The sequence below is a fragment of the Meriones unguiculatus genome, chromosome 20 (assembly GCF_030254825.1).
Source record: "Meriones unguiculatus strain TT.TT164.6M chromosome 20, Bangor_MerUng_6.1, whole genome shotgun sequence".
Lineage (NCBI taxonomy): Eukaryota > Metazoa > Chordata > Mammalia > Rodentia > Muridae > Meriones > Meriones unguiculatus.
The window spans coordinates 67,839,734-67,911,822 of record NC_083367.1 but is presented as its reverse complement, the minus strand read 5'-3'; the positions used below and the strand labels follow the sequence as shown (position 1 = coordinate 67,911,822).

Sequence of the window (72,089 nt, the reverse complement as noted above, 5' to 3'; positions counted from 1 at the left end):
AATGTGCTCATGTGGTTCTGCACTGTCTGTAGAAATGGAAAGAAAATGCAAAAGTTGCTGTTGCACCAAAAAAAAAAAAAATATTGGGGGGAGCTGTTTCTCAAGGAAAGAGGCAATGGGAGAAACTAAGGGCAAACACAGAGGTCTATAAAGTGCCTGCTATTTCAGTCTGAAGTTTAAAATTCACCATGAGTTTTGACTGCTACCAGTTCTTAGAATGTGTTCTATATTTGAGGTAACAATCCAATTTGCACTTATGGGGGATGGGAACGATGTAGGCACTAAGATAATTTGTCTTGGTGTCATGATGACTGTTGCTGGATCTCCTAGAATCATTCTGACTCTACCCACCTGAACATGAAATTGTTTCCACAGACCTAAAATTTTAAAGTGGAATTCAAACATCAAAGCAGAAAGTTCTAACATATTCACCGAGGTTTCAAAGCATTATTTCTGCTCAGGGAATTAATTGGCCAAGAAAAGAGAACACTGAAAAGAATGCCCTTAATGTCTGAGATTTTGGTTAAAAGCACATTTTAAAATTGTCAGACTCATGGTGAAAATGAGCTAATCTTATTAAGTGCCGCTTAAGCACTGAACAGAACCACTCATCCTGATGACGGTGAATGTTCTGTTTACTTCCCAAAATTTCGTGCCAGAGATACCCAAAGCATTGCACAATTTTCAGAACTCATTTCTATCCTTAAAGTACTTCCTTAACAAGAGATAAATTATGTTCTAGCAAAACACATCTGTCTGTGTTCAGCACCAAAATCAATAAAACAATTTAATAATCATCATTAAACAGCAATCTACTTGGATGAATGAACTGGGTGCTCCATGGAAACTGTATTAGTTCCACACTCAGATCTCCGAGGACCACTCTGTGGTCGTGGTTCTCTCCTTCCCCTTTGTGTGGGTCCCAAGAATCAGATTCAGGTTGTCAGGCTTGTATTGTCTGATGTTCAGCACTTTATTTATAGACTGGAATTTAGCAATAATTCATGAATCCACGTCTCCATTTACCTTTGTTGCAGTGACCTCACTTACAGGAGTAAACACATAGGTCCAATGTTACTAAGACATACCAGCCAGGTTTGTTTTTAATCATGGCATTATCCAACTGAAAACTACAGGAGCCAACTTGACTACTCAGAAGTAGAAAAGCATAATAAATGTGGTTTTTTTTAATAACCAGTGCAAAACACATCCTAGAGCATACTTGTACAGATGAATTTATATGGAGAGATTTTCCAAAGTCATTTCTAAATAAAAACATCAAAATGAAAAAGTATATACAGATTGCTAATTTTTTAAAGGGAGTGATACATAGGTGTTCTCTGCACAAAAGGAACCTAGTGGGAGAGGAATAAGAAAAGAGATTAGATAGAGAATGAGATTTTTAGTATATATTTTAATATGAAGTTTAGCTTTAAATATATTAAATATGTTCACAGTGGAAAATATAGGCAAATACACCTAGACCAGAGAAAATTAAAAATAGGAAAATGGACCTATGCCTGATGAGATTGTATTCATTCAAGATGATATGACCAGGACAGAAATGAAGCCATGTCTACACCAACCACATAGCATAGCCATAGAGAAAAACATTAAATAAAACATACTTTATATAAAAACAGAATATTCCATGTGTGGATGCTCAGTTTTCTTGTATTTGATGCTCATTTATGTATCTCTATTTGCTGAAAAGACCACTGATTGTCTATGATTTTACAGCATGAAGTTTAACAAAATCAAAGTGTTCATGTTCTGTGAGAACCTAGTTTGAGAATGGGATTTTTGTTATTGTTACAACCTATTTAGTACCTTTGAATCAAAACTATATTGGATTAATATTTCAAGTTTATCAAACTATTGATTTAAAAAAGTGCAGAATTTTCAAGTTTATTCTTTTTCTTCAAAACTATTTTGGATCCCACCAAAACTTCCACATATATGTTGTATTTTGTATTTAAATTCAAACATTTTTCCTAATAATTAAACATTAAGATTCCTGTTCTTTATATTACATAGCTATTTGTTCTATTCTTGCATATTTTAAGGCATCGTACTGATTCTTTTGCAATTATATGTGTACTTATTAATAACTTTTTATTTCATTTTTTTGAGATTATAGTATAGGTACATCATTTCTTCCTTCCCTTCCAAACAATCAAATACTCTTTTTTTTTTCCTCTTTCTATTCCATGGCCTTTTTTTTTTTATTATTAATTGTGTGATCCTCATTAACTTCTCTTTAAAAAGAAAAAAAAAAGCTTCTTTAGGGGCTGCAGATGTTTCAGTAGTTCGGAACTGTTCTTCTAGAAGACCTGGATTCAGTCCTCAGTCCTCAACACTTACAAGGCCTCTGCCTATTATCTGTGACTCCAGCTCTGAGGGATCTGGTCTCAATGCCCCTGCAAGCCCTGCATGCATGTGATACTCAGATATATAAGCCAACAAAACACTTACACATAAAATAAAAATAAATCAATTGCTGTGTTGGTGAAGACAAGATCTTCCTATGTTACTCAGGTCAGCCTTGAATTCCTCAGTTCAAGTAATTCCCCTGCCTCAGACTCTTGATTACCAAATAGGACCTCAACATTGTTCATTGACTAATCATTTTGTTTTAAAGACCCTATTCAAATTTCTCCCACATATCCTGCTTTCTTGACAAAGAGATTTCAAAATTTAGATACAGAGTCCAAAAAAATTATTCAATTTGCTATTCATCTTTTAGACTTTTAGTCTAGATCAGTTTTTTTTATTAATTAGTTCAATTTACATCTCGGTCATAGGCCCCTCCTTCCCGCCTCCCTGTTCCACCCTCCCTCCCACATTTCCTCTCTCCTATTATTCAGAATAGGAGAGCCCCACCATCCCAGACACCCCAGCTCATATTCATATGAGGACGGAGTTCATCTTCCTCCCCTGTGGCCTTATAGGGAAGTCCCATTAGGGGGAAGCGATCAGAAAAAAGGCAACGTAGTTCATGTCAAGGTATCTCCCACTACCCTAATTGGTGGGCCAACATGAAGCCTAACACATGTCAGAATGACTAAGATCAAAAACTCAAGTGACAACACATGCTGGTGAGGATATGGAGGAAGGGGAACCCTCCTCCATTGCTGGTGGGAATACAATCTTGTACAACTACTTTAGAAATCAATCTGGCACTTTCTCAGAAAATGGGGGATAACACTAGCTCAGGATCCAGCTATACCTCTCCTCGGAATATACCTGAAAGGTCATACAACAAGGACCTTTATTCAACCATGTTGAGAGCAGCTTTATTCATAATAGCCAGAATCTGGAAACAACCTAGACGTCCCTCAACCATAGAATGGACAAAGAAGCTGTGGTATTTCTAGATCAGCTTTTCCGCTCACTAATCTTGTTGCATCAATGGTTTTGAGCTACCCAGTCCATGGTTGTGTATAACATCACACATTTTGCATTCCTATGTGATTAAGATATGTTTCCTCCTGAACAGATTCTTTTTAAATCTTTTTGGGCAACAATATTACATAGGCGGAGCTGATGGGATGGTTTGGTGAATAACATGCTTGATACGCCAGTATGAGGACCTGGGCACCTGAGTTTGGATCCTCAGAATCATGGAAGAGCCAGCTGTGACGGCGCATGCTGGCGATGCCCACACTGTGAGCATGCCTGAGGAACGTGTACATACCCAAAAACAAAACCACCTAGTCTGTTGCTGTCAGCTGACCTGGTGATCAGGGCAGAGTCCCAGGTGAGTACTCTTTGGCTGCTTTGCTGCTTTGCACCATCCTGATGCCCATGATTCAATCGTCCTCACTCCTTTCAGCCACAGTAGCCTTGCTTGGGGAGCACTAGGATTACAGATGTCCTCCTGCTAGCTCCACGTGGTCTCTGAAGCTTTGAACTCAGGTCCTCACACTTAGGTAGCAAGCTCTTTACCCATAAGGCACCTCCCCGGCCCTCTATTACCAATATCTTAGCACTCCGGACACCCTACATTCTGAAATAATTTAGCCAGAATCCTCTTGACTCCTCAGGGCTCTTCTTAGTAATTCCCCATCCACTGGTCACTTGCTGTGCTCTTTGAAAATCTACCTGACCGTGTCCTGGGGGTTAAAATGGGTCTGTTGTTTCTCTCTTCTCCAAAGCCTCACTGAGTAGCCTGCTTGAATAGTCTTCTTTGTAGTTTTTGTCACTGGATGTTCTTTTTAAATCTTTAACACCATGCACACAGCAATGTGCTTTATTTTAGGAAAGGTCTCCAGCAAGGATCCAGCTCCATCAAATAATGAGAGTGCTATCTGCATACTCTGATAACAAAGGAATATTACTCAATTAACACAAAGGACTCTTTCAGCAGATTAAAGGGTGAGCTGCATAATGAGACCTTAATTACAGAGAGAGATCCTGCCTGTAGATATTTGTAGAATATTTCTTTTGACAAAATGCAGAATATTTATGTGGCATTTACGTAAAATGACTCTCTACAATGAAATGGTGCTGGAAAAGATTGTTTTCCTGAGCTAACAGGAAGTATTCTCAATGTCCATTATTTCATAATTAAATTTCCGGTTCTTCTGTAGTCAACCAAAATAAATGCTACTTTGCCACCTGTGTGCTTAAGTAGCACCAAGGATAATTGCATATTACTTCCCACCTGGAAGCCATTTGCGCTGTTGCTGGGCTCTTTTCTCTCCTGAACATTGTGATAAACAATTTCTTGCTTGTGAGACAAAAAGGAATATCATAAACTCAGTAGAAGTTTCAGGTTCTTTTATTTCTCCTGTATCTGATGGCTTGGTACCTGATGGCTTGGTACCTTGTATGTTTGCAAATTTCTCAAAAGGTACCAGGAACATCGCTTCCCACTCATCTTAGCTCTACCTTCTCAACCATCTGCTATGGTCTCCAGGGCTATCTGAAGTCAACTCAGAATAGCTTATGAGTACCACTGAGGAACAAGCTGGGGTGCTTTTCTGTTATTGTCTGTAAGGCTAAGTCCAAGTTAAACAGACTTAGAAGCTCATTGGCCTATGTCAGTGTATAACTGATGCTTAATCTCCCAGAATGAGGTGACAGTCAAACACAGTTTGATAATGGCCAGGAGAAGAACAGTCTAGATTATCGTACAGTATCTTCTTTAAACGCTTTGTGAAATAAATCTGTGATATAGTATCTGCAGTAGAAATGTTGATTTCTATGGTACATTTTAATTAGAACAGTGTATTCACCTTCCCCCACTATTCCATAACTATCTTAAAAACAAAGACTTCTCATTGATTCATGTTATAATTCTCAGGCTTCACAAGTTTATGGACAGGATCTCACCAAGAATTCTTCCTCCTTAGATTATTGAGTCTTGGCTCTGCAAAGCTATTAACGTCTACATTTAATAATACCTACTCCCTGTCGTTAATACCTCCACCTTACAATTTCAATGTACCTTTCCTGACCCAAGTTCCAGGCATGCAGACTTTTTTTTTTTTTTCAGTTTATTAACTTTACATCCCAAGGGTGTTCCCTACCTTCTCTCCTCCCAGTCTCCCTTCCTCTGCTTTTCCCTTCCCTTCTCTCTTTACCCCCAGAAAGGGAGAGCTCCCTTTCCCCGTATCAACTCTCCTCAGGACATCAAATCACATCAGGATTAAGTATATGCTCATACCCTGAGGCTAGGTAAAGCAGCCCTGCCAGGAGGAAGTGATCCAAAAGCAAGCAATAGAGTCCATGTTAGGAACAGCTGCCTCCCCCTCCCGCCAGGTGACCCATATGACCACATATGTGCAGGGGGCCTAGGCCCAGACCATGCATGCTCCTTAGTTGATTTCTCAATATCTGTAAGCCTGCATGGGACTGGGTTAGTTGTCTCTGTTGGTCTTCTTGTGAGGTTCCTGTGTCTTCCAGGATCTTCTATCTTTCCCCCAATACATCCACAGGACCCCTTGAGCTCTGCCCCTTGCTTGGCTGCAAGTCCCAGCATCTGTCTCCATCTGCTGCTGGCTAGAGCCTCCCAGATGAAGTCAAGTTAGGCTCCTGTCTGCAAGCATAGCAGGTCAGGCATGGAAACTTAATGACCAATATATGTTATTATAAAGTGGAGGTTTTAATAGAAAACTAACTCTTCTATTTGTAAACAATATATCTATAGATAGAGAGATAGACAGACATATAGATAGATATAGAAATATGGTTTTTTGAGACAGCATTTCTCTGTGTAACCTTAGCTGTCCTAGACTTGCTTTGTAGTCCAGGCTGGCCTTGAACTCATAGAGATCCACCTGCCTCTGCCTCCCTGAGTGCTGGTATTAAAGGCATGAGTCACCATTCCTGGCTTATAAACAATATTAATACTCCTATAGAAGAAGTTTTGGCAGACACTGAGTTCCTTTCCCTCCTGCCACACAAAAGCATGGTTCCTCTCCTCCAAGATATACAGCCACAAGATGTCATCTTAGAACCAAAGTGCATCTTGGCATCAGCAGAAGGTCACATATGCCAGGGCTTGAATCTAGAACTCAGGGAAAGTGACATTCTGACCTCAGGTATTTTGTTGAGCAGTGTAATGGACTAGGAGGCATTGACAATCAGTAATCCAATCTATCTACATTTTTAGTTCTTTGATATCTAATTGATAATTCTTGAAATTGAATAACTTCACATTAACCAGTATGGTTTTTCTGTCTTAATTCTATGCTGAACAAGAAAAGAAAAGGATTGAAATAGCAGGTGATACTATGGTAAGGGGTCTACAGATTGGGAAATGATCTTCACCAGCCCTATATCTGACAGAGGGCTGATATACAGAATATACAAAGAACTAAAGAAGTTAAAAGGCAATAAATCAAGCAATCCAATTAAAAAGTGGGGTAAGGAGCTAAACAGAGAATTCTCTGTAGAAGAATATAGAATGGCAGAGAAACATCTAAAGAGATGCTCAACATCCTTAGCCATCAGAGATGCAAATCAAACAACCCTGAGATTTCACCTAACACCCATCAGAATGGCTAAGATCAAAAACTCAAGGGACAACACATGCTGGAGAGGATGTGGAGAAAGGGGAACCATCTCCCATTGCTGGTGGGATTGTAAACTTGTGCAACCACTCTGGAAATCAATCTGGCACTTTCTCAGACAATTGGGAATAGCACTTCCTCAAGATCCAGCTATTCCACTCCTAGACATGTATCTAAAATATGCTCAAGTACACAACAAGGACATTTGCTCAACCATGTTTGTAGCAGCATTATTTGTAATAGCCAGAAGCTGGAAACAACCCAGATGTCCCTCAATGGAAGAATAGATACAGAAATTCTGGTACATCTACACAATGGAATATTACTCAGCAATAAAAAAACAAGGAAATCATGAAATTTGCAGGTAAATGGTGGGAACTAGAAAAGATCATCCTGAGTGAGGTATTCCAGAAGCAGAAAGACACACTCACTCATAAGTGGATATTAGACATATGGTATAGGATAAACCTACTAAAATCTGTACACCTAAAGAACTAATCAAGAAGGAGGACTCTGGATAAAATGTTCAATCCCCATTCAGAAAGGCTAAGAGGATGGACATCAGAAGAAGGAGAAAACAGGGAACAGGATAGGAGCCTGCCACAGAGGACCTCTGAAAGGTTCTACCCTGCAGGGTATCAAAGCAGATGCTGAAACTTATGACCAACCTTTTGGGCAGAGTGCAGGGAACCTTATGAAAGAAGTGGGAAATAGTAAGACCTGGAAAGGACAGGAGCTCCACAAGGAGAACAACAAAACCAAAAAAATCTGGGCATAGAGGTCTTTTCTGAGACTGAGACTCCAACTAAGGATCATTCATGGAGATAACCTAGAACCCCTGCACAGATATAGCCCATGGCAGTTCAGTGTCCAAGTGGGTTGCATAGTAATGGGAACAGGGACTGTCTCTGACATGAACTGATTGGCCTGCTCTTTGATCACCTCCCCTGATGGGTGAACAGCTTTACCAGGCCACAGAGGAAGACAATGCAGCCACTCCTGATGAGACTTGATAGACTAGGATCAGAAGGAAGGGAAAGAGGACCTCCCTTATCAGTGGACTGGGAGAGGGGCATGGGTGGAGAAGGGGGAGGGAGGGTGGGATTGGGACAGAAGAGGGAGGGAGCTACAGGGGGTATACAAAGTGAATAAATTGTAATTAATAAAAATTAAAATTAAAAAAAGAATAGAAAAGAAATTTAACTTTTCACTCTATATCTAGATCTTTGAATATATTTTTTAAAAGAAATGTGCTTTCCCAGGCTGCATTGACTTCCACATTCAGTTCCCTAGTTGGAAATGTGTCCAGGCTGCCAGTACCAAGCAGGCGTTTACCGATATTGTCTCACTTAAGGAAAATAGGTAGCATAAGTTTTGAGTTTCACACTCGTTGGGTGAATGACACCACAGAGTTTTCTTGTGCATATGGCTGACAAGAGGAAGAGACATGAGTGATTAACCTAAGACATTCTCATTTCCTGTGATACTAGCAATACCCTGATGTTTTTAACAAAATCTCAAACATTTGATTTTACCAATAAAACCTTGGGAACCAGACACTGGGTGAAAGCCTTCTACCTCACAGAGTCAGGAAGAGCACCCAGCTGACCTTCCTTATTAGTCAATATCCCAAAAGGAGAAGAGCAACCTCCTTTCTCAGGGCATCTGAAAACTCCTCAAACTCAATTACCCTCCTTTCTCAATTACCCTACTTCCTGATCTATCTGTCCTCTTGCCCTCCTCTTACTCTCTACAGATTTTCCCTATGTTTGCATCTGTCAACTGTTTGCTTGCTCTGCCTCTGAACCTATGGTTGACTTTATTTAATGCTATCTTAGATTAAAAGTGTATTCTAGGGCTGAGCCACACAACTAAAAACAGGTATTTCCATTAAACGACACAATCTTGGAGTTCACATCAGATATCCTGCAACAACACAAGCCTGGCTACCGCCAGTATCGTTGGCTAAGAGGCGATAGGAAATAACATAGAATCATGCAGTTTATTGGGAATGATAGTGTCAGGTGTCAGTTCGACACACTGTAGAATCACCTGGGAAGAGAGCCTCCTTGGAACTATCTTGACCAGGCTGGCCTATTGTTTATGTCTTTGAGGCATTGTCTTGACTACATAAATCGAGGTAGGAAGACTTAGGCCACAATGGGCACACCACCACTGCTTGCTCTTTGGTCCTAGACTGTGTGAGTTGAAAAAGGTGAGCTAAGTCCTATGCATGTATGCACTCATTTTCTCTCTCTGCTCTTGACTGAACTGTGAGCTCTTGGCTAAGGCCATTACTTAACCACTCTAAGTTTCTTCCTTGATTTCCCTACAGCAGTGGACTGAAACTTGAAATTGTGAGGTAAAACAAACCCTTTCTCCCTAAGTTGCTTTCCATCAGATTTTTTTTTAAATCACAGAAATGGAAATGAAACTAGAACACTGATCATTTTGATAAAGAGAAACCTAATTCTCTTTATGGAGATATAGAAATGCCATGCTCAACATTGATGTGTTTTTGGGAATGTCTCTTTAGCATCCTAAACACTTGTCTCTGAGGCAATTCCATCTCTAGTTTCTTTTGACTCAGAGCCTTGTGACAGCTTTGGAGACTGAGGCATTGCTACAGCACACACTGTTTTCAGAAACTCAGCTATTATTGATGTCTAAGTCATGTCTAGTGAACAATTTGCAAACTGAAACTATGAAGAATCCCTACAAATCCCTAGAAAAACGAAGTGAGATAAAAAAGGATCAGCTTTGACATTTTAATGGTATTTTTGGAATGTTCTTTCTTTTCTCTCCTGTTAACCCATTGTTCTTTGTGGAAAGATTTTCTTCTTTGTTAGATCTTTCATGGAAAAAATTAAACTACTTTCAAATCGCTACTTTTATACTTTTTAAAGAATGGATTTCTGGCAAACTACATGGTTTCATCTGTACTGCATTTCCAAGCCTACTTCTACATTCCAGTAGATAAATATTCTGGTCAAGTACTGTGTTGCGTGTCCATGCTACTACGTCAAGCCCTGGAAATGCAGACACTCCTAAACTAGTGCATGCTTGCACGCAAGATGGATAAGTAACTATACCCTGAAAAGGGATGCGATGATGAGCAAAAGGTCAGAGGTGCGTGTGTCTGCCCACTTCCCCCTCCACACACACCATATTGAGCCTCAAATAGAAGCTTAGCTTAGTGAAACAAGTTCAGCTGTAGATCTGGCAGAAGTTGATCAGAATGGCTGGAGCACGTGTTAAAATTTTAAACTCTTTAGATCAGTTCTGTATGTTTATCCTATATTATATGTCCAATATCCATGTATAAGTGAGCATATACCATGTGTGTCTTTCTGCTTCTGGGATACCTCACTCAGGAAGATCTTTTCTAGTTCCCACTATTAGCCTGAAAATTTCATGATTTCCCTGTTTTTAATTGCTGAATAGTATTCCATTGTGTAAATGTGCCACAATTTCTGTATTTATTCTTCCATTGAGGAACATCTGTGTTGTTTCCAGATTCTGGCTATCATGAATAAAGCTGTTACGCACATGATTGAGCAAATGTCCTTGTTATATACTTGAGCATATTTTGGATATATGCCTAGGAGTGGTATAGCTGGATTCTGAGGTAGCACTATTTCTAATTGTCTGAGAAAGCACCAGATTGATTTCCAAAGTGGTTGTAAAAGTTTACATTTCCACCAGCAATGGGAGAAGGTTCCCCTTTCTCCACATCCTCTCCTCATGTAGCTAAGGAAGAAGGAGGACCCTGGGTAATATGATCAATCCTCATTCAGAAAGGCAAAGGGGATGGACATCAGAAGAGAGAGAAAACAGGAAACAGGACAGGAGCCTACCACAGAGGGCCTCTGAAAGACTCTACCCAGCAGGATAGCAAAGCCAATGCTGAGACTCATAGCCAAGCTTTGGGCAGAGTGCAGAGAATCTTACGAAAGAAGGGGGAGATGAAAGAACTGGAGGGGACAGGAGCTCCACAAGGAGAGCAACAGAACCAAAGGATCATTTCTGAGACTGACACTCCAACCAAGGACCATGCTTGGAGATAACCTAGAACCCCTGCACGGATGTTGCCAATGGCAGCTCAGTGTCCAAGTGGTTCCCTAGTAAGGGGAACAGGGACTGTCTCTGACATGAACTCAGTGGCTGGTTCTTTGATCACTTCCCCCTGAGGGAGGAGCAGCCTTACCAGGCCACATAGAAAGACAATGAAGCCAGTCCTGATGAGACCTGATAGGCTAGGGTCAGATGGAAGGAGAGGAAGCCCTCCCTTATTAGTGGACTTGGGGAGGGGTATGGTAGGAGAAAAGAGAGGGAGGGTGGGACTGGGAGTGAATGAGGGAGGGGCTACAGCTGGGATACAAAGTGAATAAACTGTAATTGATAAAAGAATAAATAAATTTTTAAAGAAGAAGTGGCACAAGGCAGCCTGTGCCCATGCATGCCCAGAGGAAAAAATACATGAGCCCACAACAGGATCTCTTCCAAAATAAACAAGATGTTGGCACTTAAAAAAAAAAAAAAAGATCAGTTTCAGGGTTTTTAATTTATTGATCGGAATGAATGAGTACAAAACTCTGTGTGGCCGGTGATGCCAAAAGTCCTGTCGTCCCTGAATCTGAGACTTTCTGCAAAGGCCCAAAATCCAGTGGCAGAGCAGGAAAGAGTCGGAGGCCAACGGCATCTGGCATGACAAAAGAGCTCGGGAGAGACAAGGACATCGGCCCCAAGAGACTGGAACATGGCGCCTTATCTCTTCTATAGCTCTGTTCCATTACAAGTGAGAGAAAGAAGAGAACATTAAAGAATTCAGGTGTTCTCCAGAGGACTGGGGCAGCGGGGAATGGCCTCCAGAACTGGCTGCTAGGGGTGAGGGTAGGAAAGCAGGACTCTATTCATAAGAGGATATTTTCCATAGGTTTGTTTTAATCTCAGCTCATTTCTATCACTACTTGAGAAGATTTATAATAGTATGAAACACTAAGCCCCACACTATATCTTAAATATCTGAATCACGGAATCAGAGATACAAAATTTTGTGTTAAGAGTTCTTGTAGGAAATAATATGATATAATTCAAGTTTGAGAAGCCTCTATACAAGCCTTACAACAGCTTTATTCTCTCCACAACCCAGTAATGACCATTAGTCACTCAGCAAAGAGAAGCTACACTTGCAGAAATAAAAATATTTCCAGCACTCAAGTCATGAAAGCTCAATGTTCTTACTGCTCTGCTTTGTTCAGTTTTCATGATTTAGAGCAATGAAAAAACAAATGCAAAAAAACCCCAGAAAATCCAGCAGCAGTCTCATTGACCTTTACTTGATCTGTTTTATGTACTAGAACAAAATGCCATAAACTGGGTCGATTATGAATAATATAAAAAAAATATGTTCTCAAGGTGTGGATCTCCAAGATCAAAATGTCTGCAAGTTGGATGTTGTGAGCCAAGGCTCTTTTCTTTGTTCAGAAATGGTGCCTTCTTCCCTCATCCAGACAGTGCCAGAGGAGCAAGAGCTACTTGTGAAAGTGCAACCCTCACAATCTTATCTTCTAAGGACTGCTTTCCCACCTCATGAAGTTAGAATCATGGCATTAATGGAGGAGGAGTTCAGTGTCTTCCCTCAATGACCATCATTTTCAGATGTCACAGAATTTTGTGCCGCATAATTTTATCTTTCAGAGGGGCTGTTGAACAATTTCTGATAAATTAAACAAAACAAAAAAAACACCAATATTCTTTCTAATAAATTAAAACAATATTGACAGTGTGCATATGATTTATATGCTTCTTCTGTAGTTTCACATCTTATTTTACTGTCTTTAATAAAAATTTGCCTTTCATCTTTCTCTTTAACTCCCCTCAACTGGTGGAGGGACACAGGGGGAAAGAAAAAAAATAAAGCTAGAAAAGCTGAGCTGCTAGCTGAAGTCTTCCACTGGAAAGGGAAGAGCAGTAGAAGGAAATCTGAATCAAATCCCAGCAAATTTATGCTAATTGTGTTCAGTTCCGTGAGTTCCATCCCACTGAATTTGAGCCAGGCCACCTGATTGCTTCTTCTTTTGGTAAAGAACATCTCAGATGAACCAGCTGTCATGGACATGGTTCAGAAAACTGGCCTTGAAAAGAACCCTGGGCCATCTGTGTTTGCCAATCTATTCATAGGGTGCTCTCCAAATGCCACGTTTCTGTCAGGAACCTCACAGCAAGGCCCTCTTCCGCTGGAGTTCTGGAGAACATTGCCCATTAGCATCTCTTGCTCTCTCTGGGAATGGAAGTGCTGTGGTTTCTAGCAAAGGGAGATCAAGGGAGGGGTAGATAACAAATAAGCCTGAGACCTTCCAGAGTTGGGAAGCATCCTTCTCCCCTTTCTTTTCCTTTGTCAGATTCTGTGATTGACAAGAAATTGGGTGTGTGCTTGTGTTGAAGCATATTGTGAACACTGAGCACTGCAAGAACATTTGCAGGGTTCCCTTTGTCAAGAGAAAAGTTGTTTGCATTATGAAAGAAACACAGGAAGTACACTGTCTGATCCTTTAACTTGACCACACAGACACAGACAGTGAGCAGTTGATCTAAGTTTAGACTTAGTTTGATTGTGTCGCCGGTAAGGTGTGTGCTGGCTTATACCTTCTCATACTTTAACGAAAAGAAGTATTTATTTGTTTGTTTACTTTACTTATGTGTATATAAATAGCATGTTGTGGAATGTCTGTGAAGTCAAGAAGAAGAAGGCCAGCTGGGTCTCTTGAAAGTGAGTTACAGGCAGCTGTGATGCACCTGACATGGGTACCAGAAATTGAACTCAAGAACAGGAAATAGTCTTAAATCCTGAATCATCTCTCCAGCACCATTTCTAGTATTTTTTGCTCTATACTTTTGTTCTTGGGAAGCTGAGCTTGGATTGTGATTTGTTTTTCTCTAGTTAATCTTTGTCAACGTGTGTGTGTGTGTGTGTGTGTGTGACTCCAGAGAAAGGTGAAGTGATGAATTCAGTGAGGTTTCCAAAAATTGATTTGTGGAACATGGATAAGCTTAAGGCTCATAGAAATAATATCAGAAAATATAAAATACAACAAAAGCATCAAACCAAGCCAAAAACTGCTTGCTTGACAAATGAGAAAATGTTGAGTACACAGAGAGAAACAATGGAAAGACTAACTGTGATAGGTAATCTTAAAAATTTTGCTAAGATATGTTCTTTTTCAGGGCCATGTAAAGTGAGTGGATTGCAGAAACATTGGAAATGTATCTGAATACACTGATGTGAAATAGAGGTGTTTCATCTGTGTATAAATTTTCTTCTACCGTGAATATTACCCATAGATTAGGGCCCTCAGATTTTAGTAATTGTGAAAGCTATGGAAGGTTATAATTAAGAAGTAAAAAGAAGAGGGATCTGGATACAGAAAAGAGATAAAGAATAAAGGAGAGTAGAATAGATGTGGAAGGATTGGGGCTGGAGAGATGCTTCAGAGAACCCATGTTCAGTTCCCAGCACCCACATAGCACCTCACAATTCCTATAGCTCCTTTGATAGGGAACCCAATGCCATCTTTTGCCCTTCGCAGTGCACTATACAATGAACAATATATACACATGCAGGCAAAACACTCATACACATACAATGAATCTAATTTTACTAAAAGAACATAAATTTTTAATTATTATAATAATTATTATAATAAATATTTATAGCAGACTAGAGGAAGAAACATACATAACAATTTTAAAAGCTATTTAGGCAATACAGGAAAAGAAAAGCATCGTGAGACATATGCAAGAGTGGAGATTAAATAGAAGGCATGAAAGAGAGGAATACTCAGGAAGTGAATTGCTGGCACATCTATGCTGAATTAAAAGATGAAGTTGTCAGATCTTTCCAGTTCTAACAGTCTCCATCTAGTCCTGAAGTATGTTTTAAAGATAGAAAAAGTTCAGTAAGAAAAACAAACAAACCAAGGTAGGGGGCAGAAAGCAGCTGGGGTGATGGTGCACACTTTTAATCCCAGCACTTGGGAGGCAGAGGCAGGTGGATCTCTGAGTTTGAGACCAGCCTAGTCTACAAAGAGAACCCGGGATAGCCAAGGGTACACAGAGAAACCCTGTCTTGAAAAAAAACAAATGAAAAATACAATGAGAATTTAAAAGGTAAGGTAAAGGTGATGAGCTGTCCTTGAAGAGAATTTGTTTGCATGCACAGACATCCCAGACTCCCATGTGCTTACTAGAATAACATGTTCCCATGCCTGGGAATCAGGGCCAAGATGAAACATAATGAATGTTTGGTTTCTCAAGAGAGCTGGGAAGGTAGTCATTGAGAAGGTTACAAGGAAACATGCAAATAACAAGAATAAAGGCAAGACTGGCCTTGTGATATATGTTATTGTCACTGTTTGAAGCAGGACAGTAAGTTACTATGTATCTAAAAGTGGGAGAAAAGTTACTACGTATCTAAAAAGGAGAGAGAAAAGCCACCCCATTCATCTTCTGAATGTGACATGATAAGATTCTTTTGGGATGGGCAAGATGGTGCTTTCAGCACATCCTGACAAAATGAGTTAAATCTCTAGAACACGTGTTTGTGCATACACACACGTGATACATGTTTTAAAACTTGCAATGAATAGCTCACAACTTTTTACTACAATCATTAAATATAACCTCTAATTAGCAATGTTGAATGAGATTTTTTTTCTGTCTCAACCACTGCTATTCTTTTGCTCCTTGAAAGAATCATTTGAGAAAATGTGTAAATTCATGTTTGAAGGGCTGAGTCCCTTTGGCAATTCATCATGATGACAGAACATTGCCTCCAGTGACTGTGAGCTGCAGCCTCCCCAAACTTGCACAAATGCAACCTTTAGTGACCTTTGGAATTTGAAAACTGCATGAATCACCATTGTAAGAAAAATTGAACTGAGGCAAGAAGACAGTTCTTTCCCAGAGGATTAACTACATCCTGAGTCATGTATGATCAGTAAAGGAACATGCAGAGCATGTCGTTTATCAGGCTAAGAACTTTTGATTCATTTTATCTATAGTAAGCACTGATGTTATTATAAACTCCACACATCAAAATGATCAAGATCATGGCTAATTTGATGTTGCCAGCATTAACAATAAACTTAATTAATCCATTGTGCCTGTGTAACTCTGAATGAAGGCTCTAGTGGTATGTAAAACTCATACCTGGAAGACCACTTCAAGATCAACTGTCCAAAATTACTATAACTAATTGTAGGTGTGTTTTCTAAATATACCTGTGTGTTTACAAGAAAGGTAAGGGATTGCTTAAGACTGCATGAGAAATAACATTTAATTTAAATTCTACAAGGGTTAGTTAGAGTTTGGCTTTAGGAAAATGATTTCTTTTTCTAAAGAAAATAATTGTATTACTGGGATACATTTTATCTTCACATCAGGATAATATTTATTCATCAAAAATAGAATATTAATAAAGTTTTCCCAAAAGACTGATAAATCTACCAGTGTAAGACACAATGTCTAACAGCCAGTTCAGAGATTTTATAGACTTTCCTAGCATGTGAAGTACAGCCTTCAAAGCCCATCTCCAACATGCCTTGTTGTGCTGGTTTGAACAATGGGCCCCAAAGGCTTATATGTAGCCTTGGGAGCCACTGGTCTGCAGGCTGCTTTGTTATTTTGACCTCAGCAGAAAGACATGTTTTCACCCTGGTCTTCATGAAGTCAGTGGTAAGCTGCCAAATCTGTTTCCTTTTGTTTGAGAGTGCAGGTGGGATGTCTTGGCAAGTTCACACCTGTGGTGTGTGTGAGGATCACACAGACAGATGGTCGAGGTAAAGAAGCTTTGACTTCCCTGTGAGTTCATTCATTGTACCGAGGTGCTTTTGCTCTAACTCAAAAAGCGATTACTGGAATAAACTGGCTGCTTGTTTCTACTGGAGCCCTCTTGGAAAGATCCTGTGTGTAGTGTGTTGGTTTATTAATTTTTCTCTCAATCCTCACTCCCTACTCAAGAACTGTTTGACTCTGCCAGTGAGCTCTGGCAATGTTTGAGTATTTGGTCTCCAGTTAGTGGAATGTTTGGATAGGAGGTGGGCCCTTGTTGCAGGAGTCACTGGGAGAGGACTTTGAGGTTTCAAAAGCCCACACTAGGCCCAGGGTCTCTCTGCCTGCCTGCCTGCCACCATGCTCCTCCTCATAGTGATAATGGACTAATTCTCTCAAGTTCTTAAACAAGCATCCAAGTAAATAATTTCTATAAGTTGCCTTGATCATGGCATCTCTTCAGAGCAATAGAACAGTCTTGAATAGAACAATGGAACTAAGACATTTGGTGAAGGCTCAGCTAATTTCCAAAAATCTTCATCATTCTCATTGGATCTCACTCCCAGGCTTTAGGCATGTGCCTAAACAGGTCCCCACTATATTAAGTTTATAGGACTGTGAAGTTAGGATGTATGCCAATATTCCAAAACACTGAAAAGACAGGCGATCCTAAATCCCTGTGGGTGATAAATGGCTTTCCACCACTTTACAGGTACATCAGGGAACTCAGAACCAGCACGTGCTCAATATTTTAAAGTAACTCAAAATGTATCATGACTAATTTTTTTAGTGAGTTCTGTTATTAATAAAGTTGACTTTAAAAAAACTTTAGGTTTGGAAAAATTATCATATTTAATCATTTATCAAACAGAAAATGAAGACTTTTGTAACAGTATGTTTTGTTTTCAACACTTTATTTATTTACTTATTTATTTATTGTATGCGCACATGCTCACATGTGTGCACTGTTCGTGAGAGATCATGAAAAACTTTTAGGAGCTAGTTCTCTCCTCCCACCTTGTGGGTTTCAAGTATTAAATTCAGCTCATCAGACTTGGCAGCAAGTGCCTTTACCCAGAGAGAGAGAGATCTTACTGGTCCCTGCTTTTGTTTTTAAGTCAGGGTCTCAGGTAGCCAGGTTCATGCTGGCCACAAACTCACTATATATCTGTTTTGATACTCTAGGTCTTGAGTTTCTAATATTTCTGTCCCTATTTCCCTACTTCTAGGACTATATATATGGGCCACTACTCTTTGTTTATAATGTATTTAGGATAAAGAATGAGGCTTTGTTTATCCACAGAGCTATGCAACCATCCCACAACAGCATTTTTCAATCATTACATTTTGTCTCAGTGTGAGTCTAGTGGAAGTCATTGCTCAAAGAAAAAGCCATAGAGGATCTCAGAAGCCTCATGTTCCAGAGTCCTGCATCCCAGCACACTGTCCAGAATCTATAGGAAGGTCATGGACACCCTGCTAGTGTCGTCAGGGTTCATAGAATTTATGTTGCCATTGACTGACACAGGCCTTCCAAACTGCCTTGTTTTAGTTACATAAATAAAACAAACCAAAAATGATTTCATAGATCACTGTGAGCCAAGAACAAAATTCAAAGACTTGTTCCACATGGTCAAGTGTAAAACATGGTATTGTCTTCGTTTGTACTGTTCTTCAGCTGACCCTTGCTTGGGACACATTCTATAGTCACCATGTTGGCATTCATAAGGCTGTCAGCTGATAACTCTCCTATGAGCTGTTTGCCTAAGTACCATACAAACTATTTCTTTTTTTATTTTTTAATTTTTTAATTAATTACACTTTATTCATTTTGTATCCCCCCATAAGGCCCTCCCTCCCTCCCTCTTCTTCACTCATGCCCCTCCCCAAGTCCACTGATAGGGGAGGTCCTCCTCTCCTTCCTTCTGATCTTAGTCTATCAGATCTCATCAGGAGTGGCTGCATTGTCATCTTCTGTGGCCTGGTAAGGCTGCTCTCCACTCAGGGGGAGGTGATCAAAGAGCAGGCCAATCAGTTCAGGTCAGAGGCAGTCCCTCTTCCCATTACTATGGAACCATTTCACTGGCCTTTTGTTTAAAAGCTGATGTCCAAGGTAAGCCACAAAATCATTGTGTTCCTGGCAATCTACATTGTCCATGGATACATGGAATAAATTATATTGTTATCACAAACTTTTTTTTTATAAAAATTTCATCTTGGATACTAAACAAAATTCAGTATTTTCAACTTATTCTTCCATTGTCACAGGCATAGGAAAGCAAGAAAGCAATTTTCTTAGCTTACTTCAGATGATCCCACAAGACCTATTTCTCCAAGAAAATTTCCCACATCACTCCCTAAAACCTGCCATAACAGTAATAAAGACAACATTAGTGAGGAAATAATCACCAGAACTATGGGATGGCAGAATGTTGTCTGTGCTCAGATATTTCCTTATTAAATGGCTTTCCCTGTTTGTGGAACATCAGGAGAGACTGTACATCTGTACTGATACCTCTTCAGTTTACCTCTCACCTCCAGAGAAACTGAACTTCACAGTACCAACAGCCAAGTTAATAATATTCCTTGAGATCATTTAGGGCTACATGCTTAATGTGTTATCTTTATTATGTGCTTCATCTGTTCAAATTCAACCTGCCATTAGGAAAACAGTGCAGCCAACCCTATGTCTTGGATTTCCCACGTACTCATCCCTATAGCGTAAGTTAAATGTATACATTTAATCTTAAGTTATTTATTCTTCCATGTCCCTGATCAGAATAAAATGTGAGTGTGTGTGTGTGTTTATGTCAGCAATAATTTTGAAAATAACCAACTGATTGTAAAAAGCCTTAAACAAACATCATATAGGTATCAGAAGCAACATGCAGATATAGGTTGATAACATCTGTATACAGCTTGGAGTACTCATCTGGGTTAACTTGGAACCACCAACAGGGACAGATACATACAATAGACAGCAGAGAGACCATCCAGGGACCACAAACTACAGACAGATGGAAAATGTGGATAGAAGTGTAGAAATTAAATTTGGGTTCACCCATCAAGCAAAGAGCATGCACAGGCTGGACCCAGACCCCTGCACATATGTAGCAGATACCCAGCATGGTCTTCATGTGGGCCCCCAACAACTGGAGCCGGGCCCCTCTCTGACTCTAGTGCCTCTTTTTGGATCCCACTCCCCTGACTGAGCTTCCTTGTTTGCCTCGGTGGGAGAGGCTAGACCTAGTCCTGCAGCAACTTAATGTGCCAGGGCAGGTTGGTACCCATGGGGGACCTCACCCTTCTCTGAGCAGGAGAGGTGAGAAGAGAGGGGTGTGGGGGGGACTAGGAAGAAAGGAGGGGGCTGCAATCAAGATATAAAGTAAATAAATAAATAAAAGTTTTAAATGCAAAATTGATAAAATTACCATTTTCCATTAAGAATAAAAATAAATCTGGATTCACTTTTGGTCAAATTACTCCAAGAGGAAATTTCTTTTACATTCCTTACTGTGACATTGGTACATTACTCTATTCAAAAAGAAGGTTGAGACTTGACCTCAGCGAGTGGATTAATTATATATATGAGGAACACAAAGTAAGTTATAATCAGGACCTCTCAAACAATAAAAACTTTTTTGTAGGGATTTCCAATTTGGTGCTAAAAGCAAAAGTAGCATAAGTATGAAAAGAAAAGGTATATACCTCATTCTATTATCCTTCTACCAGAAATACATGTTTACCTTTATGTCCATGATATATATCTGTAAAGCAATATTGGTAACCAAAAGAAAAGAAGAGCTAAAAGCAGGCAGAACCCCATCACTTTACTGGGTTATATAGTCTTTGTGTTGGGTTAAAACTGTTAAATATATTGCCTGTTGGGAAACTAGCACCTAGAAGGGATGTACTAGTCAATTTTAGAGTATCCGATGTATTGTTTAGCATATCTCAGGAAAAAAGATTATAAAATACAATTCGATTGCATTGATCATATATTTGCAATTTATGCTGTGGAAGCCATAGCAGCTACATCTCCATTAAAACTATCTGTGTTTCTTCTACTGCCAAACAAAAGACAAGACATGCCAACACATTTATCTCCAGGAGAATATCTCTCAAAGGCATACTGCTAGAGGAGTAGAAGCAGAGACAGCCAGAAGGCGCCTGCTAAAATGCTAGGAGGCAGAGCAGGCAGTAGCGGAGGATGACACAGTAGCTATTTTGGCCCAGTGAGTGTTGACCGAGGAAGAAGAGGATTTACATTGCTGTAATTACACCTGTCTGACAAAGGCTAAAGATTTCTAGGTCACCACGTACTGAGCTTTCTCAAAGTGACTTTCAAATGTCACATAGCTATATAATGTGTCTTTGGCTGAAGTTAATCAAATAGAGTAGGAGGTCTTTGAGGACCAAGCTGGCCCTGACCTGGCTCTATTCATTCTCCATGGCTCGTTCAATGAGGAAACTATTTCAGTCTCCAGCAGTCTTAAAATAACAGAAGGAACACTTTGCCAGAACCTATACATTAAGTGGGGGAGAAATAACCATTCTCAACTGCCTTTTCTCTCCTCCAATTGACTACACTCATTATGACTGACGTTAGACCTTGAAGCTGGACAACACTATAGAGACATGAAAAGAAGGGCTACACTGACTACTCACAAACACCACAGTCTTACTGGGAGCGGGGACTGGAGAAATCAACACAGAATCTGGCAGTCGGGATAGCCACCTCTAACCTGACGGATCATAGGAAAGATAGTCACTGGCGACAAGCTGGAGAGAGAACAGCCCTCCTGGGTATCAGCCTGAGTTATTCTATGTCTCAGGTCAACAAGGAGAACAAAACAAGAGAGGGGAAGGAGGAAGGGCAGATCAAGGAGAAGCTGGATTTTGTCAGGAACTGCGGGAAGGAATATAGCACCCATTAGAGGTGGGAAGGACGCTTTATCAGGCAAAAAGATTTTAATGTCCTTAGTCTCAACAGTGTTCTCTCACACACCTCTATCATGCCAAGTTACTGGGTTCCATTCTTCACCAGTAAGTGCCTTTTAACTGCATACACACTTAAAATGGAAATAAGAATTTTGTAAGTCATCCAATCACATAATAAGGGTTAGTGACTGCTCCTCCCCCATCCCCCCCACTCCAGCTTTAGCCCTTTAGCTACAGGAAAGAAGACTGTCAGGAAGCACATAGGGCCTTTTTAATTGTGCCTTTTTAATGGCATCATACAGTTCATTCTTTTCCTTTGTGACTTCCTCAGGAGATGCCAGGAGATAGCAGCCACCAGCCTTATATTTGTAAGTTTTACCAAAATGATCAAAAGCATAAAGCATAAAGTTACTAAAGCCACTGCTTCTCATAGATGGTGAAACAGGGATCTCAATTGCATTTCCCTTGTACATTTTTTAACTTAGTGTTATGGATTATCAATACTCTATAATACCAGGAGAGCCTTTAGCAACTTCAGGTGTAGTCAAATTAGAGAGCCAACTCTGGGAGACAACAAACCCATCAGCGAAATTCATTCTTACAATTTTTTCTGTAGAACCATTCTCAGTACCAATATCTTCTTTGGTTAGGGTTCCTTAAAGAAACAGCTCAATAGTATGTGCATATATGTATATACATACATATATATGTATGTATGTTCACATATTATAAAAAATGATTTATTGCTTGGTTTACATGATAAGGTTGGTGAGGCCTAAAATTCATCATCTGCACGCTGGAAAATAAAGAGTGCCTGGTGGCTGCCCAGACGTAGAAATGATACCTGAGCAACTGTAATCACATAAATCTGTAATATGTAAACAAATTTAGAAATCCTTTGAAATTTTTCTGGTCACGTGTCTACGTTAAAGGTTGAAGAAAGTGGAGTCTTAAATCGCAGATGGTAGCAGCTCTGACAGATACATTCAGGAGGAAAAGGAGTCATCGCTGGTCTCCTCCTCCAGCCTTTACAGTCTCAAATGTGTCAGTCCTATCTGACGACTTCCCAACAGACACAATCAGAGGTATCCTAGATATGTGTAAATTTAGTCAAGTTGAAAACCAACACCAACTATTAAGTTCAGTCTGTGATGGTTTCCAGATTTTACTTGATATGAGGCCTATGACCTGGGCAACAGGTCAAATCCCTTGATGGAGTCACAATAGGACGGCATCTCATTGGAAGGTGGCAGTGAACAACAGATGGAACCCAGTTTGAACATGTAAGTGACGAGGAGCATGTCCCCAGCTCTGTATCGTGCCCCCTTCCTCCTCTTCTTGTCCATGAAGCGAAGAGATACTCCATCACGTGATCCTGCCCCCTACCCCTAGCATTACGTTCTGCCCAAATATATGGGGACAAGCGACCATGAAGCCGTGAGCTCAAGTAGCTGTTTCCTTTCCATTAAAGTTGTTTCAGTCAAGTAGTTGGTCACGGCAATAAGAAATCTAACTGACACACTGCAGACACACTTTCTGGTTTCTGAGGTCATTTAAATACATTACTATTTGTACACTGCACTTTCATTTGGTAATCATGTGAGGTCTGAGGGGAACTTGGACAATACTTCACCACTGTCATCCATTGCTGTCTTCATCACACATTATGAACTCAGGTGGCTGATACAAGTATATTCTGAAATTCCACCAACCTTTGAAATATAATTAGACTGTAGCTCTCTCTTCTTCCTGACAAGTTTAGACTTTATGATGTTCCTTCTTTGCCATTTAAAGATTCTTTAATGACACTCAGAACAATTGAACTTATCTCCAAATAGGTTATATAATTAAATAGAATATTATTTAATATCATTTGAGAAGACTGTTTTATTCTAAAAGTTATACACAGAGAATTATTACAGAATCTTTCAAACTAATTACACCTGATTTAAGTTTTATATGTTCATTAGAGTCATTAAACTTAAAATTGCATTTTCTATAGGTAAATAAAAAATCCTATTTTATGTGTCTACCTTATCAATTTTTTAAATTCCATTTTCTTAGGCTAACAGCTAGTATTTTCTGCTAGCACTTCACAGTCTCTTCTGAAGCTGGAAGCTCCCACTAATGTTTCATGAAGATTCTTCACTCGACACCTGTGCTCGAAGGAGAGCTGCTGAACATGTATTCACACTATACTCGACTTAGGTTTTCTGGAAAATGTCCTTCCATTTTCCAGAAATGGAAGACAGTCCTGTGGCTGCATTCTGTTGCTAACAGGCGAATGAAAAATGCAGCATTTCCCCCAGAATCCTCAGCATCCCAAGTGTGTTACTTTTCCTGAAGAACATGAGAAAACCAGCTAGTATTTCAAGGGCTGTGCACTGCATATGCTTTGATGGGTACATTGAGGAACTTACTATCAAAAAGTGCTTCTTCAAAAAAAAAATTTTTTTTAAGTCATGAGACCAACATTTTTAAGGAATGAAAAATTTGAGTCTGAAAACTATGAATTAAGAAGAAAATTTTCGTGGTCTGAGGTCATGCCTCAGTGAGTAAAGCCCTTGCCTGTCATGTTTCAGTCCTCATAACCAACGTAAAAAGCCAGGCAGGAGTATCCACTGCCTGTAACCCCAGTCCCAGCACTGAGGAACAGAAAGAGAACATCTTTGGCAAGCCGGTCTAGCTCGAATCTACAAGCTCTGGGACCAGCTACTGACTTTACCTTAACTAATAAAGTGGAGAGTAAGCCACAGACACCCATCATCAACCTCAGGTACACACACACACACACACACACACACACACACACACACACACATGTATACATGCACGTGAGAGCACACACAAACAAATACACACACAAAAGAAGAAACTTTCATATCCACTTATTGTCACTGTGTTCTGTATAAATTCATATAAAGCTCAAAGAATGTGGTGAATCTAAAATAATAGTGAAGAATGAATTTAAAGTAGATGAAGATACAACACTCTTCCCAACCTTCCGGTTTACAATAAATTTCCAGTTTCATAGCAGCCAAAGTGTAGTGCATACAATAAATTGTAATTTTTGAGAGGAGCTTGAAAAATAAGTTTTAAGGAGAAAGCAGTGCTGTGTCCGTATATTATGGAAATAGCCACTGTGTTAGAGCCAACAGTAGTTAAGGCCATTCAAATGCAATTAGTATTCAGACTTTCAGAGTAAGAGATTTCCAACTCCATTACACTCACTCAAGAGTTAATTACTAGCTTAAAATTGATGCCAGCCACTTGTATTACGTTCAGGGAACAGCTGCAGGCCAGTGGCGGGGTGGGGGTGCGTTTAAGAGCTCATCCGTGTGCTGAGACCTACAAAGCTGTAGGGGAAAGGCTGGGCGAAGACTTGAGGGTCTACATCTTGGTCCTAGCATATTGTTGCCCATCCTACAGCTGAGAGCTCCCACCTAGAGACTCAGGTGAGAGTGCTGACTTGCAGTTGTCAACAATTTTGGAACAGTTAAGACTGGACTCTTAAGCTGGGTGGTAGTGTCACATGGCTTAAGTCCCAGCACTTGGGAGGCAGAGGCAGTTGGATCTCTGTGAGTTCGAGGCCAGCCGGATCTATAGAGTGAGTTCCAGGGCAGCAGAGCTACACAAAGAAACCCTGTCTTGAATTCCATCCTCCCCAAAAAACCTGGATTCTTGATAATGTATATAAGATGAATATGTACCTTCAAACTAGAAGTGGAGAGCTGTGGTTTAGATGTCTTTGAGAGTCTCCAAATTGTTCATTTTAATCAGAGGCTTGGTTCCCAGACTGGACCCAATAGAGACTCTTAAGACATCAGCCCTAGTGAGAGATTTCTAGGTCTTTAGGGCATGCCCTCATTCCCTGTTCTGAATCCTCTAAGCCATCAATCAGATAAGAACTGCAGAGGCATCCAACCTTATGGGCTAAGTCCTTCCATTGTTGGACTACTCAGCACATTTAATATAAGCCAATCTATTAAACCCCCTTTGTCAGTGGACATAGAGAGGGGCATAGGAGGAGATGAGGAAGGGAAGGTGGGATTGAGAGGGAACGAGGGAGGGAGCTACAGCTGGGATACAAAAAGAATAAAACATAACTAAAGTAAAAAAATAAAAATTTAATAAAACAATTAAAAAACTCTTTGTAATGTGTATTCATTGTATGGATACTCAGTCAGAATGAAAGTCTCAGTTCTGGAAGAGTCTACATTTCTGCTGTCTAGAACTGTACCTTCAGTTAGCAATCTTACAGGATAGATTTCATGTCATATATTTTCTCCTGCAATTAAGACATATAGCCCAAACAAGAAGACCTCAACATCCAAAGTTATGCATGTGTTATTCTCTAAGAAGTTCTACACAGATGGTGCTAGATGTTAATCAGTTATAGCTTTGTGGCTAACAGATCCCAAGCTTCTGTTGTCCTTTGGAGCTCCATGGCCTAGAAGTTCTCCACTGTGCTGTTGAGAAATATCATCTAGACACATCTTTAGACCTGCCTTAGTTAGGGATTCTATTGCGACCACAACCAAAAGCAACTTGGGGAAGAGAGGGTTAACTTCATTTTACAGCTGTAGTTCATCACTGAGAGAAGCCATTCAGCAATTCAGGCAGGAACCTGGAGGCAGGAGCTAAGACAGAGACCATGGAGGAATGTTGCTTACAGCCTTGCTCTCAGGGCTTGCTCAGCCTGCTTTCTTACACCACTCAGGGCCATCTTCCCAGGCCATCACCACCCAGAGTGAGCTGGGCACTCCATCAGTCAAGAAAGTGCTCTATAGACCCGCCCAAGACTTCCATACAGATCATCTGATGGAAGTATTTTCTCAACTGAGTTTCATCTTCCCAGCTTTTGTTAGGTTGACAAAAGTAAAGCAATAACAAAAAAGACATCTCTCCTCCAGAGAGTTCCCTTGTTCACCACCTCTCTCAGAAGGTATCTTCCAGGTCCACTACCCAGACTCTTGCTATAAGGGTTTTCACAAGTGAGCTTGGCCAAAGTAGCCTGTAGCATGCCACTGCTCTTTGTGATTTTTCTTTTCTTTGGTGTGTTCCAAATACCCAACATATAATATCAGTCTAGAGCTGTCAAATAGCAAGGACCCTAGAGGATTGCCACTAAGTCAGCAGAGAATTTAAGGAGGCAATAGCCATAGAAAGAACAGCCAATGCTGTCTGTATGGTGATTGCTGTGCATTTGCAAGAAGACAGAATAAAGAGTGTGTGCCTCATCGGGAGGCTAAAGAGAAATGGGCATGGAAATGTGGAATGTAGACTGCTTCTGCGAAACTACAACTTTCATGTCGAATCAGGTCACAAGGTCTCTCAGTCCTGGTGGCATCTCCGTACTTCCTGAGGTATAATTTAGCCCTTAGAGGAACAATACATTATTGTCTTAACAGCTGTTGTCAAGATATACACTATTATACTTAATTTAGCCAAGAATCTGAGCAACAACCAGAGACTCTATAGGGAAATGGGGCACATGTTTCTATTCCTAGATGCCGTAATACTAACATTGTTTATGCTTTCACAACAAAACAAGTGTGATGAATTTGGTGTTATAATAATGAAGCACTGTGGGGAAAGTACCTTTATTGAATATCCTTTGTTCAGTGGGAACTTAATAACAGTAAAGGTTTACAGAGTTTCTTTATGTGTTAGCCTCCACCTAACATAAGATCCTGCTTTGCTTTTATTTTCATTTTTTAAATCAAAATCCAGGTCTTGCTATCTCTTCTGTTCTTCCTGCATTTGTTTTTCCTTGTTGAATTAGAGCATTTGCCTCACTCTTATCACCCCCGCGGTGCTGACTGCGTGCGCTGTGGCTAGCTGCTATCTCCACTAGACAAGAATCATCATAGACGCAGGGAACATGATGGATCCATTTGAGATCCCCATCACGCAGGATCATATGCTTTGCCAGGATATGAAGTACCAGCACATACCTACTGTTTTGTTCATCAGCTGCGAGCTGCTACATCCATTGCTTTTCAGCAAGTTGGGAAAACAAGCATAAATACTACAGTGTTCATCTCTTTTGACCCTAAAATAAAATGATGTTTAATCTCTCTCTTCTAGTAAAATACGGTTCCCTATGCTATTTTCATAATAAGAATTTTACAAAAATATTGAGTGTTTTCACTACAGCATTATTCTCTTAAAATATGCATTATGTAAATAAGAATTTTATTAAGAACATTTCATGTTGCCATTAAGATTCATTCTTTAAGCAAAAGAAGCTAGACATCTATTATGCGTACGTCACCACTTGGGAGAACTGGAGGGAAATGGTGGGCTTGGAGAAGCTGAGAGACTAGTGAGGAGCATAAGACCTGTCTTGTCACAATTTTTCTCATTATTCAATTTCCCTACCCATCTTAGAAGAGTGATGACTGAGAGGAATAGCGGTGAATACGGTCTGGTCCTTAGCTTTTGACAAAGACCCCCTTTACCACGAAAACAGACACACTGAAGAAGTCCCACCCCATAACCAGCCTTCGAGTTGGGCAGCAACACAAATACACTATTCCTCTGAGAGAGATTTACCTGACCAGCCTTCGTATGTATTTACTTTTTTCTCCTCTAATGTAAGTTAGGATAGTCAACAGAAGGACTCTTGCATCTCGTGCACACAGTTGCTGTTCAATTTATGTGGCTGTATCTCCAAGAGATGACAGCGTTTGAGCTGCTTTGTCTTTTTAACTTGGGAGATTGTCTTTCTGATATTTATTCAAAAATCCTGTGTTGTTTTGTTTTGTTATTGCTGTTTTTCCTCTGAACTGTTCTCAGAGGAGATTTCACATATTTCATTTTCTTCTAGACCAAATCATCTCAGTGTCTTTCGCCCTCTTTCTCCAATTTTACATATCGATATTCTGATGAGGAAATGTGGTTCTTCTCTGATGCTTGCACAAATGTTTGAGCTTTGTTTAAGTTTAAGGATGTGGGAAAGCAGGCATGATGTGAATAATGTTCTGATCATGGGCTAGTATGTACCAATCACCACAAAACCACAAAGGGTAGGATTTTGGTTAGTAGGGGTTTGCTTCCTTCCCTTTTGCCCAATAAAAATGAAAGATTTACTTTCATTAAAGTTATATTCTTCACAGTCCTAGTTTTGTTACTTTAAAGGAAATAAGGACAGTCAATGTTCTCGGATTTTGAAAATAGAAACAAATAACCTTTTAAAAGGTGGGTGACCATAACAAATATGTTCTCCAAATTCAAACCCAAAATTAATTCCTCTTTGTCCTTTTCTCTTTGTCATAAGTTTCAGTGAAATCATGATCAATTTTTTAGACATTAGTCCTCTAACATCTGAACCACACAAATCAAGCCAGTATTTGTCCTCCTAGAGCTACAGGTAACATGCATGTTCAAAAAAAAAAAAAAGATTCAGCCCCACTTCTTGAATATGGTGAAAATTTTATCTGTTCCTCAAGCAGGAAGACTATCATTGTACAAGAATAAGGTTTCTGATACTAAAGAGATTGGAGAAGATTGAATTTTCTGAGAATGGCTGATCATGCATACTGTTATTCTTTCTTATGTGAAATTTTTTTATCAGACACTGAAGAATTACAGGAACAAATGCAGAAGGCAGGTAGTCTTTTTACAAAGAGGATTTTAAAAAAATAAAAAACTTTTCTGACATTCCAAAAGTGAAAGTCATTATAGGATCTTAATGGTTATATTATCCAATTAACTTTTGCTGATATCATTCCTTGACATTTTTTTTTTCTCATTTTGTTCACAGTGAAGGCTGAGACGTACACAGGGTTTGAATACATTTAGGTAAAAAAGAAAAAAGTTAAACCCTAACTCTACTGATTGGTTCATTTTCCCACGCCAATGTCTACCTCACCCTATCTCTGTGTGACACATAAAACATTACATGGTTTATACGTCCTCACATAGTTTGGCTTTATTCTGATCAACTTAATTTTTCATCAGACTACTACAGTGTCTTGGATTTTAAATGTGTTCTCCAAAATGTATCCTGTGTTGACAGCTCGGTCTGCTGGTGGTAGCACTTTTGAGGAGAGGGGATCTTGAGGTTGCTAAACTCATCCATGTGTGAATCCTTTGATGAGCACAGACTGAGAGCTGGGACCTGTTAGAGAAAACAGGAACTTGTCATTGACCTGCGTGTCTTTCTGTTTCCTGTGCACCGGAAGTAACTGAGCACTTCAGTGTGGAAACATGAGCCAAAAAAACCTCCACCACCACAGAACACTGACAGAACAGCCAAGGTAAAGTCTCTACTGTGCCACACCCCAAGACTCCTCGCTTCATCTCCCTCCTCTGCTGTCACTTCTACCCTTGTCCCCTCTTAGAAAATCACCCCTGTCCTCATTCATCATTGTTTCCATTCATCATGGTCCAGACCATATTACTTCTCTTCCCAGGATGTCCAAAATTCCCATTCTCTTATCTATTCTTCCCATGTTCACCGGCACACCCTGCTCAATTCACCACCACCCCTAAAAAAAAGAGCTTTCCCCATTCTTAGACCTTCAGATTTAAAACATCTCTCATGCCCAGTAGCAATATATAAGGTTAAAAGTATATAAATGTAGCTATTGATCGGTTGGTCACAGTAAAACGACGAGATGAAGGACTAAATAATTGTGTAAATCATTGCAGAAAGGTAGTGTTATTCTAAGGATATAGCAAAATATAAAAGTCCAACCTAATCATTCAGAGAAGCTTAAAGTTTTGAAATTGCAAATATATGCACTCTGATACAAATTATAATACTCAATGGTAGATGCAAATCAGCTCTGAAAAGTAGAGGAATTTTAATCCAGAATCATGGCTGCTGTGGCAAAGGACCTAGGCCTATTTGATGCCACACAGCTTTAATCCATCTGGCTGCAATACAGACATTCACTTAGTACACACCTTTAGTCCTAAACAATGAAGGTAAAGTCAGTTTGTAGAAGGAAGCACCAATATTTGAAAGTAAAGTCTAATTGAGGAGCAGACTAAGTGACAAATCAGAGAAAGATTTGACATATTGAGCCAGAAATAGGAGATGCTCAACTCTCACCAGAAGTGAGAGGGGAAAAAATAAAATAAAATAAAATAAAATAAAATAAAATAAAATAAAATAAAATAAAATAAAATAAAATAAAGGCCTTAGGAAAGCAGTACAGATGGACAGAGGGAAGAGGCAGTTTTACTAGGACAGTTTTACAAGACAGGTTGCAGAGAGAGGAAAAGCCAGAGAGTGAGGAGTCAGAAGAATAGAACTTATTGCCAAAATTAGAATGAGGACAAGCAGGGCAATTCAGTGAGAAGTGAGAGAAGCCAGTTTGAATCAGTCAGCTTAGAGAGGAGTTTTGAGCCAGAAGAGCTGAGTTGAACCAGCCAGCAAGAGTTCAGAAAGAGCTAGAGAGGCTGAGTTTATTCAGCAGTAAGTCTCAGAGGCTAAAAACATTCTAGGCCTAAATGAGATTGTACAGAGGCAGAAGCTTCCAGGACTAAGCCTAGGTTAGGAGATGGAAGCAGTAAGCTTCAGAGACAAAAATTAAATCAGGCAAATAAAAGTAACTTTAACATCCATAAAAGTTACTTTTGCCCTTAAGTCTTTAGAAATCTGTGAACAAGCTGAGCGCAGTCTACCTGTATTCTCCTTTGAAATGCCACGCACCAGCTCTCATCAGCACTTCTTGGCATGCAGTGCCTCACACGCATTGGTTGTGCAACAAGTGTTTGCTGATTAAATCAGCTGACTACCTTTATAAAATTCACGTTGTAGGAACTGCTACTGAGTCACTGCTGGCTTTATTTAAATCTAACTTCACTTACATGTTAAGATGCATTCACTTAGCATTTTTAAATCTTAGCAGCTGTGAAATTACAGAACGATAGTTTCAAGTTCTCAACCAAATAATTTTGGTGTCCAGACATCTTTATATATTTGTTAATTTGTGGGAGAGGTGTGGGTATATCAGGGGAGTGTGGGTGTGTGTTTTCAATAGAGTAAGAAAGAGAGAGAGAGAATTTATGAACATAGGTATGTGGAATCTGGAGGTCAAAGTTGAACTCTCCTCCTCAGTTTTGGGAACAGAGACTCATTGAACCTAGGGCTCAGAATGATCCAGGGATCCACTGTCAGATCCACACCCAAACCCAACTTTTTTTTACCTGGGACCTGGGTGCTGGCAGCCTGAGCACAGATTTCCTGACCATAGAGTAGGGACTTTACTCAGCAAGTGTTTTCCAGCCCAGGGCTTAAAGTTTTGTTTAAGTATTTGAAACTAAGAAAAACATGAGTCAAAAAATAGTTTAAGTTCTCCTGGGGCTGAGGAGATGGTGTCTTTGGTAAGGTGTGTGCCATGCAAGCACGAGAAAGGGGGTTTAAAACTGTAGTGTCCACTTAAATCCCAGTGAGCAGGCTGCCATGCTTATCATCCTAGCATGCTGGGGGCAGAGACAAGGAAACTCACATCTAGATTCAGAATAAACGGACTAGAAGTTTTATGAAAGGAAGCACCCTATCTGTTCTGTCTAGCCATATCCAGTGTTTTCTAGCATGAAGAAAAACATTAAACAAATATTTGTACTTGTTAAAAGTTAAAACAACTAGTAATAGGTATTGGTTAACTCAAGCATTGTTCTCTTCTCAGAATTTCTAATTGTTTTTCTGAAGTCTAATTTTATAACCCCCCCCCCCAGAAAGCTTAGTATAATTTTCAATTTTTCAATAGGCATAAGGTTTAGCCTTTTTTTTTACCCTTGGAAGATAATTTTTAGTCATTTTTTCTGGGTCTCTAACTGTAATTTCACATTAGGGAAAAAGAAAACCTAACCCATTCCGTTCTAATAGAGCAGTTAGTGAGACCTACGAAAAGATTAGTGTGACCATGTCCTTTTTCCAAGTAAAGCTAACATTGCCAGTTTGGTCAGTTTTCTACTGCTTCAGCAAAGAGCCGGGACGCTCAGGTAGCACAGTGGATGCTCTGTCCTCATTGACCGAAAGTTACCACTGCTCTTCCTGCAGCTCCCTCCAACCTGTGTGCGTGTGTGTGAGTGTGCGCGCCCGTGAGTGTGTGTGCAGATATAAATGGAATCACTCAGAATAATATCTACTCCTGATTGGATACGGTGAGGAAAAAAGTTTCTATAAAATGGACTAGACTTTATTACTTCTGCTTTATTCTGTTCTGGGCTCTGTGAGGGAAAGGGCCTGCATCTGCCATCTTCAAGGAAGACTCTCCTGTTTAACAGAGTCCAACACCTCATGTATACTAGTCCCTTGAATGAATGAATGAAAGAATGAATGAACGAATGAATGAACGAATGATCAACAGGAGCTGTCACCGACACTGCTTATTTCTAACTTCCATCCTGCCAACTCCTTTCAGAGAGCTCTGAATGCAGAAGGCATGTGTCTATGGACAATTAGCTTACATCAGGTAATAATTATCCTCACCACACACCTCTCGAGTGCTCTCAAATGCCTTTAAATAAATGACTGCTCTCATTGCCTGAGTGTTAAAACTACTTTAAATGATATAAGAAATCTTTGGGGCTGGCTGGATGGCTTGGCAGGTGAGGGCACTGGCTGTTCTTCCAGAAGACTGGTGTTCAATTCCCAGTGTCCACATGCAGGCTCACAACCATCCATAACTCCAGTTCCAGAGGAGTCAGTGACCTTCTCTGGCCTCCGTGAGCCTTACACACACAGAGCGCAGACATACATGCAGGCAAAACACTCATAAAAGAAGTTAATTTCTATAAATTAAAAAGAGAACCCTAAAATAGCATGTTCTACTAATTAAAGACACTTTAAAATGAATCAACGTTCAAAGTTCAGAAAAAGAGAAGAATAGTATTTTGACAAGTTAGGTGTTCTCATCACACATGCCTTTGGATAGCATTTGGTCAATCTAACTTACCTGATATTTTTCAGTTTGTTATTTTATTAATTGCAGACATTATGAGCACACTGAGATAATGGAATGATTTAATTAATGCATATTGGCATCATATCATAAGCAAGGAAAACATTTAACTATGAAGACCATTCCAGAATTTTAAAGAAATGCTTTTCTTTAAAACTGCAGTGCTCAATAATGGTCAAATTTTCCAAAGTTATATTATTTTATAATACATACAAAGAACTTGTTCATGCTTGCAATGTCCAGCCTGCCTGAATAAGCCTGTCACTTTGGATAATATGATTAATATTTCAACATCATCAATCATTTCTAGTTAGTAGAGATTTACTTTATAAATGCTCTCATGATGGTACATGACAGAAGATCTTTTTCTAAATACATCCAAAGTGAATTTAAAGAATAAGTGTACGTACCTAAGATAAACTTGGAACAAAGTAAAAACTACAGGAACGATGAGAAATACAAATTACTTCCCCTAAACGAACATAAGCTTCTGTGCAAGATGTAGAAAATTCTCAGCCTGAAAGCCAATTGCACGCTATTAAATCACATTTACAATATCATTTTATCTCTGATATATTCTTCTCTTATAATCTTGTTAAAATGCTATCATTTGTAAAATTCTGATAGTACATTAGAGAATGTGATTTTGTAATAACAGTTCTGTCTACACGCTCTCTATGACGAAAGGTAGATTATTCTAGATATAATAGCCACTTGGAAATAGATGCATTTTTCATCTTCTTCCTGTGACTCACTGCCACATCATAGCATGCTTAGTGTTCTTTATTTTTTCCCTCTCATTTGAGATGGCTATCAATAGCTCTAGGCACTGAGAACAAAGAAGCCAATTTCTCTACAAAGGTCAGTCTTAGTCATAGATTAAGGAGATGGACATTGGGGTTTTAGAAATATAATTGAAGAGGTATCAAGATAATCTTCTATTCCCCCAAATATCTTCTCATTAAGCCAAAATTTATTCCACAAGCTGTATTTTCTTATTTCATCTAATAACAGAGCCAAATCAGTAAGTTTTCAAAGAGCAAGACACTTTAGATTTACAGCCATGCTTTATGTCACGCCATTGCAGGTAGATCTTGCGTTACAAAACCAGTGAGGAGCACGAGCTAAGTACAGAGGGCCAAGGGGTGGTGTATGCGGATGGAGCTGTTGGGAAGATTTTACACAGCCAGGCCTCCCACACGTCAGACAGATTTGATTCTAGGTAACTTAGTCTCTGTGGATCCTCAGATAAGCATTTGTAAAATAAGAAAACCTAGTTTAAACTTTCGAGTAGATGAAGGGGCAGAGACAAAGGGATTAAATGGTTCCATGAGTTTGCCCTCCCATAAATTTCCAGTTTAACTAAGAGCTGGAAATGTAGAGGCTACTCCAATGTTCATTGTCAAAAAATATCTCAACTTCCGAGAGAAAAGCAGAAAATTCTCATGACGGATACTTCATGTGCATATAGCTGTGTGTCTGTCAAATGGATGAAGGGAAGTTAATGAGGCTAAAATCTATTTAAGGTTGCATCCTGCCTCAAGACTCTCTGGTCCTATGGAAGCTAGTCACCCAATAAAACTAGCTCTTCACAGTGCCATCCTGCAGCTATTCTGGGAGGAAGAGAATATCAGTTTGCTTCTCTGAGTAAAGATACAGAAAGTTTTACTCTCAGGGGTAATTCAACTCAATTAAAGTTACATGTCTGACACCAGGATGCTAGTTTATCAGGAAAGGTATTTGGGACTTGGAATCAGTAATGTGTTTGTTAGTGAATCCACAGGAATAACGCTTTTAATTAGGTAAATTGTAAGATGTGATTGAGAGACGGGAGGATCGGCCACAAACAATGTTCATACAGGATACTGAGAGAAGGCAAACAATCTGTTCTTAATGTGTCTGTCCACATGTAATTGACGTGACAGAAAGCCTGCCACACAGAGACTGGGGAAATAACATGAGGCAAAACAGGGTGTACTGTGGGTCCATGAGGTGAAGAAGGAGCCTGAAGGAATTATGGGAAATATTCAAACAGTGAGAAATGGAAAGCCAGCCAAGTCCACAACGGAGGCACCCCCTTTCCCATAGGTGAGAAATGCAAAGAAGGTGCTAGAAAACATACTTAAAATAATCATGCAAGTTTCTCATAATCCTGGCTTCTCTGGAAACCCTCCCTCCCTGGGAATAATGTACTGAGTCAGGAAAAGAAACAATTCAGTAGAAAGATTATTTAAATAAATTGAAAATATTAATACATAACTCAAGAAATTAGATATAAATGGGAGGAGCCAATGAAACTACTGTTTGTCTTTAGTTGATTGCTGTATCGCCTAACTCAATACATACTTTCATTAGTACACAGCACACAGAAATTATATCACTACTGGATGCATAATGCTTAAGTAGCTTACAGTCAAAATACAAGAGCCTTTATCTCAAAATTTCAGCTCAAATTTCAAACCCAATAATTACTAATTGCTGCTCTATAGAATCACTAGCAAAAAGAATAAGAGAAAGATTTGAATATGGAGAATTACAGTTTATGTTGAACCTTTTAATTAATTGTAAATGAGATTATAGTATCCATTTGATATACAACAGTTTGTGATCATCCTCTCAGTTACAGATGAATTTGATTATGTTACCAGGGAAGTTATAATGAACCCTGAAATATGGATTTCCTGGGGTGTGGGTTCACCGAGCATCCATTTCCACATTCCAACATTTCATATTCCCCATTTTCCTTACCACATAGACCCTAAGTAACGGAGGATCTTGAATCCTATTTCAGCTCTCCCAGTGGTGCACTTACCCAGAATAATGGGACAGCACACCTAAAAGCAGGATAATTTCCATACAGCTCTTTTCTCCAAATTTAAAACACCCCCCCCCCCTTGAAGTGAGGCCAGGGGCTTGTTAGGACAGAAAGTAAATGTAGAAGACACAGGAAGTAAACAAGACTTACATGTGTCCAGAAACTCCTGAAACAAGATTCTTAAATACCTTTTCCAAGGTGACATAAAAAGTAACTATTGCTAGGAAAAAGAGACTCTCCAACCAGCCTAGCTACCTGCCAGTCATGCAGGGAGCTTTAGGGAGGCAGCTTCTGTGAGGTGTCCCTAAGGCTATGGCTCTTTGAGTCATCCATATGTCCATGATTTACTTGAGACAAGCTAGAGACATCTGAGAAGGGGGCATCACAATTGAGGGATTATCTCCATCAGCCTCACCTGTGGACATGTTTGTGTGGCATTTTCTTGATTAATGATTGATATGGAAAGGTCCAGCCCATTGCATACAGTGACATACCCGGGCATGATGTCATGAGCTGTGTAATGTTGTAGCTGAGCAAGCTAGGGGAAGCAAGCCAGTAAGCAGCACCGTTCCATGGCTTCTGCCTCCAAGTTCCTGCCTGAGTTCCTGCCCTGGCATTCCTTAAGGCCAGAATGTTATCTGTAAGATGAAATAAACCTTTTCTTCCCTAATCTTCTTTAGGTTGTGGTGTTTACCATAGAAAAAGGAGTACAAACCAGGAAAAACCGCAGAAAACCAACTAGTTCAGGGCACTAACTTAATAAAGCTCTATCAAAACTGATATATCTGTCTAAAACAAGTAAGGATTTAGAACGTTTAAATGATATAATTGAGAAGCACGGAAACAAGTTTATATCCAATAAGTAACAATATCTACACTAAAACAAATATGAATCATTTGTAAATTGAGCTCATACTAACTCCAAAGCAAGTCCTAGAAAATTAAATATATATTATCTTCTTGTATTTTATAGTATAACATAGTTAAAAATTAAGAGCAAATAAGATGGATGTGAAATTCTATTCATTTAGGAATTTTAAATATTTATTTATACTCTGTAGGTGAGTTGAGTTTCCTAAAAGCTATGTCACTAGAAGTCCCTCACAGAAGAAATACATTGAGGTACCTGGGAGGGAGATGGGGGGGAGTTGGTAATAAATATGATTAAAATACATTGTTTATATAGACAAATAATCGTAAATGAGTAAATAAAAGATATTCTTAAAAAGAAAGGTCTCATTTTACTTACTCAATCTTCAGCAATGAAATTTTCAATTACTACAAGTGACAAAAACATGATACGATTTTCTTATATTCTCTATCTCATTTTTCACCAACCTGTCAGTTTTAATAGAGATATTAAACTGGCCTGCTGTGGTTTTTTCTTATAACATCACTAATATTTAATCTTTATGGTTTTGGCTCACCTCCATCATTGCAATGTGCTGTTTTTTGTTTTATTTTGTTTTTGTTTTCAATACAGGGTTTTTCTGTGTAGCCTTGGCTGTCCTCAAACTCACAGAGGTCTACCTGCCTATGCCTTCTGACTGCTGGAATTAAAGGCATTGGCCACCACCTCCCAGCACAATATGCTCTGTCAAAATATGATGTAAATTACGCATTTTAAACAGCTTTTGAGCAAAAATTATCTAATCTACTGTTACTACAGATTTTCTTCATTTTGAATGCATTTCCAAGCAGCTCTGGGAATCACTAAGTGCTGGAGAGTGGGGATTCAGCCTCCAGACACTCGCTGCCATCTCTGAGCATCGTAAGAAACAAATGTGAGTTGGGCTATTTTCACACACTCCACCTTCTCTGCAGGACTAAACGCCCTGTGTACCAAGGTGAGTGTAAAACACCAGCTTAAAGCACAGTGCTTATTAGGCGGACTCACTGCAGCAGCTAGCAAGGCTGTTTAGGATTTTTTCTCTCTCTCTTGCCAAAAGGAAGAAAGTGCTTGACGTTACAGAGAGGTAGTTGAAGTGCTGCTCATTTAGCCTGAGTTTGAAGTAAGGACAAGCACCGGGGATATCAAATCTCTAACTCTGTGTACATTCTTTAGAGATTTGAAAGTGATAAAATGCTACTGTTTTGGTTTTTAATCACATCAAAGATGATTTAAGAGTTGAATGGAAAGTCGGGCACAGTGGCACATGCCTGTAATGCTAGCACATCTGAGAGGTAAAGGCAGGAGCCCTAAAAGGTTTAAGGGCACCATCTGACACATATGACGTGTAAGGCCAGCCAGCTTGGGCTGCATACAAACCTGTGTCACTGGGGCATGATCATCTATGGTTTTAATCATAGCACTACAGAGGCAGAGGCAGGCAGAGCGCTGTGGGTTTGAGGCTAGCTTGGTCTATGTAGTGAGTTCCAGTCTAGTCATGGCTACATAGTGAGACTTTGGAGAGAGAGAGACAGAGAGAGAGGGAGAGAAGAGAATAGCTTATATTTCAGGTGAGTTAATTTCAAGTCAGAGCAGCATAAATCAATATCTATGTACATTAACCTAGTTTGTATTTTCAGATAGAAGAATTCAGTTTTGTAGACAAGTAAACAGGAGTGAAAGAAAATCTTTAAAACCCTTGAAATAAATTGCTTTGCTGCTCCTATTGCTTCTAATCTAGTAATAATTTTTGTATTGCTAGTCTAGGTCCCTGTGGCTGAGATAGTCCGGGGCTAGCTTTCTGTGTTACACCTGTTCTAGATCATGTACAGGTGGAGCTCAGTGGAAAGTGCTTGCTTAGCATGTGCAAAGCCTGGGCCAACTCCCAGGACTGTGAAAACAGCCAGTCAAAAAGAGTACTTACAAAGATCTGTGTGCATTCACAGACAGGCACACACACACACACATAGTCACATATGCTCACACACATACACATGTTATTCACCCACACACTCATATAAACATGCATACACACATTCATACACACTCTCACATATACTTAGACAGTCACATATAGACATACTCACATACCCATTTTAAGGTTCTATATGAACACTACAAACTTCTGAAAGGCATGATAAAACACAAATATTATTTTTTAAACTGTGCATTTAAGTCGCATTAAAATACCATTAAACGATACACACATATATATATTTAACAAATGGATATTTGTATGTAAATGTATGTTCAGTATATACACATATACAAAATGCAGCAGGCAGCAAAGCCTTCCCTGTGTGTCTCTGTGGGACCGAACCACATATGCAAACATCACTTCAGTGTCTTTGAGCTTTCATAGGCAGAGGAGTTTTATGACCCAAGTCAAGACATCCGTCCTGCAGAATGACAGTTCTATGAATTCCAAGCCTGGCTACTCGCCTCCAGCTTGGATTTAAGAAACATGTCTTGATGATTCACACACAGAGCAGAATGAAGCTTTGACAGATGCCTATAAATAAAGCGAAGCCAGGCCTTTCGCACAGGCAAGCCTCACAAGAAAACTCCCTGCAGAACTTCAGAAACTTGGTCTACACTGGCATGAGTGTAAGTCTCCAGCAGGAAGAAATAAGTACATTTGCAGTTTTTGCTTTTTAATACAACCATACCAAGCTCCACTCTCCCCTGCAGCTCCCTTTTTCAAATTTTATAGTGCTTTGGGTAAGTTTACTTCCCACACAGTGCTGTTTGAAACACGCTAAGATGGTCCTTTCTTAGTCAAAGGGGATCAGCCCTACACCACTGTAAGCTGCATTTGACTGTATTAGCTGAGTGGGGCTATGCAGGGATTGTGTTAAGATGCCCCTATCACCATTCTTCAGGTCCGGAATGAGACTGTATTCCTAGCAAGTTCCCAGGGGACACTGATCTTCTTGGCCAACAGACAAGATACTGTACCAAGGCACTGAATCTTTTAGCCATAGTTACCAGTCTCATTCTCTAACTCATGGGCATTCAGTAAGCACAAACGGAGCATAGGCTGTGAGCCAGCCATTCTGCCCTTTCAAAACGTTAATTTTATTTTATTTTTCTCTCCTCCTTCTCCTTCAGGAGATGTCTCTCTATGCAGGCAAGGCTAGCTTTAACTGTATTGTGTATTCCAGGCTGACTTCTGACTTATAACTTTACTGCCTCGGCTTCCTGGGCGCTGAAATTATGGACGCATACTGCCTTGTCCAGCTTTCAAGCAGTTTTTTAATATGTTTATTTTTCCTTGTGTTTCACTGAAGCCATTTGGTAGTGGAAGACAGTTTGGAAAATGTTTTTATGAAAATATGAGTTAGGAATATTAATTAGATGAGCATTCTAATGCTTGATGTTAAAGTTTTTCATCTGTCCCATCACTGGTAGAAATAAACCTCAGAAAGTTATTACCTCAAGGAGTTCATCACCTCCTTCTTCCAAAACAGTATAAAGACTCGGTCAGGTGGTTCAGTTAGAAGACTCAACCAGATGTTCATTTTCATTAAGCTTCTAAGTCTGTCTTCAAGATAACAAAGCCCCAAGGACAGAAAATGATGGGGTTTAGGGTTAAACCTTTTGGTTTAAGGCACAATAAACTCTCCTTTTTTGTGTGACCCAGGAGAGTGTCACCAACATCCTATGTTCCTATGCATATGTGTAGATATGTTTGCCAGGTCTCCATCACTATGGGAAATACCCAGGATAATGCATCTGAAAGAAGGCGCGCTTATTTGGGTTTACTGCTGTAGAGGTTTCATTCCATGGCCACTCAACCCTGTCGCTCTGGTCTCAGTGGAGAATATCCAGAGCACATGCTTCCTCCAGCAGCTCAGAAGCAAAAAGAAAGTCCCAATATCCCCTTCAGAGACATGATTCCAGTGACCTCCCTCCCTCCCTCTCACTAAGCCCCTCCTATTAAACATCCCACCTTCTCCCAATGCTGTTATGGAAACCTGTGTAGCTACAGGACTCATTGAAATCAAAACTGTATCAATGAGTTAGTAACCTTTTATTTACTGAGCAGTTATTTCCTGAGAGCCTTCAATGTGCTGGCCATTGTTCTAACTCTTGAGCTAAATCAATCAACAAAGGAAATAAGAGTTTACCTATATAGGTAGAGGGTAAAGTGGATTGAAATTATATATAAAAGTAGAGGTTCATACACATACCTGAGCCCCAAAACTTAGCTTTATTTAGTATCTTTTCACTGGTTGCTGTTCTCCAGGTAGGCCGTAGGTAATAGAGAACTCATTTTCATAAACTCCATAAGGACTTGCTCTTGCGTAGAGAGTACCACATGTCAGGCTTAACTTCAAGAGCTTGACATGTGTCTGTACTTATTTAATCCTTGCAGCTGCCCAATGCCGAGGCTGCTGCTGTCCAAAACATTGTTGCTCAGAGAAAAAAAAACAAAACAACACAAAAAGAGACCCTCGAAGTCGTCAATGATAACTGGCAGAACTTAGTTTTGGGTACCTCAACGGCTATTCCTCAGAACAATGAGATCCCAACCATTTGAAAGAAGCCCCCCCCCCCCAAACATTCACCTGAAAAACTGAAGAGCCCTGCAAGCTGAGAATTAGGTGGGTTGGTTCTGCCCTCTGGTGGACAGGACAAAAAAGAGACCCTTAGATACAACAGAGGAAGAAAACCGCGAGTTAACCCACACTCTTCAGCTGTTCAGAAGTTTAAATACTTAGGAAAAAAGACAGAAAACTCTAAAGACCACACTTAAGAATATAAAGTATGTTTCAAAACACCTCATACAACCCAGATCCCTCAAGTTCAAGCGCCAAAGGGAAAGGAAACAAGGTAACATTTTGAGCAAGGAACAGCAGAGGTTAAAATGTTACTAAAAAGAATCCTAAGTAAAACAGTTCTTGTCAGTATGCAAGACCATGGATCTATAGCATACCACATTTTAGGAATGGATGGTTAAAAAAAAGAAATGTGCAATTAAAAACAAGGAAATCGTGAAATTTACAGGTAAATGGTGGGATCTAGAAAAGATCATCCTGAGTGAGGTATCCCAGAAGCAGAAAGACACACATGGTATATATTCATTTATAAGTGGATACTAGACATATAACATAGGATAATCATACTAAAATCTGTACACCTAAAGAAGCTAAGCAAGAAGGAGGACCCTGGGTAAGATGATCAATCCTCACCCAGAAAGACAAACGGGATGGACATTGGAAGAAGGAGAAAACAGGAAACAGGAGCCTACCACAGAGGGCCTCTGAAAGACTATTTCCAGCAGTGTATCAAAGCAATGCTGAGACTCATCACCAAACTTCGGGCAGAGTGCAGGGAATCATATGAAAGAAGGGGGAGACAGTAAGACCTGGAGAGGACAGGAGTTCCACAAGGAGAACAAAAAAACCAAAATATCTGGGCCCAGGGGTCTTTTCTGAGACTGACACTCCAACCAAGGACCATTTGTGGATATACCCTAGAAGGGAACAGGGACTGTCTATGACATGAACTCAGTGGCTGGCTCTTTGACCACCGCCCCCCGAGGGGGGAGCAACCTTGCCAGACCACAGAGGAGGACAATGCAGCCAGTCCTGATGAGACCTGATAAGCTAGGGTCAGAAGGAAGGGGAGGAGGACCTCCCCTATCAGTGTACTTGGAGAGGGGCATGGGAGGAGATGAGGGACGGAGGGTGGGATTGGGAGGAAATGAGGGAGGGGGCTACAGCTGGGATACAAAGTGAATAAACTGTAATTAATATAAAAAAATAAAAATTTAATTAAAAAAAAAGAAATGTGCTACCAGGTAAAGTGGCACACTCCTGTAATCCCAGCATTCAGGGAGGCACAGGCAGGTGGGTCTCTGTGAGTTCGAGGCCAGCCTGGTCTACAAAGTGAGTCTACAACAGCCAAGGACTACCCAGAGAAACCCTGCCTCAAACAAGAAGAGGAGGAGGAGGAGGAGGAGAGGAGGAGGAGGAAGAAGGAAAGAAAGAAAAGAGAAAAAGAAAAAGAAAAGAAAAAGAAAGAAAGAAATGTGCTCTTTCTGTCAATATCCCTCTGGAGTTCTCAAGGCTAATGAGTTCCTGGGATGATGCCCCCAATGGCCTTGCTGGCCTTCTGCACTCCTGTCAGCTCCACAGTAAGAACTTGTGTGGAAGGCCACATCACCTCCTCTCACCAAGGTAGTCTAACAACCACGGTGGTCAAATGTAAGATGGCTGCCACGGCAACCTGGCAATAGAACGGGTTTTGCGTGAAGTCCCCTACAGGAATACATTTTTGTGCTCCAACAGCTGAGAAAGAGTGGGAAGGGCCGTACACTCCTCTTCCCCAGATCTTCAGTCACAGCCATGCCAACACGGCCATTTCGCATAGGTCAGCGGGCTCTCAGACTGTTGCTATTCCTTGGAATGGTAAGAAACTATCACCTTTAACCAATCTCTTAGGCTAAAGGTCCCTTGTCTCTTCCCAACTGGGTCTTTCCAGATGATAAGGATGGCACAGCTATTGCTTGTGTGTCTGTATCTTGAGTATCTGTGGCTTTTTGTGTGATTTACCTGGGTGAACTTCACGGTGTTTTAATAACCCAGTAAATTTAATATAGTATTATTTCAATCCGTAGCGAGAATGAAAATTCTCCATCTGATTATATTTGCTTTTTACAAAGTCTCCAATATCTGGTGTGTGTGGTACATTCCTAAGCATCTCACTTTGGACTTGAATGGGCTGTTTCAAACCTCCTTCAACTACAAGCTCTCCCACACTGGTTAGCACACGTCAATACTGTGTAAGGAAGCAATGCGTGCAAATCCTGAACAGAAGGAAGACTTAGTCTGCATGTCTAAGACCAAAAGTTAAGAGCTTTAAAAATACAACTATCCTAACATAACAGTGTGTATGTACTTGGCTTTCTAATGACGACATAAATGGGGTAGAAAAGCAATCTACTACTCCATCTTTTTTATACAGGAAGGAACACTCAAGAGGACGTGTTGAATGAGCGCCACCTCGTGGTGAGCTATTCAAGCCGTTGAAGTAGAATTTGAAGAAAAGGAACAATGCCTTACAGTCAGGGCAGGACTCTAGGCTGCTTCAGCAGAGAAGCGACCAGTCTATGAGATATTTAATGTTTACAGCAGGCCCTCGAGTTGTGTGAAAAGGCAAGGCAAGCTTCTCAAGCAGAACCCTGGAAACACTCATCTTCTGGTACCCCAGCACTCTGAATCTGGGCTTTGGTGCGGGGAGGTGGTGAAGACAGCCTTTGACTATTTGAAGTAGGCAGCCCTGAGCTTGAAGCTGCCCCTGCGGCTGAAGTTATCTGAGCGACTCAGACTACTCATTCACCTCACGCTCTGGCAGAATGAAGGGGAACGATAAAAATGGAAAACCTGAAGAGCCTGTGTCTATTTAAAAACACACATGGAAACTCCGGTTCCAGGCTGCTCTCTTGCTGATTTCTAGATAACAAAGGGAGAGAGCATTCCAGTTCTACACAAATGTTCAGGAACACTGAAAAGGGAGCAGGGGCAGTGTAGCTCAGACACCGTAAAAAGGTACAGACCAATATTCCTTTTTTAAAAAAGATTCATCTATTTATTTATTGTATATGAATGGCCTATCTACATGGACACCTGCAGGCCAGAAGAGGGCATCACATTCTGGTACAGATAGTTGTGAGCCACCATTTGGTTGCTGGGAATTGAACCCAGGTCTTCTGGAAGAGCAGACGGTGTTCTTAACCACTGAGCCATCTCTCCAATCCCCAGACCAATATTTCTTATGCGCACAAATCCAGGACTTCTTAACACACACACACACACACACACACTCATGTACACATGTATAATCCAATAATATAAAGAATAAATACAATGACCATATGGAGTTAAACCGAGGAATGGGAGGCTGTTTTAACACTAGAAAATCAAGGTAATTTATGTTAGTCACTGGTACCCTAGCACTCTGAACATCAGAGTGATCTTAAACATCAGTAAGAAAGCAAAACAACACAGACAAACCATTTAAAGTCACACTTCACCAAAGAAAATGTACGAAGCCAAGTAACAGGAACAGATGCTCAGCATCTATCATTAGGATATAAATGAGAGCTATAGGAAGGTGCTACTACTGCCTGGCCAGCACAGTGGCAAAAACTAGACTGTATTGTTGACAAGAATTCAAAATAAATGAAGCTCCCATACGTTTCTTGAGAAAGGAGTGCCAGTTTGGGAATTATCTTGATAAGTCCTTAAAAAGTTACTTTCCAGTCTGTGATAAAACACTACAAACCAGAAGTGATTTGGGGAGGAGAGGGTTTGTTTCAGCTTACAGTTTACAGTTGCAGTCCATCACGAAGGGAAGTCAGGGCAAGACAGAAGGCGAGAGTTGCCTGCAGGAATCGAAGCAGAGACTGCGGAGCAGGAAGTACTGGTTTGCTGTGTCTTGCTCAGCATGCTTTCCCATACACCCCATAGGGTGGCACCAGGGACTGTGGGCAGGGTCTTCCCACATCAATCATTAATCAAGAAAATGCTTCACAGCTTTGTCTACTGACGTCTTGCAGAGGCATTTTCTCAGCTGAGGGTTTGCCTCTTCCCAGGTGATCTTAACGTGTGTGAATTTAAACACACACACACACCACCACCAAAACTGAGCAGCACAGCCACGTAGACAAACTGACATTTTCTTCAAAGACTAAACGTACCGCGTAAAAGTTTGGTAACAAAGGGGAGACACTATCCCAAGGGGAGAAAAGTGTATTTAGAAACCAAGAAAGCTACAGGGGAGTTAAGCTTAGAAAACCAGAAAAGGCATTTATGGGGAGTGGGAAAGCCATACAGCGTGTGTACCCTTGGCTGAGCATGTGTGCCTAAGGGAAAAGGGGTGCTGTCACCACCTCGGGACTTGTTTGCTGCTTCCTTTTTTATTATTTTGTTTTTCAAGACAGGGTTTCTCTGTGTAGCCTTGCCTGTCCTAGACTCATTCTGTAGACCATGACGGCCTCCAACTCCCAGTGATCCACCTGCCTCTGCCTTCCTGAGTGTTGGGATTAAAGGCTACTTGATTTCTTTTGAGGTACTAATAGTAACCTCTGAGAAGGCTGCTAATAAGAGACAACCTCCACCGACCCCAGACACAAACTACACAAGGTCTCCATCACAATATATATGCCAAGCAGAAGAAACAGGAGGCAGAATGACTTACAAAGCTCAGGAAGAGCTATCAAAAAGGTTTAAATATGGAGCAAATGATTTCAGCTGAGTTTTAAAACTGACCAATAAACTAAAAAAGGATCAAAATGGCAAATCAAGACTTGTGTCGAAAAGATTCTGATCTAAGAAACAAACAGCAACAACCCAGAAATCCATGAAACTCACTCAACAAATCAGATAAAAGGTCCCTCTTTGCTGGTTAATTTTGTCAACTTGATGTAAACTAGAATCATCTGAGGGGGGAACCCCAGTCAAGAAAATGACTAAGATTGGGCTGTAGGCAAGCCTGCAGGGCATATTCTTATTGATGGGGACAGCCCAGCCCTTGTCACCATGGTGGCCATGTTCTGTAAGGCTAAGAACTGGGCGGTAGTGGGATGGAGCAGGCCTTATCTCAGCACTTGGGAGGCAGAGGCAGGGAGATCTGAGTTCCAGGATAGCCAAGGCTACATAGAGAAAGCCTATCTTGAAAAACCAAGGAATATCCTGAAATTAAGTAACCTACTCACTAAGGTGTAATCAAGTTATTCTTTAGGGATACATTCTCATAAGCATAAGTCAAGACAAGACCACTAAACCAGCACTACAGGTTATCTAGAGCTCTTATGGGCAAACAAATGAAAATTAGAAAAATCAAGTAACTGTCCACTCACTGCTTGGTGAAGTGACACCTAATGTCCCAATGGTTTAAGGAGTCGGAACATCATCTAAAAATTACTTAACTACACGTTCATATGAATTCCTAGATAAACTACTGGGAAAACCGTGTCAAGGCCCCTAGGACATGACCAATCTCCATCACCCTAAGGCACCTGTTTCCAGGGATAATGAATGTGTTCACACAAACCACACACACTAAGATTATAGCAACTTTTTTGTAACAAAATTTGTTTATTTATTTTCTTTGGCACGTAAAAACAAATATTTACAGGTATAAAAACATTAAGAGACTTCAGAAATACAGTAAACAGGACTTTACAAAGGATAGTTTCCACAATGAAAAAAAGCTCACACGGATAATGACAAACATTTAAAACCGACAGACAGGCTCAAGTTGATATGAGCACAATACGTATTTGGTAAAGCATATCTCAGATCCTAACACGGTGAGTTCTATCTTTTTTTCAAGATTCCATAAAAATCACAGCCTTCCCTTAAGAAAAAAATCCAATCAATTTTATCTTAGCACCTAATTACAAATAGATATCCAGTTTCTCTTTTCCTTAAAATAAGTCAATCTTGGTATTTGTATGGACAATTTTAATTTATCTAAACATTATACTGTAATTATTTTAAGAGGTGTATGTCCTCTATTCAAAGGGGCAAAAAGGCATCATAGTTATTTTTACTTTCTTAAGTTAAAATTTAACTTTTTTTTTTTAAAAAGAGCAGCCCTTAGGCTCTACACTTGATATACTAAAAGGTCACAATCTTTGTAAATTCTTTTTACTCTTTTTACTTCCGGGCAAAGGGCCCATTTTACAGCTGGCTTTGAGAAGCTTGCCGTTCAAACAGTCTTTGTTGTTATGGTAATCACACAGACACTTCGTACAGTATTCGAATTTACAGCTTTCCCGTTTGCAGATCGCTCGCTCTAAATAGTGGTCGTATTTTGCAGGGAAATTACAGCGAATACAGGCTTTGAGGCTTTCATTGTTTTTCAATGTCTTTGCCACCTAGAAGAAAAAAATCCACATGTGTTTTAGTGGACTGAATTAATGTGTTACCACCAGGAAGAGCGGCCACGCCTCCACCACATAAACATTTTAGTATATAAAAAATCAGTTCAGCTGCTCTTACACAGTAGCAACTATAAAGTGGAGAACAGGACAGTTTGAGACCAGACCAAAGAAGCACATGTGACCTGTAATGACTGCCTCAATGCTTCCTGCTATAAAGCCAAACCTCATTATGTGACTGCATTAATTAGCAGACACTGGATACCACAGTGCCAAACCATATTCTGAAACCCTCCCTCTTGCTGTAGCTCCCTTCAACAGTGAGTGCCCTTAATATATAAGTTACCAACAGACAGTTACCTCAATGAACTCGCTGTGCCGGCTGTAGGCAGGGCCTTTCTGACCTCGCTGACTGGGGGGCTTGGCTTGAGCGTCTTTTCTGGGAGGTGCCCAGGTTGATGCCTTTTGAACAGAAGTTAGCGCAGTTCTGCCCACAACGTATCCTCTGGTTGAAGTGTGTAGCGACAACTTACTACTTTCCTGATTGAAAGGTTAACAGGAGATGTTAAATTCTTTTCTGTACTCATCACATTTGCAGTGGTAAAAGCATCCCATACAGAGGTTGAAATGCAACCTCTGGACAGTCATACACAGAAACATTCCAAAGCGAACTCACTGAAACTGAAAGTGTGGACCAGAAACTGAGAAGCCTGAGGAATTCAAGGTGCCTTTGAACCAAAGTCCTGCCCACAGAACACAAGGCAATTCTTCCCACTACCAGCAGATGGCAGTAGTCAGTTACCAAACATGCATGTATTTTAGGGTTTTTGCTTGTTTTTTTCAGACAGGGTTTCTCTGTATAGCCCTGGCTGTCTTGGACTCACTTTGTAGACGAGGCTGGCTTCAACTCATAGCCACCTGCCTGCCTCTGCCTTCCTGAGTGCTGGGACTAAGGATTAAGCTGCCACACCCACCTATTTAAGCTTGAGAAGAAGTTTCAAGATATAGCTCAGGCTGCCCTCAAACTTCAAGCCTTCAACATTCCAGGATTAGAGACACATGCCACCATCCTACCTTAGGGGCACATTTAAAGGACATTTCCATCACCAATAAATCCAAGGCCTAAATTTTCAATCATGTACTGACCAAATTGTCAGAAATACCAATTCTCAGCCCTCTGGGGGTCAAACAACCCTTTCACTGGAGTTCACAGCCTTTTTTTAACATTACAATCCATAACTGTAGCAAAATTAGCAATGAAGTAGGAAAAGGGATAATTTCATGGTTGAGGTCACAACATTGGGAAGACTAAAGACCACTCCTCTATACAGTAAGAACCTTCAGTATGCTGATAATTCACTATTTTTCTTGTAACTGACAAAGTTAACACATGCCACCAATTTTACAACCCTTATTTTTAAATCAGTCCGCAATGCAGTGTTTCCAAGTCGACAAAGCAGAATCTCTTAAACTTGGTTTCCTTAATGAGTTCTGTAGAAGGCCTGCACACCACTGTCCTCTCGTTCTCTCTCCAGCCCCTGGGAGGCTGGAGTGCTTTATGCATTAAAGACACAAACATTTGTCTCTACTTCTAAACGAAAATGAGCAAATGCGTTTAATGAAACACATAAAAGACTTACAAGGACTTTTTGTATGGCTTTGCTGTATAGCTGGAATGCTCCTTTATCATTTTCTAGTATCTTCTTCCAAATTCTGCTCACTTTAGACAAACTAAAAAGCAAAGGGGACAAAAATGCTAAGTATAATGGAAAACAGGCAGTTACAAGCTATGCTAACCCACCTAACAGTTTGAGCAGATTGACAAAGTCTAGTTATTAGTGTTCAACCAGACTACCAAACATCCAAAAATTTTAAGTTTTTAAAGCTCCCACTTTTTTTTCCTTTGAGTAATCTATCTAGTTAACCAATTTCATACCAGAAAATGTGTAAAGCTCCACCTCAGTTATTTGACAGAAGGACACTAGATTATTTGTAAAGGACTCTGAAAAACCCGTTACATTAACTGACACAGCACACCTCACAGTGCTGATTACAGAAACCAAAACGACCACCTGTCTGTTTCAGCTAGCCAGATGATTCAGTAGAGAATCTGTCCTTCCACTAGCAATAGACTGTGAACTTCAAAGTGACCAGAACAGATGCATTTCAAATGCGACCAGTCAAACACAAGCCTGCACCGCAGGGCCACTTTGCACTGCCTCACAGCAGGTCCTATGCTACAGGTGCACTGTGCTGCTCTCACACTCACTTTATTAGGTCCATGTCACTGAGCTTCGTCAGAATATTAGCTAGCAGGTGTTTAAACCCCCTCCGGGAGAGCTCAGTAAGGATGTCGAGGTGTTCCAGCCCCATTTTCTTGCCAATTATATTTTGTAGCCTGAAGTTTCCACTGGAGATAACTTCCTTCAGCATTTCTCGATCCACTTTAGGGTTCCGCTTGCCATTCTTTTTCAGAGTTGAGCAAACCACTCTTTCAAAGTGCAGGACGGGCAGCAAGTTTTTGTTGGGATACTGGTCTGGGCTTTGTGATGGCAGCAGGCGAGGCTGGGGACTGTTTCTGAGATTCTCCAGAAGGATGTCATCCTCATGCTCACCTTGGTGTGTGAATGATGAATAGCCGCTGTCTTCGTACAGTCTGCTGCCCTCTAGCTCTTCCAGTTCATTTGGACTGTTGAGTATTTTCTGTACACGCTTATTTTCCTTGTTATCATGTCCCTCAATTGGTGACTCAATCAAAGATAGCCTTTCATGATTTCTAACACAATCCTTACAGGAAGACCCCAGACGCGCAGGGCTGAAGGAACCTTGTCTCCTACTGTCCTCGGGTTCCACCACTTCAAGTTCAGAAAGATCAGGGTTGCAATTTAAACACTTCATCTTAACAGAAAGAACAGGGCTTTCTTCTTTACAACCTATAAAAAGAACATCAGAAACAGAATAAAAATCACTTTTGTGCTAATGTTTCCTTACTGCTTGCTGGGAGCTAAAGCCAGGGTCTTTACAGCCCTCACATACCCAGCACTACAAACGGACACCATTCCTTAGCACAGTGTGCATGTCCCAATCAACAATATTTCCAGCTATTAACTAAAACCCCTAAGACATGGTTCTTTAGGGGCTTTCTACTTGTCCCGAGATGCCACATCCCACCTAGCTATCACTTTCATAGGCTTCCTTTGAACTAAGTCCCCGGCTCCATTTTATCACTTTGCATGGGCATGCATGTGTCATGCTGCACAGGCCGTCACAGGACAATTATGAAGTTGGTTTTGTCTGCCCTTCCATGGGTTCTGGTGTTCGGGCACAGGCAGCAAGATGGAGGGAACGCACATTTACCTTCAGCCCTGGCTGTCAGCTTTATTAATCCTTGGTCAGTGGCCCTGAACTGAGACTGGTGTAGTGCATTTCCTCATTTGTTTGAGACAGAGGACTCGCAAAAAAGAGCAGGAATGCTGTGTGTAGTGAAGGGCTCTGGCATCAAACCCAGCACAGGTGAAATGTTCTTTGCCTATCATTTACAATGCTTACCTCTGGCTCACATGCTCTAGTTTTGGCTCTCATGAGCTTTTCCAATTGGCTTGGGACTGCATTTCACATGTTGGCATCATTTTTTTAAACATTAAAAACAAACAAACAAACAAACAAACAATCCTTTTCCAGACTATGGGATTCTCTGTTTTTTTTTTTTTTTTTCTTGATTAAAGTACCAGAAGATAAAGTTCTTGGGTCAAGAACTTTGTAAAGATAAAGGTAAGTGCTCCTAAACAGTAAGAATCACTTTGTATTCTGTTCAGGTAATTCATCACACATTACCTAATTCCATACCCACCAAATCAAACAAATGTGGGCACATGCCTAGTTCTGCCACTTCATTTATCTGATACCCACTTAATGACAAATTATAGGGTAAGTTAGGTATTGGGGTGATCTTTTAGAGCTGGGCTTTTGTGTTTTTTCAAACAAAGAAATTTGGTCTAAAATTTGAAAAGGGGTCACCGGCAATGGTAGACTTCGGGGAATCATGGTTAGCGGGGTTCAGAAGAGCACTATGGGAACCAGGGTGTGTGACTGCAGTAGAAACACGGGGCATGTACTGCTGAGCACAATAACAGTCTTCTGCGGTTTAAGGCTCCAGCAGTTAACATAAATAGCACCATTTACTAAATTGAGATAAAATGACAGAAAGAGAATTCACATAGCCTCAGTTTTTCCATCCACAAAATGGGGAAGAAAGCAAAACTGCATTAAGTGAAGGATCTAACCAACAAACTTATGCTATTCACAATAAGGCAAACTCACTTGCTTACATCTCTTACACTGCAAATCAAGATAAATTCCACACGAGCACAAATTTAAAAAGCCAAAGTTCAAATGAAAAAAAATCTCTGATCTTCCTGATCAGCGTATTCTATAAGGATTGCGGGGAGGTTCCTTTAAAATGAAGCTACAGATAAAACTCAAATATCTCAATGTTTAGCACACATATTACCCTCCCTCAGTCCAATCGAGAGGATGGGGAAAGCTTTGATAGTGCTAAAGTGTGCCAAGTGTGACCTTTCATTTAAGGTATACAATAGACTTTACATTCCATATTAAATAGTGTAATTAAAGTTGGCGTTTAGTCTTTTTAGCTCTTCCACATGTTAACTAAGTTTCTGTCTCAGACCCCCAACCATGTGGCCAAGATCAAACTCCATCACTTCTTTGCTTGAGAGTGAGGAAATGTGACTAACTGAAAGTAGAATTCAAGAGAAAACCTTTAAGCCTACTTTCAAAAATGTTTAAATGCAGTAATTAATTTATTTAAAAAATATTTCAAGGCTGTAAACCAAGTGGGGGAGGGGACTCGGACGCAGCAAGAATTTCCTGAGGAGGAAAGTTGAGCAAAAGAATCCCATCGTAAAACCATTACATTTCCGACTTTTTACAGCAAACACAATCTCCTAAGCAAGTAGTTTCTTCCCCTCAAGACCTAATTCCTTTCTGATGAAGATCACCAAAATTATATATAGGATTGCTTTTTTCCTTCAGTTCGAAATTTTCTAAGGTATAATGGATGCATCTGTCTTTCATTGAGAAGCCAAGGAAGATAAAAAATAATAAAAAAAACTGCAACTGAATTTACTCCGTTCTCATCCAAACTGTGGAACAAGTGACCATTAATTTTTCAATATAGATGAGAAAAAAAATAAAGCCCTAAACACTACAAATTCGTGTTCTGGGTTTTTTTTTTTTTTTTTTTCTGGTGTATTTAAAAAAAAATCCCTCCCCTGCACACTCCCGGACTTGAGACTGAGAAGAGGCAAAAAAAATCGACCTTTTTCATCTGCGCTCGGGTCGGTGGGCCGAGGGGGTGGTCTCTACATTTGGCGGGAGCCGGAGAGAAGCCCCTGGAGGCGCTGAGGGGGTCGGGGCTGGAAGGTGCCCCGAGGGCGCGGTGCACGAGGGCGGGAGATAAGCGCGAGCGAGCGCAATCTCCCGCGCTCTGCGGCCGGGTCGCCGGGCGAGCGGACCTGGGGAAACTGAGTTCGGAACGCGAGGTGGCCAGAAGCTGGAAGAGGGGGGTGAGGTGCTGGGGTAGGGGTGGAGAGGAGGCCGCCGGGGACACCGGGCCCCGCAGCCCTGTCACGGCCCGCACCCGTGGGGGAGGGGACGGGACGTTTGGCGCCCAGGCAGGGCTGGGTGGTGGCCGGAGCCCGTCACCTGCGCGTCCCCGCCGCGGGGCCCCGGGGAGCCGTCCCGCCCGCCCCCGGCGACCCCGACCCCGCCCGGCAGGCCCGACCCCGCGGGGCGCACGCTCCCCGCCTCGGGGGCTGCGGCCGGAGCGGGGGTCCCCGAGCGCCCGCCCGCGCCACACTCACCGTCCACGGGGGTCCGTGCGCCGAGGCCGCGGGGAGCGGAGCACGGCCGGGGCAGACCGCTGCGCGCGCGCCGGCTCATGCCGGGGACGGCGGGCGGCAGGCGGGCGAGGTGGCGGCGACCACCGGAGACAGGCGACCGGCCGCGGCGCCGAGCTGGAGCTCTTAAAAGGCGCCAGCTGGTACTTTTAAAATCTTTGAATTTGGTGCCCAAATCAGAGCGGGCCAATGGGGCGCGGCGTCCGCACGCGCGCGCCAATAGGCGGGCGGCTTGAGAGGACGCCCCCGTTCGCCCAATAGGAGGCTGCGGGGGCGGAGCCGGCCGTGGCGGCATGGCCCCGCCCCCCGGCCCGAGCCCCGCCCCCGCGAAGAGGCTGAGCGCGCAGGCACGGCCCCTCCGTGGGCGTGGCCAGCAGAGGAGGCGGGGCGCCTGCGCACACCCGCCACGCTACCCTCCCCCACAGCATCCCGCCGACCGGCCTCCCGGGAGTCCTCACGGCCTGGGGACAGCTCCGACTTCTGCCTGAAGGTCTGTGATGGACCCAGACGGGGTCCGGGTCTTCGTCCATCACGCTAAGTGCGATTTGGCGAGGGGCAAGCCCGCCACGCGAAGTCCAGACCTCCCGGCAGTCAGGCCCTTCCCCTGGCTCGGACCCGCCTCTCTAGGATTTAGGCGCGCTCTACTCTCCCTCCTAAATTGGCTCCGCCCCCTGCCCGCAGCCCCGCGCTTGCGCGCTGCGCGGCGGCGGCGGCGGAGTTGGCGGGTTGGCGCGTGCGCGCTGGAGGCCTGGCGGGTCCCTCCGGGCGGGGCGGGCGGGACAGGTGGCGGCCGAGGGACCGCCTTTGCCCCCGGGACGGCGCGCTGCGGGATGCCGGCGTCTGTCGGCTCCGCGCCTCCCCGAGGCAGAGGGCCCGGCCTAGGGGCTGGTCCGCATCAGCGCGCACTCTTAGGAATGGTAATTTGCATTTTCGCTTTTCTGTGGTCTTAACCGAGCGCCTGAGAGAGCCGACCCGTCCCCCGGCCTCCCTCCCGCCAAACTGAAGGACCCTGGCTAGGAGGAAGTGTTGAGTCTGATGGCAAGCTGTAGTGCGGCAGTAATGAAGCCGGGCTTTGGACACTTTGTGCTAGTTTCCAAGCGGTGACCTTATGCTGGACTCAATTTCAGAATACCGCGCTGGAAAGCTAGGGGACGCCCGTTCCAAGACATGCTGAGCCCCTCCAGTTGCCATCTTCCCTTCTCTGCAAGAGTGCTTGACTTTCAGTTAGTGCTCCGTGCAGCTAAAGACAGCGGCGGTGTAAGGGGGGCCAAGACTGGTGTGGAGTGCGGGGTGGATCTAGTCTTTATCTAAATTCCTTTCGTTTATTCCGAGTTTTCTGGCGTTTCCACTTTTGAAATGTTGCTTGAAGATAGTGATGGTTGTTGTTGCTTATCAAAAATTTGGCAGCTTTTTCTGTTTTGTACCCGAGACATAAGCCTCTAAGTAAAAATGTCTGAAAGACACAAGTCCTGTCTTTCTGTGAGTTTATGGGCTAATGAGAACTATTTTGGCAATCAAAATAAGAGAAGATACTTAACTGTCTTAAAGAACTGTTATTAGAGACGTGGATTAAGAATGGTCAAGTTGATTGAGATTTTGAACCATCAACTGGACATTGTATTGGCCTTGCAAAAAACTGAATAAAATATGCTTGAGCTCATCCAGCAAGGCGGTGAGAAAAGTGGCCTTGTGGTATCTGCAGATTTTCATATGAAGTTGTAAATTCTGATGATGCTGCATAGGGATAGTGGACTTTGCTGAATATCAAAATGCTGTCTAGCTGTGGAGTCACTGAACCTTTTATCACAGCACTCAGGAGGCAGAAAAGCTACATCCAGGGAAACCAGGGCTACACAAAGAAGCCCTGTCTTGAAAAAAAAAAAAAATTAAAAAATGCTGTAACAGAGAGATCGCTGTGTGAAATATACTCTCTGATAGAGAAGTGTGAAATGACACTAGGTACAGACCATTGGAATATTGTGTGTAAATAATGGATTTCTGTTTTAGAGGCAGTGGAGACCTATCACACTGCTGAGGACTGACAAGAAAAGGCTTAATATTAGCTTGCCATTCTTAAAGTCTTAGCATTATTTTCACTTAATAATGATTGTGCTCAGAAGTCTAAGTCAGGCTTCACCGTGGTTTCAGGGTTAATCAAGAGAGTGCTTAATTTTTTAATCACCCCAGGGCTGGGAAGAACCAGGTTCCTTTCACCTTCAGGCACGTCCCTCAGTTACGCTGGGTAATAGTATTTGCTGGAATCTCGGTTGTGGATAGTACACGTTCCTGTTTCTACTCTGCTTGACCTTGGAGACTCCTTATCACCTCTTATTTGCATAAAGGGAGGATTGGAATTTTGAGAAGGGAAGGCATTCTTAGTGATAGAGCCCCTGGAATGTAACCTTTGGTTCTTCACTATAGCTTGAAAGTAGTCTTCAGCATTTTTCCCCTTCCTGAAGAAAATGGCTGATAGGTTGTTGGAAAAACTCAAAATTCTATGAGGAGACAAGCATGTTTTGTTATATGCTACAGTAATTTGTCACTGTCCTTTTCAGTTTGACAGGTTAATCACTGACTTGGCCAGCTAAGTCTTTAGTCCCAGCACTCAGAAGGCAGAGGCAGGCGGATCTCGGTGAGTTTGAGGCCAGCCTGGTCTACAAAGCAAGGCAGCCATGGGTACAGAGAGGCCCTATCTCAAAAAACAAAACAAAAAGAAGCAAACAAAAATAATCACTAACTTGACATGGTATTCGAGCTTAGTTGTGATGAAACATTATTGGAGTGAAGCTTTAACAGGTTTGTGGGTTTGTTAGTTTCTTCTCAGTTACACAGAAACAGATATTCTTCATTCACCAGATGCCAGTCTTCTCCTCCCAATTCCTGTCGAGTTTTTGTTTTTCTCCTCTTAGGTGAAACATGAAGTGCAGAATCACCTTCACCCCTTCCAACTCTTTCTGCAGACTTAGTCTATACAAGACATATAAGTATATGGATGACGGAGACATGCAGCCTGCCCTGAGCTTACTGTCTGTGGTCTGCATTCATAAATAGAAGATTCTCCGTGAGTCATTTATGAATAAAATAATCATGAAGTAGAGGGGTGCAGAGACTCACCACTGCCCAGAATCTTGAGACTGTCTTAGCATAAAGTTGAAAAAATTATCCAGTTAGGCCATTATTAGTTTTTGACTTTATATATTTTCAGCCTCTTCTGAACTTAATTTTTCATTTCTCGAATAAACATACAAACATGGGACAGAAATCAATTTTACCATGTTGCAGTACATATTGCTTCTTAGGTATTATCTTGGTTTTTTGACTGCTTATAGCAGTATCATGGCAACTTCTAGAGTAGAAATGTCCCTGAGCTCTAGAACTTAGGAAGGTGAAGGAAAAGGCAACAGTTTGGGTGAGAGCTGCTTGATACCTTGAACACAGCTTCTGGATGGAGAGGGGACTACAGGGTAAGGGCAAAAAGCTCCACCTGGAATCTTTTATTTAGCCCATGTATAAAACTTTGAACACTTCCAGGTGTAGGTCCGACTTACACCATTGTATTGGGTTTAAGTTTCCAGGTCTTGAGTTGGGAGGACACATTCAGACCACAGCATATCAGGAAATGTTGTGGGGTCAGATAAAAGGTGCTATTAATTCTGTCTTGAGTAAGGTGTCCTTTGAGTGAGACCTTGAGGTCTATCTGCAGAGTAAGCAGTTTCTAGGTTTAGGCAGGTGGGAGTAAGTCCATGGCTGCTAATAAGATGGTTGTGTGAATTACTCCAAGCATCCTAACATGGTATGGTTATACTAGACTTCTAATGCTGTTACTATGCTGATCTATGTTAACTTTTTATTGGGTTCCAAATTGCATTTGAACAACTAGGGGTCATTTAGTGAGTTCACAGATGGAAATCTGCTAGTTACTCTGCATGGGCTGATAATGGCTTCCACATTATCTTATTTTTAAATGTATTAGTTTTGCAGTCCTAAGTATGCAAAAGACCTTTGAAGACCTTAAACATGCTCATAATAAGCATACATGGTGCCACTGAGCTGCACCCACAGACCCTTGGCACAATACTTATTGTTGAAACAGTCACACACATAAACTTTGGACAGTTCCTTTCTAAACAGCTCTGATATCCTGATGCACATGTAGTGTAAAATCTGATCTAAGGCTCTTTTTTGACCTGTAATTTACAAGTCTCACACCTTTCTCAGATTAAAGGTGAGAGCTTTCCCTTGTTCTCATCTTGATTGTTCGAGACTGAGTCCTATGCAGTCTTGGATGTCCTGAAATTCACTATGTAGCCTCAGAGCTCTTCCTGACTCCGCTTCCAAGGAGTGCACCACCACTGCCCAGTGAAATCCAGCATTTTAATATTCCTCACTTTAGCTTTCGAATAACTGTCTTTTGGATCAAGGAGAAATTAGGTAATTGTAGTTACACTATAGTTGTAATATTAATGCTGAAGTGGAAATAACAACATGTGGGAGACTGTGAATGAGTTGAATGACCAGTTTTGAGTTACATGAGTTATTGAAAGCTATACCAACTCTTCATAAAAACATAAAATAGGGTGGGCATTCACTCCTTTAATCCCAGCACTCAGGAGGCCTGGTCTACAAAGTAAGTTCAAGGGCTGTTACAGAGAAACAATTTTGGAGGTGGATGGGAGGGAGACAAAAAAACATAAAACAAAACCCCAAAAACTGTGAAGTAAGGGGCTGGAGAGATGGCTGCTTTTTCAGAGAACCTGAGTCCAATTTCTAGCACTCTCTGGGAAACTCACAACTGTCTGTAACTACAATCCCAGATCAGACACGCTACTCCGGCCTCCATGGGTACTGCAGGCATACAGTACAGACATACATGCATCAGAACACCTACACATATAAAAGTCAGATTAATAAACATTTTTAAAGACAAAGTATCTTTCATGAGATTAGAGGTATGCTGTTCATCTTACCTTGTTTATGTGCTAAATACTGTAGATAACTTAGAAACCCTTGCTTATCATTAATGGTTTTGTGCTACTTCCTTTCAGATAGACACTAAACCCTCAGTATAAAGTATACTGAAAATTACAAGCTGGCTTTTAAGGAAGTTTATATATTAAATATATACATATGTATATTTAAATGTATAGAATACTGAAGAGAAGCACATTATGTATGTTCCTAAAAAATAAACTACTGTTGATTCTAACAACTTAGAGAAGTGCCTCATAATTCCTTTATTATTTGGCTAAAGTACCTAAATCCTAACAACAGCCGCATGGAACAGTCAAACCTTCCCTATTTCACTTTTTATAACAACAGTGCTAAGTCACAAGAAAAGATGTAGTTAAGCTGGCCAAGTCTTCAGTGTTAAGGTCTGAACAGCTTGCAAAGTACCAAAATGTCTACTCTGATCTTCATAGGTGAAAATGCAGTGCAGTGCCTTGACAAGTGGGATTAGGAGTCTGCAAGGATAAACCTACTAGATAGATACATAATTGGATCTGAGTTTGAAGAAGCCAGCTTTACCATATCTGGAGAAGGAGAGATATCTTAACTATTAGGTATTAGAAGTATTTGGAAGGCTGGAGAAATGGCTTAGAGGTTAAGAGCACTGGTTGCTCTTTCAGAGGTCCTGAGTTCAATTCCCAGCAACCACATTGTGGCTCATAACCATCTATAATGAGATCTGGTGCCCTCTTCTGGCCTGCAGGACACATGCAGGCAGAACACTGCATAGATAACATACAAATCTTTTTTTAAAAACGTATTTGGGATTTTCTATGAATTGTTTTTTGTCACGTGATGAAGATATATACTTAAGTAGAAATATGTCTAAGTGCCAGCTGATACATGTCAGAGTGAAATGTTATGCTTGCAATTTATTTCAGACAGTAAATATATGAAAATCTTATTGAAAGTGAGCAGTGTTTGACAGTTCACAGACATTAGCCCCACTCAGAAGGGGCCCTTAAAACCTTAGTTGTGAAGCTGTCATACTTAATAATATCACAGTGGCAACACCTGGGTTTTGGAGGGGACATATTCTATTAAAACCTGTACATTTCTTTGCTGCTTGTATGTGAACCTTGTCAGTAGTAGGTGGTGAGAGGCATGATAAGCATGTCGCTTACATGCTAACAGTCTTACATAAGACTGGAAGCATGATAGCACAATCATATCTCCTTTTCCATGGCACAGCCTCTAGGAGTACTCCTGGACACCGTTAATGGTTAATTCTGTAGACTTGGTTAGCTGTTACCCATTATGATGGTTATTCTGGTTGTCAACTTGACTATATAAGGAATAAACTAGTTAGTCTATAGAAAAAAATAATAATAACTTTATAAAGAAGCTTTGTCTTTTCTGGAAAGCATTTCTAGTAGAGATTCATAATCTGCATAGTCCTTCAGTGACTGTATCAGGTCATCCAGAAGACAGTCTCCTTGCATGAAGCTTTCAAGGTCATGTAGTGATTTGTTTATTCTGTGATCTGTGACCCTGTTCTGTGGAAAGTTGTATGTTCTTATTTTCTCTGATCTTCCTTTAGTTCCAACCTAAAAAAAGATGAGGGGGAAGTATGTGAGATGTATTTAGATCCAGGACAGTTTAAACCTTCAGCAATGCAAGAACCAAGTATAAAGCCCAGACTTCGCAGATCACATGGGGGTACAGAAAAGAGAAGATAGATTCTCGAGTCAGATATAAGTACCTGAGTCCTGCCTCTGCCCCTTCAATGCTCTATGCCTTATGGCTAAACATTAAATTTCCATTAGCAAAATACTGATTACATAATGATGGAGTCTGGCAAATGGCAGATATTTAAACAGAAGAAGCAGAATATTGATGTGTACATTTTATGTATATACAATCTCTGGGAACTAATGTCATCCTGAAGTGGATAAAAGGTATACATACTAAAGCACGGAAGGATTGTGTATATCATAAAATGAAATATAAAACAGTAGGTTTAGGATGCCAGTACTCTTGCTTCCATAAGTTTAAAGGACTGAAAACTGAGTAGGATTTGGTCCACTTGGACCAATCTGAGAAAAATACCCTTGACTATAGAAAGCAGAATAAAGCTATACACGGGTACTGCCCATATAATAAATGCAAGAATAGCAATAACAAAAACGACACTACCGATATTTTTGTTTATGTAAATGTTTCCTGAATTCACTTTTACCTGGATCTTTCTAGCATTGTATCTTTTAGTAGTTTCTTCTTCCAGATGCATGCTGTATAACTTTGCACGTAACTTTTTCATAGCCAGCTCCCTGTTTTTCAGCTGAGATCTCTCTTGCTGGCATTCAGAAGTAATACCTGAATAAATGTCATGAGAATTAAAGAGTTTTAATATAATAATATTTATTATCAAGGGCTATTCCTTTTCTTTCCCATCCTTTTTCTTCTTTTACGAGGTGATAAAAACAAGAATCTAATAGAAAACTTTTTTTTTTTCCATTTTTTTGAGACAGGGTTTCTTTTGTATAAGAGCCCTGGCTATCCTGGAACTTGCTTTGTAGACCAGGCTGGCCTCGAACTCACAGAGATTCCACCTGCATCTGCCTCTGAAGTGCTAGGATTAAAGGCTTGAGTCACCACACTCAGATGACTTTTAAATATTTTTAATACAGACTGTTTTCAAAGCCCCAGTTCTCATAATTTTTAAAAAGACTTACAGAAATGAATGTAGCGTATAGAAGCTACAGATCATATTATAGAGTAATAAGAATATTTTCTTCTTACCCTATTTTTGTTTCAACAACCCCCTTACCACCACAGTATTTTATGGTTTTCTGTATTTAAAAGGACAATATCCTTTTAAGTATGTCCTGAGGTCTTAGCTACTCCTGGTTAAGAGGAACTAAGGCAAGTTGCGTCTGTGCATGCTCTAGTTAAGGAAAGCCTGAGCCACATTAACCAAATGTTCCTTGTCACTCAGAAGCCACTCCAGTACTCTAGTAATACTTAAAAACATGGTTCTACTCAGTAGTGTACAGTCATTTTTTTTCCAATTATCTAGATTCAAATTATCTTGGCTGTTACTCTCAACGGAAAAATGCTGCTGAAATTATATCTAAAACTGTCCATGCACCATGCTTCCGTGAAGGAAGTCCAAGTCTTTTATTGCCTCCAGGGTCCTTATTACTATCTTAGCTCTACAGCCAATAACTAGTAATGTAGAACCTTTTCTGATAAATAATTCAGATAACTGTCTCACTGAGGTTTTTGGGACTAGCAAAATCTATTAAGTATGTATTTCATAACCCAAGAGGCAGGACTCTGCTGTCCTTCATAGTGACTAAGGTAGCGATTGCTGTGCGCACTCCCTCTTTCTTCCTGGCTTTGTGATTACCCTGTGTAGCACCGCCTACAGAGCCAAGTAACTACTTAAGAGCCCTTACTGGTACATTTTAGGAACTGAGGCTCTGTTTCAGGGGTTACTCAGTGCCCCCAGAAGTCGATCTTGATTCAAAGTTTTGTACTGAAACAGGAAGAACGTACCTGTAGGAAGATGCACTATCCTCACAGCACTGTCTGTGGTGTTTACATGCTGACCTCCAGCTCCACTTGCTCTCTTAGTATCAATTCTCAAATCTTTAGGATGGATCACCAGTTTAATCTGTACGTACAAAGAAAAGTCGGAACTTTAAGAAACAGCTGTGTGCACCAGCTGTCTTCAGGTGAGCCCTACACATCACATACATGCCATTCATAAAATTCACATAAAATTTAAAAGGTTTAAGGACAGACCATAGAATATTATTTTAGATGGTTTGTTTTTCTCTCTTAAATGAGTAGGGAATAAAGTGACACTCCATAATCCTCAAAAACTGAGCTTTCTGCTTCATAAGTAGCAGAATTAGGAACTATGAAAACCGAGATGGCTTAGAGAAATGCCTCAGTGGTGAAAAGTGTGTGCTGCTCTTAGGATCTGATCATTATATGACCCCAGCCTCCTTCAGCTTCAGCTCCAGGGGATCCTTGCCCTCTTCTAGCATCCATGGGCCACATGTGTACAGATTCACACACATAAATACGATTTTTTTAAAGTAATTAATGAAGAATTTTGTTGCATTCAAAGTGTTTAGCAGAGGAATAAGAAAATAATAGCAGTTTGAGTACAAGAAACTGTTCTGGGGAAGAGAGGAGACACTTTTTAAAATATAAACATAATCTGGAGGCAAAGACCACGCGGCCAGGTAATGCACTCCACGAACACTGGAATCCACCAGCAGGGTGAGGCACTGTCCTGGGAGATACCACCAGAAGCACCATGTCTAAAAGCGTCTGTTCTGTGAACAAGTAGAGACTGCTCTATGGCACATCAGTCATTCTGCAGTAAGATAACGCCTATACAGTTGCTGGAAAAGCTAGACAGAACCTAGACCACAGTGTGTAGGAGCAGCAAGGCTGTCGACAGTGGCTCACCTATGCTTCCTCTCTTAGCTCTTCCGCTCTTCCCTCTTCCACTCTTCTCACAGAGAGTACACCCAGAAAGGAAACCCACCGACCCTACCACACACCTAACCAGCACCTTAAAATCGGCAAGTAGAAACCCTCAAATCATTCATATTTCACTCTTTAAGTGAATTAACTTGTCACTTTTAGCAGATGAGAAATTAACAAAATAGATTTTTCTTAGCCTGAGGACTTGCTGTACACACTCAAGGCCTTTCTAATACAACTGGGTTATGAAGTAGCAACTATGCTGAGTGATCAGCCCTTTACTGATGGCAGCTGGAGAGGTAAAGTGAGGCACACAGCCAGTCTACATTCAACAGCTTCCACTCCCTGACTCAGGGGAGAAGCTTACAATGCCCATTTTACTGAAGGAGAAAAAATCCAGGGTGTATCTGGACAATGTAAAAACATTTTCATTCTTACCACCTCTTGTAAAATTAGATTTCTTTAATTAAATTTTCAAGAATAACTCAAAATATGAAAGGAGGGCCAAGTAATAAGGTTACACAGTTGCTGGGAAAAGGGCCCTGTGCCAGCTCCATTTCTATACTTTACCTCAGCAGGTTGGGGCAAAATTGCCACCGTCATGGTGCTAGTGTGGATGCGGCTTTGCTTCTCTGTCTTTGGCACTCTTTGTACTCTGTGCACTCCTCCCTCAAATTTCATGTGTTTGTAGGCTTCTGGACCTCCAATGCTGGCTGACGCATGTCTAAGGCCACCTTGAGAACATAGGGGGAATCGAGTTATTTTTATCATTCCTGCCAATCATAAACAACTGACCATCACATGCATTCTCATGAAAGAAAGTTAAATGAGCCACAAAATAACTATAAGTAGAGAGTACAAGCATATTATAAAACTTCACAAGTTTGATATCTGCTTTTTTAATACATAATCCTTAATTTTTAAAATTTATGTATTTAATTATATGTCTGAGTGTTTTAACTGTGTATGCATATGTACGTATATACATATAACACATGTGTGCCAGGTGCAAAAGGAGTCAGAAGACAGCATCAGATCCATGGGATTTATGTGTGGCTGTGAGCCACTATGTGGGTGGTGGGAACTGAACTCTAGCCCTCAGCAAGAGCAGCCAGTGCTCTTAACTACTGAGCCAGCTCTCCAGCACCTTAGTGGATAACTGTTTATTTTCACTTAACTAAAGTACAGTGCTGAGGAATTCACCTCAGCAACAGTTCAAAGACCACATTTTGGGTTTCTTTTTGAGACAGGTTCTCCTGTAACCCAGGCTAGTCCTGAACTTAGCGCAATTTTCCTGCTTAAGCCTCTTGGGTGCTAGGAGTACAAACGTGAACCCAGTGTGTCCTGAAACTACTTTTCAAAGCTCAAAATGCTTATCCTGTCATGGCTTTCCACCATACTTTACAAGAAATTTCAAAACTGTGATTTTATTTAAAATCATTAGGTAAATAACAAGCATATCACTACTTAGTCCTTACAAATAAGTTCTGATCATCATCTTGCCAACCCTTTCCTCAGGACATGCTGTACATAAGTCTTTATGAATATTAATCAAGCTGATTAATATTCATAAATTACTGACTGTGCTAGTTAGAATAATCTAAGGAGCAGCTTCAACTAGGAAACAACTCTATAACACTGACCTGTTGGGAAGCCTGTGAGGCATTTTCTTGATTGATGACTGATGTGGGAGAGCCTGCTGACTGAGGAAGAGGGTGCTGCTACCCCTTGGCAAATGGTCTTGGAGTGCCTAAGAAAGCAGGCTCTGCATGCCAGAGGGAGCAAGCCATGCAAGGTAAGTAAGCCGCTTTCCTCCATCCCTGTGTTTCGGTTCCTGCCTGCAGGTTCCAGCCTGGAGTCCCTACCCTGACTTCTCTTCATGGTACTGCAAACTGAAAGATGAAATAATCCTTTTCTTCCCCAAGTTGTCATGATGTTTTCACAGCAACTGAAACCTTACTAAGACACTGACCTAGCTCACTTGGGAAATATTCCAGCGTTTCAAACTGCCATCTTTTGAATGCAGCATACTGCTGGTACATGCCAAACATCTCAGAAGTGAAAAGCATGGCTTCCTGACCACCCACACCCGCAGTCACCTCCAGGATCAAGTCACTGTCATCTGTTTCTTCTGAAGGGACCAAAAGGGAGATGATCTGTAAATAAAAGATAACACCGTCCCGTAATTAAGAACTCCTCAAAACAATGCCCAAAGCTCCGAAATTAGGGAATTCAGATTGCAACCTAAGTTTCTCTACACAAATAATATTGCTCTTCAGTATTCTGGGCATCTTGCTAACAAAAAATGTATAGTATTTAACTTCCAGTAAGGTATTAACGTTACAGTTACATTTTAAGTGTTATAAAATGCAGCTACTTTTGATAGGGTTGTTTTTATTTCTTCTTTGAATTCTTTCTTTTGTGTTTTTTATGCTCCTGCTTCCCCCTCATCAGTGCTGGGAATAAAGGTGTGTACCAGCACACCAGATTTACGTGCTGCTAGGGACTGAGCTCAGGGTCCCATGGTGTTGGGCACACTCTAATGCTAACCTACAGCCCTCAGCCCCACTTTGGGAATTCTTACATGCTTTGAATCAACGCCCTGTGTTAGAACAAAATGTCTGGGAGCAGGACATCACACCATGTGTAGAATACAGAAGAAATCCTCCCGTCTTGACATACAAGGCCTAATATGGAAGGAAGAGGAAGGCCCTCATCTTTCATTTGTCAGTTAGCTTCCTACCATGAAAGAGAAAACTTTTGATTTTGGAAGTTTAGGACTGGCATTCTATCAATGCTAAGATAAAGGCACCCCTGAAGTTCAGTTCAGTTGACTGTCACACTGTAATCTTTCCTGTCCACTGCCTATACAGAATGAAAGATAAATAAAAAACAGAAAAGCAGATCCGTGTCCGTTTGCCTTTCCATTAAGAACTGGTACAAGAGTTTATCAGTGAGAGATGTACACTATGCAACTCTGGTAGCATGAAAAACTTGGATGCTAAGAAGCATGTCTTTTTTCTGCTTTAAAAATCCTTTTGATGCTGGTAATTCCTTCATGGAGTAAGCATACAAGAAAAACATCACATTGTATGCCTACGATAGATAAAAGTTTGTACCCCAGTAAGACAGACTGGGGAAAAAAAAAAGTTAAAGGGAAAAAAAAAAAGTCTGGAGTTGAAGACATGGAGAGAACCGAGAGGTTAAGATCCATGACTAAGTTTCCAGCACCTGTATCAGGCAACTTCCTCCTGTCTGTAATTCCATTCCCAGGGGCTGTGACGCCTTCTTCTGGCCTCTAAGAGTACCAGGCAGGCATGCTTGTGCTTCACAGACACACTGGCAGACAAGTATATACAAATATAAAGAAAAATCAGCACCAACAAAAAAAGTTCTATCTATAGCATCAGGCTACTTTTCTGGACTCCTTTATAAGACTGTAATGAAATGTGAAAAGATTACTGGTATAACATACCTACTCACATATACATAACATACCTGATGCTTCAGCTGAGTTATTTCTCTTTGACACAAAACTATTTCACTCTCGGCAAGTTTCTTTAAATCTTCATTCTCATCTAGGAAAAAGAACAGCCATTAATTTTTTTCTTAACTAGTGTTAATTGCCAATAGATTTCAAGTTTGTGCGTTTATAGTTACCACAGCTGAAGGAAAAAAGGAAAATTTTTTCTTGTTCTTTTCATAGTTGCCACTAATTAAAATTATTGATACAATAGTTTTTACAAGTATGGGGCTATTAAAAAGACTTTTGAATAAAAACGTTAAATGAAAAAAGCCACAATTTAAACATTAAGACTGAAGTATTCTCTATAGTTCACCTCCACAAAAGCCATAATAACAGAGTTTAAACGAAAAAACATTTCAGGGCTAAAGAAATGGCTCAGCAATTAAAAGCACTTGCTACTCTTCAGAGAACGTAGGTTCAGTCCCCAGTACGCACATGTTACTCCCTATCAGTTCAGTTCCTGGGACACCTCTTATCTTTTTGGGCACTGGGCATGCATGTGGTACACATGTATACAAGCAGGCAAAATGCTCACGCACATACAAGTCAATTTCAGAAAGTTTTACTGGTCTTATTTGCTATATGCACTCGCCTGTTTCTATGTGTGTGCAGTGTATGCGTGTTGTGCCACCAAAGGCCAGAGTGGGGCCCTGGGCCATCTGTGACTGGGGTTACCGACAGTTGTGAGCTGCTACATGGGTGCTGGGAACAAATTCTGGGGCCTCTGCAAGAATGCTCTTCACAGCTGTGCTCTCTCCAGCCCCAATAAATCCCCATCAATTTAGTTTACCAAGTTGGGCTTCACATTACCAAATGGAGGCATTTAACTAGTTATGCCCAGGACGGGCACAGAAGATTTGAGCAGTTAAACCAAGTTGAAACCTATAGTGGGAAGTAGTGGATATTTCCTTAGGATAAAGTATCCTGCCCAAAACATTTATTGGAGTCTGTCCAGTGTTTATACAAAATATTCCTTTCATCTCTGGTTTTATGATTATTTGAGTTTTCACTTTTGGCTTAGATATACTTTCTCATTTGTTTCTCTGTTCTAGGGACATGTGCAGCCTGGGAAAGAAGGGAATTACAAACTGTTTTCTCTATGAAGCATCATGTGCACATAGAGTTTAAGTATGTGTTCTTATCTATCAATGACATTCATCAGTGGGAGGTGAGAGTACACATCCTGGACCTTCCTTAGAGCAACATGACAGCCCTAAGTTCAATGGTTCCCCACTCGAGAGGGCATTGTTTTCCCCAACTCTTTAAGTAACTGCTGTTGTCAACCCCCACCCCAACTAACTCTTGATAATGAGAATTTGTTTGGATTTCCAGATTACAGTAATCAGACTTTTAATTAAAATGCACGTTGACAAAACTGCCAGATTTAAAGCTGTTTTTCAGTACAAACTGAAAAAGGTGTAACCTTTCCAAGTCAGCTATGAGCTTGCTCCTGTTTCTTCTAAGTTGTTTCCTCAGATTCATTTAGGTAGTTCATTCCTAGTCCCAAAGGTCTGCCAGTTCTCTCTGGAACTCTGACTTGTTACTGCCTCTACATCCTTCCATAGTTCAGTGCCTACCCTGACCTCTCTGACTATTCGGGCTCAACAGCTTTCTCTGTAGTTCTTCTAGTCCAAGATGGAAAAATCTGTACCAGTATCCTTATAGCTTTATTTTTATTATCTAAATATGCATTCAACAGCAAAGCTCTTTTCCCCCTTCAGTGAAACTCAACTTTTGTATCCCTAAGTTAGATTAAAAACAGAACTCATTCTGGCCCCCCTTTGTTATAATTCCACCCTACTATTTTTATGACATAACTAACTCATCATGTCTTGTTTCTTAGTCCCTTGTTTTGTGCCTGACTACCACTGTCTCTCCTCTGGATGGTCAGCAGCTTCCTCCTGACTCCTTCTCCACACCAATGTCACAGTGGACGTTCCCTAGATAATCCACCTGTTTGCCTAAAATGTAAGGCACTGTCCATAGTCTGCACAAACACTGCTCATCTAGCCTCTTTCTTATTTCATGTTTGCAGTGGTTTGAACAGGGACATCTCCCATGGACTCCTGTGTATGAATGCTTGTCCCATTGGGAGGAGCACTATTAGGAAGTGTGGCCTGGAGTGGGTGTGGCCTTGCTGGAGAAGTGTGTCACTGTGGTGTGGGCTTTGAGGTCGCCTATGCTCGAGCTCTACCCAGTGTGGCACGCAGTCTCCTTTTGCTGCCTGTGGATCAAGATGTAGACCTCTTAACTCCTCCAGCACCATGTTTGTTGCATTTGGCCATCCTTCCCACCATGAAGATAATGGAGTGAACCCTTGAAACGGTGAGCCAGCCCCAATTAAATATTTTCCTTTATACGAGTTGCCTTGGTCATGTTATCTCTTCACAGCAATAGAAACCCTAACACGTGTTTCTCTTCCACTGCCATCTCCCATACCTATTCTACTTATAGGTACTGCTCAAGTTCTTTATCCACGTTGGTCATCTCTGCTTCTACTCCCTTGTCTTACACCACCTAACCACTACTTTCTTGCCTTTAGCGATCCATTTTAATGCTACTTTCTGCTTTTCACCACTTTTTATATTGAAATTAAAAGTTCTTGCTTTTTATTTGTTCCCACTTTCGTGTGCGTGTGTGCATGTTTGTGTATGTGTGGGCACACCTGAACATGGAGCCTGGAGGTTGATGTCAACAGTCAACCTCAATCCCTCTTCCCACTTTCTTCAGTGAAACAGGGTCTCTGAATCAAGCCTGGAGTTTCCAAGTGTGGCCTACTTGGCAAACGTCTCCGGAGGCTTCAAGAACACAAGGCACTTGGGCCTCCGACTTAGCTTCGAATTCTGCGGAATCTCGAGGGAAATCTGCAAAGAACTCGAATTTCCAGGTCTGGGATTCTATAGTCACCGGGCTGCAGCGCCTAACTACCAAGTCTTTCCTGAGCCTCTGAGCTGCCAGGAGGGGAGGGGAGCCACCGAGAGCCTGAGAACTTCCGAGGGCTGACGGGCAGGCCGTGTGTCTACGGGACCGCGGAGCGCCCGCGCGGGGTGTCAGAACGCTAGTGCCGCGCTCCTCGGGGGCGTAGACGGCTTCCACACCGCCGGAGCGGCGGCTTACCGTGCAGCAAGGCTTCGGTGTCCCGCAGCTCCCGCTCCTTCTCGCTCAGCAGCCGCGCCGCCGCCGCCAGCTGGGGTCCCCCGGCGTCCGGCGCGGCCTCCGGGCCCGCGCGGCGCTCCAGGAAGGCCCGCAGGGGCCCGCCGCGGGCGAAGAGCTCCTCGGCAGGCGGCGGCGTGCCGCTGAGGGCGCGGCGGGCCCACAGGCGCCGGGCGCCGAGCAGAAACCCGCTTCGCATCCTGGCCGCCCGCCCCCGTAGCCTGACCAGCCAAAGCTGCCGCTACCCCCGCCGAGGACGAGGAGGCAGGTCGCCCAGGCCGACCTTAACAGCGCTCCCGGAAATGTTGCGACAACTTCCGGCGGAGCTGGAGAAAGCCGCCAGGTTTCCAAGAGCCGAAAGGTGAAGGGGCGGGGGCGGCCAGAGCCGTTTGCCCCGCCTCCGCCCCGCCCTCTGCCCCGCCCCGAGGGAGGGGCCTCTGCTCTCTAGCCCCGCCTCCCAGGTGCTGCGTTCTAAGGCCTCTGCCCCGCCTCCTGAGGAGGAGCCCTGTCGCCTGGCCCGGCCCCCATCCCGGGAGCTCCAGCGCCTGGGCCCCGGCTTCGAGAGGACGTCCTCGACTGCTCTGGCCGGATCGTGAGGTGGGAGTTGCTCCAGCGCCTCGGCCCGCCTTCAAGGGGAAAGCCACCTCCTAGGCCCCGCCTCCAGGGCGAAGCTCCAACGACTCAGCCCCGCCTTTGGGGAGGAGCGTCAGGGCGTCAGCTCCGCCTTTGGGGCGGAGCGTCAAGGCGTCAGCTCCTCCTCCAGGGGTGGGGCGCCAACGCCTCGGCCCCGCCTTTGGGGCGGAGCGTCAAGGCGTCGGCTCCGCCTCCAGGGCGGAGCTCCAACAACTCAGCCCCGCCTTTGGGGCGGAGCGTCAAGGCGTCAGCTCCGCCTCCAGGGGTGGAGCGTCAAGGTGTCAGTTCCGCCTCCAGGGGTGGGGCGCCAGCGCCTTGGCCCCGCCTACAGGATGAAGGCAGAAGCCTCGCCCGGCACCGAGGCACGGGGCCCACACGGGGTCCGCCGCGTCGGAAGAGAACCTCAGTTCCGGGCAGTCGGAAAGTAAGGTTTGCTTCCTAAGCCTGCTGGGAATTTAAAACGCCTAGCAGGCGCAGAGGCCGCAGCCACAGCCGGTAAGGGTTAATTTTAGGGTGGCCGTCAGTGTCTTCTCCCCGTCCTTTCCTGCCCTCGTCTGGGACGTGAGTTCAGCTCCTCCCGATGACAGGCAGAGTCGACTGCAGCCCCGAGTGATCACTTACCACGTCAACCGCTAGTTTTCTCGCGGTTTCCCATTTATATCCTATTCCGTTCAGCGCAGTTCTCCGTTGCTCCCACTTTCTTGCTCTCGCCCACCCCCCAGCCCCGTTGCACCCAGGTTAACAGCCTTCCTTTCTCACGGGAGGCACTCCCTCAGCAGGGCTCAGTGTGCAGCCCCGCGGTGGGAGAACGTGGAGGGCCTGCCTCCAGGACCTCCCAAGCGGCTAACTGATGCCTCTGCAGCTGCACAGGACTTCACACCGCCCGCCAGGGAAGCTGCGTCCGGGAGCGGGCAAATCCAGCCGAGCCAGCCTTGGAGAGGCAGGGCTGAAGCTCCCTCTAAGAACTCTGCCGGATGCTTCTGGTGCTTCACTGCTGGGCAAACTGTTCTCTTTTCAGAAGCACATGGTTAAGAATTGGGTACCCTTAGGGTAAAAACTAACCCCAACTATTAATGACAAGATTCTCAACAAA

The 72,089-nt window shown here is 41.7% G+C and overlaps 2 protein-coding genes across 4 annotated transcripts; both read right to left on the bottom strand.

The window, feature by feature from the left end:
- Positions 1-47,505: 47,505 nt before the first annotated feature.
- On the bottom strand, positions 47,506-54,852 carry Fbxo5 (F-box protein 5). Of its 2 annotated transcripts, none has more exons than XM_021661953.2 (5): positions 54,196-54,852; positions 50,583-51,246; positions 49,954-50,044; positions 48,674-48,853; positions 47,506-48,310 (listed from the first exon to the last, which is right to left on the bottom strand). In XM_021661953.2, exons 1-5 carry the CDS (start codon positions 54,524-54,526, stop codon positions 48,059-48,061), a joined length of 1,518 nt encoding a protein of 505 aa, XP_021517628.2. In that variant the 5' UTR covers positions 54,527-54,852; the 3' UTR covers positions 47,506-48,058. The 2 variants fall into 2 exon arrangements, with proteins under 2 accessions (XP_021517628.2, XP_060229406.1); XM_060373423.1 differs by having other exon boundaries at positions 54,690-54,850.
- A 5,243-nt stretch (positions 54,853-60,095) lies between these two features.
- Mtrf1l (mitochondrial translation release factor 1 like) lies at positions 60,096-70,680 on the bottom strand. 2 transcript variants are annotated; one of them, XM_021661951.2, is made up of 7 exons: positions 70,328-70,680; positions 67,183-67,262; positions 65,657-65,840; positions 64,255-64,418; positions 62,740-62,857; positions 61,418-61,554; positions 60,096-60,785 (listed from the first exon to the last, which is right to left on the bottom strand). In XM_021661951.2, exons 1-7 carry the CDS (start codon positions 70,560-70,562, stop codon positions 60,573-60,575), a joined length of 1,131 nt encoding a protein of 376 aa, XP_021517626.1. In that variant the 5' UTR covers positions 70,563-70,680; the 3' UTR covers positions 60,096-60,572. The 2 variants fall into 2 exon arrangements, with proteins under 2 accessions (XP_021517626.1, XP_060229405.1); XM_060373422.1 differs by lacking the exons at positions 65,657-65,840; positions 67,183-67,262; positions 70,328-70,680 and adding an exon at positions 65,328-65,635.
- Between the last annotated feature and the right edge of the window lie 1,409 nt (positions 70,681-72,089).

Bases quoted from the DNA above. Each gene is read 5' to 3' on its own strand.
- Fbxo5 (XM_021661953.2), bottom strand. From the start codon at position 54,526: ATGCCGCCACGGCCGGCTCCGCCCCCGCAGCCTCCTATTGGGCGAACG. The intron at 51,247-54,195 runs GTGAGTGTGGCG...TTCTTTTTATAG, and splicing joins CGCACGGACCCCCGTGGACG to GTTGTAAAGAAGAAAGCCCT. The intron at 48,311-48,673 runs GTAACTGTCTGT...TTTTTCTTCTAG, and splicing joins GGCACAGCGAGTTCATTGAG to GTGGCAAAGACATTGAAAAA.
- Mtrf1l (XM_021661951.2), bottom strand. From the start codon at position 70,562: ATGCGAAGCGGGTTTCTGCTCGGCGCCCGGCGCCTGTGGGCCCGCCGC. The intron at 62,858-64,254 runs GTAAAGTATAGA...TTGTACGTACAG, and splicing joins TTTTGCCCCAACCTGCTGAG to ATTAAACTGGTGATCCATCC. The intron at 60,786-61,417 runs GTAAAAGTGAAT...ATCTTTTTTTAG, and splicing joins ACAATGCTAGAAAGATCCAG to GTTGGAACTAAAGGAAGATC.